At 35.5% G+C, this 72,089-nt stretch overlaps 1 protein-coding gene and 1 long non-coding RNA gene across 7 annotated transcripts; one reads left to right on the top strand and one right to left on the bottom strand.

The window, feature by feature from the left end:
* Window positions 1-24,944: 24,944 nt before the first annotated feature.
* Window positions 24,945-34,580, top strand: LOC131078864 (multicopper oxidase LPR1). 6 transcript variants are annotated; one of them, XM_059215925.1, is made up of 7 exons: window positions 24,945-25,083; window positions 30,641-30,807; window positions 31,006-31,058; window positions 31,949-32,183; window positions 32,283-32,852; window positions 33,237-34,121; window positions 34,224-34,580. In XM_059215925.1, exons 2-7 carry the CDS (start codon window positions 30,805-30,807, stop codon window positions 34,275-34,277), a joined length of 1,800 nt encoding a protein of 599 aa, XP_059071908.1. In that variant the 5' UTR covers window positions 24,945-25,083; window positions 30,641-30,804; the 3' UTR covers window positions 34,278-34,580. The 6 variants fall into 6 exon arrangements, with proteins under 6 accessions (XP_059071908.1, XP_057872672.2, XP_057872673.2 ...); XM_058016689.2 differs by lacking the exon at window positions 30,641-30,807 and having other exon boundaries at window positions 24,946-25,083; XM_058016686.2 differs by lacking the exons at window positions 24,945-25,083; window positions 30,641-30,807 and adding an exon at window positions 25,490-25,606.
* On the bottom strand, window positions 25,892-28,740 carry LOC131078865 (uncharacterized). The gene is made up of 2 exons (XR_009369468.1): window positions 27,650-28,740; window positions 25,892-27,486 (listed from the first exon to the last, which is right to left on the bottom strand). It is a non-coding gene; the product is annotated as an uncharacterized LOC131078865 (long non-coding RNA).
* Window positions 34,581-72,089: the final 37,509 nt, after the last annotated feature.

Below are 72,089 nucleotides of genomic sequence, written 5' to 3'. Positions count from 1 at the left end.
AAATACAAGCAACTTGACATAATGATCCAAGATGACCTGAGTATTTCTTACATGGATTTTGATATAACAAGTTAATACAAGAAACTTGATATAATGAATCAAGTTGACCTGAGTATTGCTTGCAGAATAGACAAGGACTATCCCCTTTCATGCATGACTCGGAATGTCCTCCTTGATCTTTTGCCAATCATATCCTTAGACAAGTACATACTTTAGTAAGAGATAAACCACAGACAGCAATCAAAGAAAATAATCATGCCTCGTCATAGCTTCACTAGTCATGGACATCCTTGAGTCACATAGAGTACATGATTAGCAATAAAATCAAGAAATAAACATTGAATATTGCATGTCATTCACATGTTATAATGGTCATTAACTGATATAATCATCTTGATGAATGATCTTTGATAATCCTTTATTACTTGCTATTTGATTCTTCATTTTATGAGTTTCACGATTCAGTTGTCATAAGATGCCTTGATCTTCACTGCTTTGTTGCTCGTTATCTGTTTCAAAACCCTAGGTGTTTTTGGTTTTTCTAAGTTTTTTGAATTTTTTATATTTTCAAAGATTCAAAAGATTACCTTAGCAAAAGGAATTAGGATTTCACCCCTAGTGGAAACAAAAATTTATTATGGATGTATGAATTGATCAAGATCCAAATCATGGCGGGATACAAATGCAAATTAATTGATTATGATAAAATCTAAGACAGTGTCTATGACAAATATGTCAAAGATTGATAATTGTTGGTAAGCTGCATATTTTCTGCTAATGGTTTAGAGCAATGGATGTGAAAGATGGAATGGATAAACTAGGAAGAGATAGATTGGATATGATGGAGTGGATAGTTGCGCAAAGCGATCTCATAGATGGAAGGACTCACTTTTTAGATACTGCATGTTTACTAGATTTTCACCATCTAAATTTATTGCATTTTTTTTTTTTTTCTGTTTTATGCTTTTTAGGGATTTTCTACTTTTATGATTTCTTCTGGACTTTATATGCTTTTTATTGATTTTTTCCAGGACTTTATATCTCAAGCATAGAACTTCTTGAGATGAATAGAGTTGATAGGTTCATCAAACCAATCACCTTCAGGGGTAGATAACTTGTATGCTCCTGAGCCATATGTTGCTACTATGACAAAAGGTCCTAGCCAATTTGGTTCAAATTTATCCTTCTTTTCTTGGTTTTGCTGATTTCTTGGATTCTCCCTTAAAACTATATCTCCAATCTGAAAAATGTGTGACTTGACTCTGTGATTAAATAACTTCTTGCCATTCTCTGTTGATATACTTTCAAATGATCTATTGCATTTTGGTGACGTTCCTGGATTAGTTCAAGTTCTTGGAGTCTAGAGACTAGTTGTTCTTCCTCTGGTATAAGACCTTTCAAGGAAACCCATAGAGAAGGTATCTCTACTTCTATGGGTAATATGGCTTCTGATCCATAGACTAAGCAATATAGAGTTGCCCCCGTTGGTGTGCGGATGGTGGTTTGATATGCCCAAAGAGCAAGATTTAGCTGAATGTGCTAGTCTTTTCCAGCTTCACTGATTGTTTTCTTCAAGATTTTCCAAGTAGTCTTGTTTGATGCCTCAACTTGACCATTTCCTTGTGGACAATATGGAGTAGAAAATCTATGTTGGATATAAAATTTCTCACATAGTTCCTTCACATCTTGATTCTTAAATGGTCGTCCATTGTCAGTAATAATGGTCATAGGAACTCCATAGCAACAGATTATATAATTCAAGATGAATAATGATATTTGTTTTCCTGTCACTTTTGTCAGAGGTACTGCTTCAATCCATTTAGTAAAATATTTAATAGCAATCAGAATGAACTTATATCCATTAGAAGATGAAGGAGTTATCTTTTCTACCAAATCAAGGCCTCATTAAGAAAATGTCCATGATCTGGCCATAGGATATAATTCTTGTGCTGGTGCCTAAATGAGATTCCCATGGATCTGACATTGTTTGCATTTCTTGGAATATGTGAAGGAATCTCTCTCCATAGTAGGCCAATAGTAACCCATACAAAAAAGATTCTTAGCCAGTGTTAATCCACTTGAGTGTGTACCACAAATACCTACGTGAACTTCGTTAAGAACTTTATCAAATTCTTCTTGTTCAAGACATCTCAATAAAGTACTATCTAGACCTCACCTATATAAGGTATCGACAATAATAGTATAGCGAGATGACTGATGGATAAAATTTCTTCTTTGATTGTGGGATAGGTCAGGAGCAAGGATATTCTCTTTTAAGTACTGATAGGTTTGGTCGTATAAGGATTGGCTGATTCTCGATATATGGCAAATCATGTAGGTATGTTGGGAGTGAATGGTAGGGGTTAAGATATCTTCCACGAAGAATTCGTAACGCTATTGATTCTCCTGATTCCGCAAGAGAGATGATATTGTAGCCATTACATTTATTGTTTTGCTCTCATTTCTTGGGATTTGAGTAAATGATACTTTTGCAAAGTGTTCTTTAAACTCTTCTACCAACTATTTGTAGGGCATGAGCTTGTCATCCTTAGTTTGATAATCATAATTTATTTGGTTGATGATAAGCTGTGAATCACCATAGACATGTAATTCCATGATATTCCATTCAATAGCCATTTTGAGCCCAATAGTCAATGCTTCATATTCTGCAGTATTGTTTGTGCATGGAAACTGCAGTCTATATGTTTTTGAAATTGTGTCCCTAAGGTGTGATAAATAGAATTCCTACGCTTGATCCATATTGTGTATAAGAACCATCAAAGTACAATTCCCAAAATTTTGTACTTACTGTCAGAATATCTGCATCAGGAAATTCAATGTGCAATGGTATGTCATTTTGTAAAGGTGCTTCAGCTAATTGATCTGCAATGACCTGTCCTTTGATAGTTTTTCGATCAACACTCTATATAAAATTCACTTAGTATCATAACCCATTTGGCTAGTCTGCCTATCAAAGTTGACTTGTTTAGCAAATACTTTAGTGGATCTATCTTTGCTATTAATTTCACAGAATGAGTCAGCATATAATGTCGCAGCTTTTGAGTTGCAAATACAATTGCTAGACATGTCTTCTCTATTGATGTATAATTCAGTTCATAGCTGACAAGTGTTCTACTAATGTAACACACTGCTCTTTCTTTTCCTTCTTCATCATGTTGAGCTAGGAGAGCGCCTAATGATACGTTTGTTGCCGAGATAAAGAGAAACAATGGTTTCCCTTTGATTGGTGATACCAGTACTGGAGGATTCATGAGGTATTCTTTGATTTGCATAAAAGCCTCTTCACATTTCTGATGCCATTTGAATGGATCATTCTTATGTAAAAGATGAGTGAATGGATGACATCTATCTACTAATTGAGAGACAAATCTTCTAATTAATTTCAATCTTCCTTGTAAAGATCGCAATTGACTTATGTTCCTAGGTGACTCCATCTCCATGATAGCTTTGACCTTTTTAGGATCTACTTCAATTTCATGGGTTGATATAATGTACCCAAGAAGTTTTCCAGAGGTTACTCCAAATGCACATTTCTTTGGATTTATTCTCAACTGATATCTTTCCAGCCTATCAAAGATCTTGCTTAAGATGTTCAAATGTTCTTGTATTTTATGAAATTTTGCAAGTATATCATCTACATAATCTTTCATAAATGTATGCATCATATCATGGAAAATTGTTGTCATATCCCTTTGATAAGTTGCTCATGCATTCTTAAGCCCAAATGGCATAATATTCCAGCAATAAGTACCCCATGCACAGGTGAATGTTGTCTTTTCTTGATCTTCAGGGGCGATTCTTATTTGATTGATCTTGAGAAGCCATCCATTAATGAAAACATCTCATGCCCTACTGATAAGTCCACAATTATATTAATGTTGGGTAGTGGGAAATCATCTTTGGGACATGCTTTGTTCAAATCTCTTAAATCGGTGCAAACTTTTATGCTTTTATCTAGCTTTGACATTGGTACAATGCTTGAAACCCATTCTGGATATGCAACAGGTCTTATGAAACCCACATCTAATAGTTTCTTTAGCTCAGATTTTACAAGAAGAGCAATGTGTGGATGCATCTTCCTTAGCTTTTGCTTAACTGGTTTTGATTTTAAATCCACATTGAGATGATGCATTATAACATCTGGATTAAGTCCTGGCATGTCTGCATAGGACCAAGAAAAATTTATTTGTCTTTGTCTGAAGAATTCTTTGTATTATTTCCTCTCTTTATCTGATAATGAGGTAGCAGAATGAAGTATCTTGGGATCCTTTGATGTGCCAATGTTTATTGCTTCTGTTGGTTCTGTTAGAATAGCAGATCTCTCCTAAAAATATGCAGGGAGGATGTCAAACTTCTTCTGGCACCTCCAAGAGGTTTTCACCGTCAGATACATCCTTTATTTTCCCTTTTGATTGATCTAGTGTTGCCATGAAATGGTTTTCAATAGTAGGTCTCTTTCCTTGTTTTATTTCAATTTTGCGACTAGAAAGTTTGGCATTCTCTTGACTATAAGAAATGTTACTTGATTCCGCAATGGAAGATATCTTAGATGTTATGGGTTCGACAGCATTAAGATATACAGCTAAGTCATGATCATTGGAAAAGACATCTAATTCAAGGTTTTATAGATTATCCCAATCAATTAGTTCAGGATGAAGAAGGGGTAAGTCATAATCATTGTCATTGCTAGGTGCTTCAAAGTTCATGACATAATGGTCATAATTTAGCGTAGAGTAGGTAATGTCATAGATAAAATGATCTTGAGGATAGTATCTCCCAAGTGTTCTCCAATTAGTTCTAACAAAATCAGTATTAGTATTTTGTAGTTCACACTCAAATGGTTCTTCGTCTGACATTTGTCCCTTAAATGAATGGATTATATCAACGCACACATCTTTAGTGCTGCAAGTTCCTTCTTGATTATTTTCAATAAATTCATTTGTATTTTGAATTTGACATACTTGTGCACATGATATAGAGGATTCTTTTGATAGCTTTTGTCTTATTTCAAACTCAGCTTCTTTTGAACTAACAGTCAATCTTACTTGACTATCTCTTAGTTCTTCTATGGTTCTGCCATACCTTGGTACATCTTGCTCTTTAATTGATAGAAATCTGATATTTCCATATGCTTGATCCATATTTGTTTGTACTTTTTGTGGTGTTACTTCTTTGTCTTTGTCATCCCCTTTCTTTTGTTGTCTTGTATATGCCTTTTCTCTCTGGATTTTGAGTTCTTCTTGTCTTCTTTCTAATTCCATCTTTTGTTTTGTAATAGACAAGTCTTCCTTTGTGATAGATGCTTGCTCTTCATTTTTTTCTTCACTTGATATACTAGATGAGACATCTGGACCCCATTCATATTCATTTGAATCTATCTCTGAACCATTGTCTAGGACTATACCACTATACCACACAGGAATGTTGTATGGTGCAAAAATTTCCTTGATTTCTGCCATCTTGATTTTCATTGCTTCTGGAATATCTTGTTCAGATTTTGCACTTTCTTGTATTCCTTGAACTCGTTGACAAGATTCTTCTTTTCTTTTGATTGAAATCTCCTCTTCTTATTTCTCATGTTCTTCTTGTTTTTGCTTATTGGCTACTATTTCTGCTGCTTGATGTAGCTTTTCTTGCCATTTTTCTTCTTTAGAGACTGATTTCTTTCTCAACTTTGGTTGTTGATGATTATGTTGCTTTTGATTTGATTTTAGATATCCAAGTCTTGATTTATCTTCTTTAGACTGCGAGTGAGGACAAATAAGTTCTGAAATACCTTGATGTCGCTTACCAATTGGTCCTTTTCCTTCATATTCCATTTTTTGCATGATTTTATAACCCTTGCGATATTGCTCTATGGGAATATTGACTTCTGCAGTTATTGCTATAGTTTCATTTTCATCTTTGTACAACCAACAAAGAATGTCCTTGTCTTTTGTTTCTTCTTCAAGTGTTCCAGCTCTAACAAATACTCTGTTAAACATGTTTTTTGATTTTTCTGAGGTCTTTGATTGGATATTTGTAGGCTTTCCATATGACTTAGGTGAAAGTGGAAAATTATGCAAAGAATATTTTCCCCTTCCTTCATCATTTAATTTGAGTTTTTTCTCAAAGGTTTCCCATAACTTTTCTTGAATCTCTTTGGTAGGATATACTGATTCTCTATTATGTGGAATGCTTGTATCTTGTGTTGGCTCTAAATTATTGCAATATTGGCTAGAGTCTACAATTATAGTGACCTCTTGTCCTTCATGAGGAAATTTTACACATTGATGATATGTAGAAGGAATTGCTTGCATGGTGTGAATCCACGGCCTTCCTAGAAGAATGTTGTAAGAGAGGTTCAAATCTAAAACCTGACATAATGTATTCTTTTCCATAGGTCCTATTTTGATTGATAACACCACAGTTCCTTTAGAAGAATGTTTTGCTTCATCATAAGCCTTAATAGATATTTTGTTCTTTGGATCTACTACATTTTCTGAATATCCCAAAGCTTTTATTAAACTTAATGCACAAATGTTTATGCCCGCTCCACCATCTATGAGTACGTGTTTGACATGAGTTTTATTAATGGTGATTTAAACATGTAAAGGAGCATTGTGAGGATGTTGCAAGGATGCGTCATCATTTTCAAAAAATGATAAGTGATGAGGGGCTATAAGGTGTCCCATCATGTTTTGGAATTGATCCACATCCAAGTCTTTTGAAACTGTTGTTTCCACTAAAGCTTTTTCCAAAATTTCCTTATGCATAGGTGAAACTTTGAGAAGTTCCAAAATTGATATTTGAGCGGGTATTCTTGTAATTGCTCTACTAAATTGTATTGTTGTGAAGTGGATGTTGAGTCTTTGTTATACCCGGAAAGGTGACCTTCACTTTGCTTCTCATAATGACATTGATTGGCTTTGAAGGTGTGTTATCTTTAACAATGATAACATTTACCACATCATCATATGTATAAGTGTAGTTCACTTTGGCTTTTCCTTTGTCATCTTTTAATTGGGATTGTTCACCTTTGTCATAATTCAGAAGTGGAGTTTTGAAAGATAGGTGTGATTTGTTTGTCTTATGGCTATCCACTGTGATAGTTCCATTATCGATTAGATCTTGGATAAGGTGTTTCAATCTCTGACAATCATTTGTTTGGTGTCCTTTATTCCGATGGTAATTACAAAAATGATTGTCATTCCACCAATTAGGCTTGACTTGTGGTTCATAACTTCTTGCTTCTGGTAAAACAATTAGTTTGCAAGAAGAGTTTTTAAAGTTGATTCCAATGGTTCTGCAATATTTGTGAATTTCCTGCTAGGATTGGAGAAGAAAGATTTGGTTTTATTGCTTTCTTGATTGTTATTGTTTGGGATTTGACTTGATAGATTAAAAATTGGTTGTTGTTTTGTAGCACTATTGTCGTCATTTCCTTCATTGATTATATTCCTATTCTTTGACCAGAACTTGGGTTTCTCATTGTTGCCATTGTTGTTGTAAGAATTATTGTAAAGTTTTAGCTCTCCTTTCTTTACCATTGCATTTTCTATTTTCAGACCATTCTCAATCATCTTGGAGAAGGAGGGAGGACATTGCATTTTTAGTCGATAACTCATTTCACTGATAAGATTATCAATGAATATGTCCATCTTTTCTTGATCAGGTACATCTCTTGGATACCTATTAAACATTTGTTCCATCGCTGCAAGAAGATCATAAAAGATTCACCATTCTTTTGTTTAACATTACATAAATCCAACATTGTTACTTCATTCCTTACATTGTAGGAGTATTGTGAAATAAATCTATTCACGAGTTCTTCAAAAGATTTGATTCTGGATAGTAATCTTGAAAACCATTCCATTGATTGTCCATTTAAACTCCTAGGGAAAAGATGCATCAGGTAAGTTTTGTCGTGTGCAAATTCCATACTCATAGTACAAAACTCCTTAATGTGATCTTGAGGATCATATTTTCCATCTTATTTGTCATATTTAGGGATCTCGCAATGCTATGGAAATGGTACCATATTCAATTTTTTATCGAAAGGATATGGGCAGATATCTTCCAATGAATACTTCTTGGAGCTTGTTTCATTTTGCATATCTTGTATCTGTTGTTGTAGAGTTTGCATTTGTTGAGTAAGGTTTAACAACAAATTATCCATATAGTTTCTCCTTATTTATTCATAAGTTCTTTTATCACTACGCTCTCTTCTTGTGTCATCGCATTCTTTTCTTGTCTCTTCATAACTTTCTTTGTTTACATCTTCATTAGTTAGATCATCTATGTTTTGGGTGTTACTTGCCTCCGCATCTTTTTTCAAGCTTTCTGTGTTAAAGTCTTGTGGCAATTTAGCTCCTAATTTTGCCAACATCAAAAGATATTTCTCTTTTTGTTTTGCCAATAATTTTTTCATTAGTCTATCAAATTTGAAATCTTGCTCAAGGTCTCCAATGGTGTTATTGACTGCTTCCTCATCAACAACGATATACCCAAAAGTTTGGAATATCGGATTATCTTCTTCCTCCATTTGTTTTTGTTGTTTTCTAAGTTGTTCATAGTGAGCTCTTTTCCAAACTGGCATGTGATTGTTTTAAATTTTTTGAAGCTTATAAAGGACAAGTCAATAGGTGATTATTGGTTTAGGAAGATATGCTTTATTGATTTTACCACTATTATTTGTTTGTTGTGATAAAACATCTCTTTGTTGAAAAGAACGTCCTTGCAAAATTTCTTCATCAAACTCTGTCCCGCAACCACGTAAATAGTGACGAAAACGATGTAGGAATGTCCTATGTTTTAATAAGATTTTGCGATTGAAATACAAGAATCTTATTCTTTTCTGAGTAGCTTTATAACTGAGTTTTCTTTTCTTAAGGTGATACTTAAAAGTCATATAAGCATCTGATAGTTTACAAGTTTGTTTGATTCCAAAGTTGGTGCAATTCTGATTTTGATATGACCTAGGTTCAAAATAGGAAAGATATATCCAAGTTAATGAACACAAGATGAATTTATCAAGCTTTGTGATAGAGGATTTGATATATCCTGATGAGAAACTTGACAATGATGTTGATTTTTGCACTTAAAATGTTTGAATCAATAGCTTGTTGAATGTTTGTGCTTATGGAAAACTTTTGGAAATAGCCTGTTGGATTAGTGACCCAGTTATTGAACTAGTTTGAAAATGTGTGATAGTTTAGAAAAAAATCTACTCAAGAAGTGTTTTGATACTGATGTTGAAATTTTGATTTGATATGCTTTTTAGATGCGAAAAAGTCTTTGTGCTAACTCTTGTGGCAAAGAGTGTTAACTTATGGGATAAAAGCACTATTTTGTTGCTTGAAAGTGCTATTCTGATTATGTTTCAAGGATTTTTCTCAAATCTTTCAACAAGTTGTTGGATTTTCGCTCATTTTTAGATGATGATTTTCTTCAATTTTTGACAATTTTGAACATGTCATAGGCATAGAAGACACAATGTTTTTGAAAAATAAAATGCATAAGCAAGTACAAAATCCTATGGCAGGGTGAGACAATAATTGTTGAATCTTACATGGGGTTTCTCCTAAGCCTACGCTATTCAAAGCGGATATTTAGATGCTTGACCCCACTGGCTCCACCCTCGACACTCACTTTTCCGGAGCAGCCAAGCACCAGTTTCCATGAAAACTCCCCATGGAAAACTTTATATCTCTACTGAGAACCATATGTGTGTGTGTTGGCATTTTGATGATTATGTTGTGATTGTCATTGATGGACACACACTTGCTATGAGATCACTTTGAGAATGTATGAATTGTGCTCAACTGGTAATTGTTCCAAACCGGTATCATGTTGTAGTCTTTAGACTACTATTGTTATGCAGAAAGTGTTTACCGATCTCAAGCGGTATAAAGACCCAAGCAGCATAGAGAGATCAAGCGGTTTAAGGATCTCAAGCGGAGTGGAACAAAAGAGCCAGAAGCGACAGTTATCTTTTTCCCAGTCTTCAATTTTTGTAAACCGGTAATTCGTTAAACCGGTATTACTCCGAGTTACCAACTGATAACCAGAAAGTTGGACAAACCAGTTATACTCTATGATGAGTTACCAACCGGTATATTTGTGTGATGAGTTACCATCCACCGACACTTTGACAGTGATTTTGTGCCGTGTTACCAAATGTGTCTAGATACAATGAACCTAGGAACTTGCAATGTAATCCTATTGGACCGACATGAAATCAGATTCCTTTTAAGGACATCATGTCTAGGGTTTTAGTATGTGTGTAGCTGATAGGGTTTGTGGTGGTTGATGAGCTCTTGAATGTGCGATCTTAACTGAGAAGATCAAGTCTGTGAGTTGTAACAGAGTAAGGAGCTACTGAAGACTGTAGTAATGTTGAAATGCATTAGCTATGATCTATAATGGATCTAATCAAGTAGACTGTGCCATTTGCTAGATCATTCACTTGTTGATTACTCACATCTTTGACAAGTTAGAAACCCTTAACCAGGTAGGCCCAGAAAAACCTTTGTAAATCCTCTAACAAGGTGGTTCACATCTATGGATCTGAAATCCTCTCACAAGGTAGTCTTTAATCAGACTTATCTCCTAACAAAGATTGAGATTCCTAACAGGATCTGTTCTGGTAAAGAGCATTGTACGACCTTAACCGGTCTGGTTACTATTCTGCAGATAGTTACTTGTGAGTTTCATCTCACTGTGGTTTTTCCCATTTGGGTTTCCACATCAAAATCTCATGTTATGGTGATTGTGCTTCTGTGGGTGAATGCATTATTTTCTATTTGGTTTGCATGTGTGTTAACCGGTTTGTTTGCTAAACTGTTTTACCAGTTTACTGCTAGACTATTAAAGTGTTTAAGTATAGTAATTTTTGGTATACTAATTCACACCCCCCCCCCCCCTCTTAGTATTCATCAATTAGTATCAGAGCCAACATTTCTATAAATCTAACCACTTGGAAAGAGATATGGGGGAATACACTGTGAGGGAACTTACTCATCGGCTCACTCAGTCTGAGCAAGCCTATGATGAACTTATGGTCAAATATAAGGTCTCTCAGGCAAAAAGAAGAGAGCATGCTAAAAAACTGATGGAGCTAACTGAAAATAGTTCTTCTGATGAAGCAGACATGGAAGCCCTAATTCAAGAAGTTGAAAACTGAATGAGTCCAATGCCAACCTAAGAAGGGAACTTGAAGGTCTAACTATCAGAATGTGTCAAGAGCTTAAGAACCGGAGGAAAGCTGAAGATCAAGTAAAAGACAAAGATCATGAGATCTCCAAGCTGAAGCAAGATATTAGTGTATTTACCGCTAGTCTTCATGGAAGCAAAATAGAAAAAGAAGAAGTGCAAGGTGAACTGAATATGACTATCTCTAAGAATGTAACCTTGAAGGAATCCAATGCTACCATTTCCAAAGAACTCACTGAGTCAAAAGAAATACTTGCCAAATTCAATAAGAGCTCTATCAAGCTAGAGCATACACTTGAATTAGCTAAACCAGTAAAGAATACCAATAGACTTGGTTTCTCTGAATATGAGGAAGGAGAGACCTGTGGAACAAAAAGTGGAGCATCAAAGAAACAATCGACATCAAAGGATAAAGGTAAGCAAAAGTTCAAACCTGTTTGCTTTAACTGTCTCAAGGAAGGACACACTGCTAATGTATGTAGAAGTAAGGCTTACAATAATTTTCCTTATTTTCTAAATGATAAGCCTAGATCCAATAGATTCAATGGTAATTGTTATGCATGCAACAAGTTTGGGCATAGAGCATTTGAATGCAAGTTTGTCATGCACAATACCGGAAGGTATCCTCAAAGGAATCAAGGAGTTTTTCCTGAACCCTCTGGGAACCGGAATCCAAACCAGTTTAATACCTATAGTCATCAGTCGGGTAGCGGTGGTTATCAAGTGGCAACCAGATGGAGAGCAATCTGTGTGATTTGTCATGGTCATGGTCACACTGTTGCAACATGCAGAAGGAAGAATGGAAACATGAATAATGGACCTTGGAGAGCACCTGGAATGGTTTGCTATCACTGCAACAAACCGGGTCATACAACAAGATTCTGCAGAGCAAGAAAGAGTATATCGGATGATATACCAGTCACTCTGGAAGGAAAAATTGATGTTGAAATTGTTCAAGTAGATATGAAGAAAACTTGGAAGAAAAAGCCAGAAGAAGTGATTCAAGAAGAACCAGTTTCTACACCCAGTGTGGAAGTCCCTGAACCGGCAAACTAAGCATCAAAAAAGCTTAGGGGGAGCAAACGGTGAAATATCTCGAACCCCTGGTTGACACCAGTAAAAGACCTTAACCGGTATGAGATACCTATCAGATTGGCAAAAGACCGGAAACGTTATAAGGCAAAATTAGGGTTTACGCCTAATAGTGGAGCATTTATTATGGTAGGTGGAGAATCTGTTTAAAAGGAATTTTCAATTCATTTCTCACTATCATTTTCTCTAGCAAATAAGTTTTCAAGTGCAGAGTGAAGAAAAGCGATTTACATTGCGATTCAAAGAATTTATCAAAAACCTGAAGAAAACATCTGTTGGAGAAGTGTAGAACGCAAAGCTGTAATTCAATAACCGAAGGAGTGTGGAGCGAAGTTCAAATTGTGAAGCCCTAAATTTTGATCTACGAAGGTATTTTTCAAAATTCCCTGTTTATCATGGCTTCAACATCACATGCTAGCTCTAGTGCACCCGTTGATTCTATAGACTTCATTCAACGGAAGGCAAAATACAATGCCCTATCTCAAATACCCACTGGTGTCATAGTGGAAGAAGGCATTTCAGATTTCATTGATTGCAAGATTGAAGACCTAGGATCTCTTATGATTCATTCCCAGTTGAGTCTGTTCTACAAAAAGGATAAGAAGATTAAACCGGAATTCAACATTCTGGAAAAGAAGAAACTTCACAACGCAACATATTTTCTTGAAGAATTTTCGGATAATCACATTCGAATTATTCTGAGCAGGGTACACAATGATAAAATGTACTTAGAGCAGACACGTGATATCACACCAGAAGTGATTCATGTTGTCATCGGTTTTTGCAATGTCGGTGAAGTGCCAGCCCTAAGAAAGATTAGCAAGACAAAAATGACTAAGCTCACTGATTCTATGAGCGATTCACGAGGAATGACTATCAATTCAATCAAGGATGATCTTGTCAAATATGCATGTATGGTGATAGGATACCGGACGTTCCATGCCAGCAGAATCAACTCTGTCTCTGGTGCAGCGGTAAATGTCGCCTACAAGATGATAAAGGAAGATGCATCGTTTGATCTATGCACCGGTATGCAAAGACAACTCTTGTTGAACCTCAAGTCAATCAAACAGGACAATGCCCTAAAATTTAAGTTTGGACAACTATTGGTTGGGTTGTTCTTCTACTTTCAAGGCTACTTTCCAGGAGTAGGTGATATTCAGTGGTCTGCTGACCAATCAGTGACAAAGCAAATCAAGAAAAGCCTACAAGCGGTTGGAACTGGCTATCCGAAAGTGCTGAACAAATATTTTGATGAGTTCAGATGCAAAATGAACCAAAGAGTAAGAATATCCGGTGATATAGTCAAAAAGTATGAGGAAGACATCTGCTTCACCATCAAAGTTGATGAGTGCATAATGGAGGCGATTGGGCCTAGACATGAAGAAGTGGAACCAATGGGATATGAGGTAATGAATGACATGTTAGATGGGTATGCCTCTACCCTAATCGCCTCGCCCCTTGATCCAAAGGAAAAGAGAACCAACACCTATTTGGAAAGGGTTACACCGGTTCAAGAACCCTCAGTAAAGAAGGGAAAGACAGTGCCTTCAGCATCGGCACCAGTTACCACAACAAGTCCCAAAGTGACCAAGCGATCATCAGCAAAGAAGAAACCGAAAGCGACACTCGCCAAAGTCTTTGAGAGGAAGCGGAAGACAAAAAACAATACACTAGACTTAGAGGACACTGTCTCTGAAGAACTGCCTAAGAAGACTAGGCAAGCGAGGAAAAGGACAAAGAGTGAATCGGCATCATCTGCACCGGTAAATATTGATATTTCCTCTTACAAACCTTTGACACATTGTCAAAGAACAATTAAGAATATTAGAAGAAAAGTACTTGGTGATTTAAAAGAGTGCTTTGATGATTTTAATGATGATGAAAAGAAAGAAGTTGAACATGATGTTATCAATTATTTATGCATTAATGACCGGTGGCCATCAGAAATTAAATCTAAGGCACCTGATTCTTTGTATAATTCTTTAGACAACAAGTGGTGCATTGCCATAGAAAAGGAACAAGAAATAAGAGAGGAAGTATTTGCACAATACTTTCCTGATGTACCTAAAACAAAACTGTATGAAGTGGTGGAGAAATATAAGGGCCTCTTCTTCATGAGAAGAAGAAGACTCTTGTTATTGGAAGGAAAAGTTCCAGAAGTGGTCAAAGATACCCACTCCCTTGCTCAATCAGCTTTAAGACTGCATGAAGTGGCTGAAGCCAACAGGAAAGCAGAGCAAGAACCAAAAATCAATCAAACGAATGAAGTATACAATAGTGAAGGAGAACCGGTCACCACTCAAATGGAACCGATTGATGTTGATGCCTTAAACGGTAACAATGTTACTCCGGATGCACCAGTAGAAACAGAAGGTCAGGAGAAATAGGAAGAAGATAAGAGAAAACAAGCAGAGGAAGAAAAGAAGAAACAAGAGGAAGACGAGAAAATAGACAGAGGAAAAAAAGGAGAAATAGAAGGAAGACAAGAGAAAACAGGTAGAGGAAGAGAAGAAGAAACATGAGATAGAAAAGACAAAACAAGCAGAATAGGAAAAGGAGAAAGAGGATGAGAAGAAAAAGAAAGAGAAAGAAAAGAGAAAAGAAGAGGAAAATAAGAAACAAGAGGATGAGAAGAAGAAAAAGGAAGAGGAGAAGAGACAGGAAGAGGAGAAGAAGAAGGAAGCGGAAAAGGAAGAGGAGAAGAGAAAGGAAGAGGAGAAGAAAAAGGAAGAAAAGAAGAGAAAGGAAGAGGAGAAGAAAAAGGATGAAGATGAAAAGAAGCGGAAAGAAGAGGAGAAAAAGAAGGCAGAAGAAGACAAGAAAAGAGCCAATGAGAAAGAAAAAGCAGCACAGAGCACTCAGATGGAGACTCCAAAGGCAACCAATAGTCAAGCCAAACCGGCTGACATTACCAGTTCAGTCAAGCCAAACCGGCTGACATTACCAGTTCTATTGACCTCCTTTCTGCAAACGAATCGGAGCTACTGCAGAGCATTAAGCTTGCTCAAGAGAGATTGGATGCTCTAAGGAGGAAAAAGGAGGAAGATGTTATCCAAACTATGGTGGAAACACTCACCAATTTGATACCCGATACAAACCTCCCCAGTACCGATTCCTCACTTGCCCAATTAAAGCTTCTATGTGCAGTTGTGGAAGACCAGGCCCAAAGCCTGGAAGAAGTTGCAGAAACAAATGCCAAAAAGGAGCATGAAAAGGCTCTGAACATTGCCTTGGTGAAGAAGTTGAATGAGCTTTGGTCAGAACTTCAGAAGGCACAAAAGGACATCAAAGATGCAATGGATGAGGACAATCTACTACTCAGCAAGATTTGTCAACCTCATTTATTCTGTGATGATGTGCTCACTCAGAAGGACAAACTGCAATTTGATATGCAGTCATTTATTAGCACCTTCAAGATGCCATATGATTCCTTCTCCACATATGGACAATCTGCTCACCGGTTTCAACTTCAGTCTGCAAGACTAGAGGCAGAGATAAGCAACCGGACATGTAATTTGCAGGAACTTCAACTGGTCCTACTGCCAAGACTACAAATTCTCCAGAAATGCTACCTCAATATAGATGCCCTAACGGTTACTCAAGAGATGAGTATCATGGATGCCATGGAGGAGCAGGTTTATCAGATGCAAACGGAGAATGAGGTTGCTACCTCATTGCTTGACTCATGGTCTTTATCCATGAAGACATTTATGCGGGATTTTAAATCAGTTTTTGACAAATTTCCTTCTTTATTGTCATAAACTTTTTAAATCAGTTTTTAATGCAAATGAAACAGGGGTTTTTCAACTATACTTTGTCATTGTTGGCAAAGGGGGAGTAGTATTCTGTATTTTAAATTTTGATGCATGCTTTGCATACTTTCATGTTTATCTCAAAGAGGAAGTAGTATACATTGTATTTTCTACAAAAGGGATAGTGTATATGCTTAGGGGGAGTAATTTTACTTATGGCATAATTTTGTTGTAAAACACTTAGATATCAAAAAATTTCCTAAGTGTTGCCATCAATGCCAAAGGGGGAGATTGTTGGCATTTTGATGATTATGTTGTGATTGTCATTGATGGACACACACTTGCTATGAGATCACTTTGAGAATGTATAAATTGTGCTCAATCAGTAATTGTTCCAAACCGGTATCATGTTGTAGTCTTTAGACTACTATTGTTATGCAGAAAGTGTTTACCGATCTCAAGCGACATAGAGAGATCAAGCAGTTTAAGGATCTCAAGCGGAGTAGAGCAAAAGAGCCAAAAGCGACAGTTATCTTTTTCCCAGTCTTCAATTTTTGTAAACTGGTAATTTGTTAAGTCGGTATTACTCTGAGTTACCAACCGGTAACCGAAAAGTTGGACAAACCGGTTATGCTCTGTGATGAGTTACCAACCGATATATTTGTGTGATGAGTTACCATCCACCGACACTTTGACAGTGATTTTGTGTCGTGATACCAAATGTGTCTAGATACAATGAACCTAGGAACTTGCAATGTAATCCTATTGGACCAACATGAAATCAGATTCCTTTTAAGGACATCATGTCCAGGGTTTTAGTATGTGTGTAGCTGATAGGGTTTGTGGTGGTTGATGAACTCTTGAATGTGCAATCTTAACTGAGAAGATCAAGTATGTGAGTTGTAACAGAGTAAGGAGTTACTGAAGATTGTAGTAATGTTGAAATGCATTAGCTATGAGCTACAATAGATCTAATCAAGCAGACTGTGCCATTTGCTAGATCATTCACTTGTTGATTACTCACATCTTTGACAAGTTAGAAACCCTTAACCAGGTAGGCCCAGAAAAGCCTTTGTAAATCCTCTAACAAGGTGGTTCACATCTGTGGATCTGAAATCCTCTCACAAGGTAGTCTTTAATCGGATTTATCTCCTACAAAGATTGAGATTCCTAACAAGATCTGTTTTGATAAAGAACATTGTATGACCTTAACCGGTCTGGTTACTATTCTGCAGATAGTTACTTATGAGTCTCATCTCACCGTGGTTTTTCCCATTTGGGTTTCCACGTCAAAATCTCTTGTGTTATGGTGATTGTGCTTCTGTGGGTGAATGCATTATTTGCTATTTGGTTTGCATGTGTGCTAACCGGTTTGTTTGCTAAACTGTTTAACCAGTTTACTACTAGACTATTAAAGTGTTTAAGTACAGTAATTTTTGGTATACTAATTCACCCCCCCCTCTTAGTATTCATCAGTGTGAGCCGCTTCAGAGGTCCAACCTCCTGCACCAACAATTAGAAGGATTTTGGCAACTAGTACAAGTAGTTTTTAGTGAAGGCTTCTGGTCATGTGGCCATACATGCGACACTTTCAGCTCTATAAATACAGAAGTTTCCTAACCTATAGAAGTTACACTCCATAGGGTTTATGGGCAAACATAGTGTCGGTATAAACTTATCAACACATGTTGCTTGTGACTTTCGTCACAAACATGATTTATTTAGAGTGGATTGGAAGGACTTGGTATTAGCATGTTTCCACTTTGGGTCATTCCCTTCTCACTGGCCCCCTCAAGGCAACTTAGGAAGGTAAGCCCTATAAAGGTTATACATAAAATAAAGTAGGTTTGGTTTTCAGATCACCGTATGATGGTGAGAGCATACTTACCTACTACTTCATCAAGCATGGAAAACACAAGTTCATTTTAGCCTTCTAAAATCTCTGTGTAACTATTTTAAAGAAGTCACTCAAAATGCAAGTTGCATGCTGTTAATTTACCCCCCTTAGTTAAGCTAAATGAGCATGACATGATGTGTTACTTTCCAAAATAGAACTCTTAATTAACTAGGTGAGGAAATGCATGAAATTTGCTTTAAAAACAATCCTGCACATACATGTCAGTAGTTTGAAAAATTTAAGTTCTTGGACATTCAGACCTCCAAGAAAATTTCGTTAGTTGCAAATAAAAGCGTTATCCTAACAAATGCGTTGTCTTTCACCTCCAAAGCATTAACCTGAAGGACAAAAGCGCTAACCTGAAACACAAAAACGCTGCTCTGCAGACTAAGAAGCGAGAATTCTCTGACAAAAGCGTTAACCAAACTGACAAATGCGCTAACTTGAAGGACAAAAACATTGTTTTGAAGATTAAATGCGTTGATTTACAAACAAAAGCACTAACCTAAATGACAAATGCACTAACCTGCAAGACAAAAGCGCTAACCTATCAAATAAAGGCGCTATCAGAACTCACACGGGCGTGAATCTGTATTACAAATGCGTTAAATTTTCTTTTTGCGAAAATTAGACAAGATATTAGAAAGAATATGTGAGGCTCTGAGCCCCACGGTGGGCGCCAAAATGTGTTGACTTGAATTTCATCATTAGAATACTACCTGCAACATGTTAGCTTCACAAAATAAAAAGGAAATGCTACAGGAAATCCAAACTCAACCAATGAAACTACATGAAATTGATATAAAATAAAAACACTATTATTACCTTCATGATTTATGTCTCATTGTGTTCTAACTCCACTGTTCCTGGTTGCAGATGGTGTGCTCTAAAAAAAGCACCGATAGCTTCCAAGATGACATATGAAGAATGGACTGATAACTGATAGTTAACTAATACTATGATATGCAATGCAAATGATTTAAAGCTAAATGATTATGCTATTTGAAAAATGCTAATGAATATGCTAAATGAGAAATGTTAATTTGCTTCAAGATTAAAACTCACGGATGTATAAGTTTTCACATTTGGTTAGCTTGAAAACTCACTTGAAGACTAACTCTTTCTCAACTCAAACTCCTGATTTTATAGACTTTGAGAGGATAAGATGATGTGGCCTAGATCAACGATCATGATCAAATCTGCAGATTTGGATGGTTGTGAGCAAAAGTGAATGTTGAGAGAAATGAGGAAGGAGAAGACAAGTGTCACTCATCTCACCTTGACTGAGTTGCTGACTTAGGGAATCTAGGGATGGTTGGAGAAGATTTAGGCATGAGAAGACAAGTGGACTCAAGTCCTTCCTAAGATGTAGGGATGTTGGAGGTAATATAGAAGAAGGTTATGAAATATGTGTGTACACAATATTTCATTAAATTTGGAGGTTGAAGATAAATGATGAATTAATATTTAAGAAATATTAATATCTTTAGCCACATGATTGATGTGTTGGCAAAGGGAAGATAAAAGGTGAGTTGGAAAAAGGGATTTAAATAATTTAGAAATTATTTAATATTTGAGACTATAGGATAGAAGAATAATCATTAAATATTAGATATTCAAATGATTGGAGGAATAATTAAATATTAGATATTTAATTAACTGATTAGAAGAATAATTAAATATTTAATATTTAATTAATTTAGAGAAATAGGATAGATGAATTAATTAATAAAATATTTCAATTAAATTAATTAATAAAAAAACACTAAATGAATTAAATAAATTAATTTTTTCAAATTAACTATTCCATAGAAGAATAAACATTAAATAAATATAAAATATTTATTTAATTGCTCATAGCCATTTTTATGTGTATACAGAGCATCCATAAGAAATGATAAAAAAAATTTGAGTACCAATGGAAGATGAAAATGAAAACATAGTTGTCAATTCAATCCTTGCACCAAACGCTATAACAGGAAGAGTAGAGGCAAAGAAAATATAGGTGGTTGGAGCCAAAATTCTATAGGAAGAAGAACAAATTATAGATTCATTTATAATTATCATTATCAACATTGTCAACATGGTTTTCTGTGGTTGAAATCAGATCTCGAGGAGGCTGCAATGGCACCAAAGATACCTCCAAATAGGTGAATAAACCATCCAATCAGCTAATTATATGACAACGCTTTGGACACAAAAAAACCACTTTATTAGGTCTAAAACACACTCAAAAATCCTCTAGATACAACTGTTGTAGCTGCAATTTATACAACAATCTCTACACCCACTTCCATGACCACTTTATCTAACACACTAAATCTCACACCTCTATATGGTGCTCTTACTTCTCAAGTTTTAGGTATCTGATGATCTTATACCACTCCTATTGTTATCTTATTGACAAGTCTGAAATGCCACTCCTATTGTTATCTTATTGACAAGTCTGAAAAATAAATATCAAAAACATGAAATAAGAGTCATGCATTGTATTGTATCTAAGAAATTGTTTTTCTACACAAAATTGACCAAAAGGGTATCCTTGTCTGACCATTTTCTTAGGTTGAAAGACCTAAGTGATCAATCACCTATCAACCATAAACCAAAAAGTAAAAGATGACACTAGTTGTTAGTTCTCTGATTCAATAGAATTGAATCATTTCACTTCTCACAAGAGCTAGTATCTAAATTTAACCACAGATAAGTTAGATAACACAAATTCAATATATACAAAAGATGTCACTAGCCAAACATAGTAATTGCATTTGAAGTTACAACTACAAAGACCGTGATTTCATCACACTTGTTGGGAAAATAGAAAACATAGTTTGTAGGCAAAGGCATCTTTGCACTTGTGGATTGAGTGTTGATGGGATTTTGTCAACAAAAAAAATGCCTTCTTCAAACGAATACTAAAGTATCTTCTTGTAAAGATGTAGAAATAAACAAAAAAATAGTCCGCAAGGTTTCGTAGTGGCATTCTCCATGCATAAACTAGAAATAAATGAATGTAGAATAAAAATGTTCGAAGTAGTAGCAGCTTGACCAATTTGATAAAGCACAACACTTTCTCAAATGGAGAGAGTTCTCTTTGACCAAAGTTTGCACCGAAATGGGATTTTTCTTCACTCCACATCTCGTCAAACCGGGAAGTAAAAGGTTTAGTGCATGACTATGCACATCCACAAGCAATTTATGGATGGGGGAGGAGATTCTTAGCGTTGATACTATGTGACAATTTAGTGATGTCGTTTTAGAATCAATATCAATGGACAAGAAAGAAAAGACGTACAAGTGTTCAAAGGTTACTAGGTGTTTAAATCAATATGCTTGATACTAATAATAATAACAATGATATCTGATGTGATCATAAACTTAGAACTGCTCGGATTTACAGAACCAATGGGAATCCTAATTGGTTAAGAAGGTCGGCACTAATGCTGTCTTGCTGTCAACAAGTCAAGATTATTGTACTTATGCCCCCCGTAAAAGCTAAGATTGACTTGGGGATACAAAGAAAACATACCTCATTATTTGATCACAACCATAAAACTGATATTCCAAATACACATACCTCATAAATTAAACAAGGGCTGCAGGGCAGCTTAGTTCCTGCCCAATCCTGTGGAGGTGGGTTTGGATTGGTTTATTGCACAAGAAAAACGGTAAAATCTGCCCAATACTCTTCATTATTGGCCCAAATATTTACCTAACTAAAGTTAATTTGTATCAATTTATGCTTAATGATAGTATCTATTAAATTTACTTACTTTTACTTCCCCTTAAACTAATATTAGATATGAAGTTATAACTACCAGTGCTATTGGTATTCAAAGAAATCTCAAATGTATGACTTTTATCATTCCTAAAATTTAGCTCCAACAGAATCATGCAATTCAAGGAACCATGGAATAGGACAAAATGAAACCTTCGTGCATAACCACTCAAAACAGGCGGCCAAGGAATCATGGAATTGGACAAAATGAAACCTCCATCTGCATAAACACTCAAAATAGGCGGCCAAGGAATCCTGATTTGGGCTTATCTGTCAACACTTATTTGGATTCTACTCCTTATAAATTGGATGTCCCCTCTCTGCTTTCTATCATATTTTCTTCACAGGATTAACAAAATAGCAAAGGCAGCTCTTTTCATAGTGATGATATTAATACTGGGAGTGGGCATTTCAGGCAATGGGTGCACTGATAATGTGGAGTGATTCTAATGATTGTCCAGGTGAATTTGATTGCTGCGGAAGCGAAAGTGATACTTGCGGTCAGGGACTTGGATTTTGCACCGACGTTGTGCAATGCACTTAATCTGGCATCAATAGATCAGAGATACCCTTCATTCATTCCCTTGATGTTTTCTATTTCCATGAATAATTGATAATAATATCAATGCTTCTATTTGACGTGAAAAGACTTATTAATTTGTTTCTTTTTCTTCCAAGTTATTTTCAATTTCATTGTTATCTCTTTAATGCTCGTGATTACTTTATATAAAAATACTGGGAGTGGGCATTTCAGGCAATGTGTGCACTGATAATACATGCACCGATTATAATGATTGTTCGCCTCCATCTGTTTGCTGCAAAAGCAAATTTGATTTTTGCGGCCAGGGACTGGGATAGTGCATTTCCAATCCGCACCGCTTCTAGCAAAGAATTATCCTTAATTCTCTATATTGTTTTTTGAATCGGTGAATGATTGAAATGAACTACCATAAACCCTAATACAACTACAACAATGAGATGCAGGGGAAATAATTAAACTTACAAATCTAGATGCCCATCAAGTTACAAAGAGAAAAATAATCTATACACACATTTTGCTCAACAGGTTCTGCAAATACTAGAACAGAGAAGATTTCGCTGATGAATTGTTGAAGGTAAAAAGGCGATGTCAAGCTCCAGGATAGCTGAACGCTAAAAATGTTGCATCATACATTTAACAATATTCTTTCTCTATCATCTTCCACCTGCGTAGCAACGTGTTCTTTGGCCTGAATGCAAACAGAAACCCTAAGAGTCATTTGTCTACAGCCCTTGTTCTCTTCCATTGGGCTCTGCACCGGAGACTCTCTGTGTCCGCAGCCCTCGAAGCCCGGACACAGCCCTCGAAGCCCGACTCGTTCCATGTGAAGGCAAGTATATCGCTCCAAAACTTAAATCCAATGAGGAACCGTAGAATTCATTCATTTATGCATTTCGGTTAAAAATTGTTTAAATCAAACAACTTAAACATTGCAAAATAAGAAACTGCAGTTATATCTGCAATGTGATTGGTGGAGATAATAGAAACTATCTGCAATGTGATTGGTGGAGATAATAGAAACTATTGGAAAGATAATGAATTCCCTCGACAATAGTTCCCTGAAAGGCAGGAACTAATAATGAGGTATGCTTTATTTGCATACTTTTGAACATTATAATACACATAAATTTGTAAAATAATCTTTAAAAAAATGCATATAACTGATTTGATAAAAGTTGTAAGTAAATTTTCAAAAAACAAGTTCACTGCACATAATAGAGTCATATGATTATAAATCACAAATCAATATTATTATTTTTACAAGCTTCATTTGTGAAGCTCATTTACCATGCTAAGTAACCTCTGAAATTAGAAATATCTAACGTTGATACTTAGCTCACTTACCATGCTAAGTAACCTCTTAAATAAGAGGGAGGAATTCATTGTGAGTCATGGAGATTGATACCATCAAACCATGCAGGGACTAAGCACGCCATTTTTCATCACAACAGGTCTGCCCTATTTCACCGAAATTCTTCTTTGCTTTGCATGAGAACAAAGCCATTTCTGTATTCATAGTAAAGGGTTCGGTTTCTGTTTTTTTTTTTTTGGAACAAAATCATGGTTAAATGAAAACTTCAAGACGGTACCTTGCATGAATATTGTACGTTATTTGTGTTTCTTTCAATACCAAGGAGAAGAATCCTCAATGAGAGTAATGGAAATTCATTCACTACAAGGTCCTAGTGAAATTTTTCCATGATAACAATAACAGTCCTAAAAGGTATGCATAATTTTGAAAGAAGATTGTAAAAGCAGAGGATTGGGTTAACCACAGTGGCAAAAAAATCATGAAGCTAATCACAATAGAGAGATTACAATCAGCCAAGACACTTCATCAGGTCTATCATCAAGAGAGGCAAAAAGGACTGCTATGTGAATAATGATACAAAGTTTTCTAACTATCATGCCAATCCCAAACAACATTTAGGACAGTCAAGCTAAGAGCCATTTTTTAATGAATATAAGTAACAAAATTTTATTACTGTATGTGAGTTTTTCCATCTATAGGAAATATTACATGATCAAATGAATTTGTTGTATATGTAAATAAAAATCTGTTTTCAATTATTTTATATTAAAATTATATTTGACAAACATGTTCAAGAATACATTAATTTAGAGCTCATTCTAGAGTGTGTTGGTTAAGAGGTGGTATTGTCGTTGTAACCTATTTATTTTATGAATGAAATAGTATCATTGTTTTTCTTTTATGACTGAACATCTAGATTATCAATCATAAAATAATGTTATACATATTGAAAAAAATAGATAAAAAAATCACACCCCTAAAATCCATACCTAATTAAAATCTGAAACTTAAAGATTGTAGATAAAAAACACATCCTAATCACACCCCTAATATCCATACGGAATTAACACCTGAAACTTAAAGATTGTGGATGAAAAACACAACCTTCTCAGCAGCAGACAAAGCTTAGGGAACATAAATAGACTGTCCATTGGTGAGTTGATTGTCCATCCAGCATTGCACAAAAATTCCAAAAGTATTGTTGTATTTGCAGAATGCAAGCCTTACATTGTAGGAATCATTGCATTGTATGAGGTGGAAAATAGAAGGCCCTTAGTTTTGTGTTTACCATTTCCAATGTCACTAAATTTTATCAAAACTCAGTTGTTTTTCATCTTTTTATAATGAAAATGTCTTGCAAACAGGAACAGAACTAGGTGGTTAAATGTTATACACCAAAGCTTTCCAATAGAGTAGCTTTTCAATCTTGGCCTGTAGAATTTGTTGGGACTATTTAGCTAAGAAATAGGCCAGGCAGAGGAAATAGGCCAGGCAGAGGTATGGTCCTTTCTGAAACTTCTCATGTTTTTAACTGTTTCATCCTAAAGGATCCATTAGTGGAAGATTTATTTGAATGATAGACTTGTGCATGGCCATAAAGCGGAGTGGAAAGTGAATAACCATCTAACTAGGGTTTCTGTAACTATTCATAACAAATAGTTTGAATAAGATCTCCATTGAATATAGTTGATATCTTGATATGTCATACCATGTTATACACAGTTGGGTACTTAGTATTAGTGTGATTTTTTAATTTGGCAGGGAATATATTAGATTGATTAGATTTCCACAATTCATGTTATTGATTATGATTGATTTTTGGATTCAATTATATAAGCACTTTTACATCAATGTTTTGAAAATATATTTTAAACTGACGTGACATACTCATTGTAGAGTAAAGTAGGATTTGGATAACATGGATGATATCCTTTACAATGTTGATGACCTGCTGCACATTAGTGACGAGGAACTCATAGATGTCATTGAGGAAAACAATGCTGGTGACATGTTTATTCCTGTGAGTGTGTTTCTAATGAGATTCTGTTACTTTATCAATGAAAAGGGTTAATATTTTTGTCAAAGAAGAAATTTTTACAAATACTAAGTAATTAAAGATATTAGATTTTCACAGTTTATTATAATTAGTGTTTGATATTTTTAGATTCATTTGTTTTAGTTTTTTTGCATCAACGTTTGGGATGGCACTTCGTGATACATCATTTTCTCATTCAACTCTCTATCATCCTGATAATAGATTACAGAATGTGATCCAAATCCTTGATGCAAAACAAAACTAATTCAGTCGAATCCAAAAACATCAAGAACTATTATATGAATAATCTTTGACATGGGTTTTCTCTTTATTTATGTAACAATTAGAACTGGTATCTCTTTTCCCTATAGACTGTTTCTATGGCATTGATTGGATGAAAGAATTCTCAGGAGGAGAACCAAAATAGATAACTTCTGCTGATTTCAAGCATAAAATGAAAGAAGAACGAGGCCCGGAAAATGCTTCTGAAAATGCCAAAAATTATACTTCTGAAAATGCCAAAAGTTCTGATCTCAGTTCAGAATCAGATAACAGGTCCTGCACTGGGAAGAGATCTATTCTTTGTTCAAGAATTAGAATTCTAGGCAAGCCAAGAAGCAAAAGATCAAGACTTCCACTTTATAAGTGGGCTTCTAAACCCATTTCTCCAATTGCTTCTTCTGTTGGCGAGTCTTCTACACCCATTTCTGCTAATGGTGCAACCTGGAGCTAATCAGATTACTTTGCTCATGAGCAAGTAGAATGCTAGTCCTCATTGAAATCAACTACAGAAAGTCTATCTTTTCCACATGCATTTTGCAAATCATTCAAGTTGGAATTCATTACAACACCAACAAGACATCAATTTCAAGAATTCTTCAACGTGATCTGTCAATGCATCCAAACTTTTTGACCTACATCTAAATTTTTTGGTTTGCAGATTCAAAGTTTGGCCTTCTTGAAGTTTGGTTGATGTGATTTAAGGTCAAGTATGATTTCAGTCCTTTAGTAGAACACTTCAAAAAGAACACCCACGACAATCCCTCCAATGAATTTCTTGTAATAATAAATACAATAAAATGAATCTTGATAACTAAGTGAATAAAATAATTGAGTATGACCTCCAAGAAATCATGAACCTAGCTGTAGAACCTTCATCCTAGGGCAAGAAGCATGTAATTCAGAAAAAAAGACTCTGCATTGCCATAAAGAAGAGGACGCACCAAAATTATTACATATAAACGCTATGGATTCTGAAAAAAAGATCTTTAATTTCAAGTCACCAAAAGAAAGAAGAACAAAAGGGAACTAGTGATAAAGTGTGAGACATCGAGCTGAAAAAATAGAAAAATTATTTTATTAGTATTCTCATCCGGAATCAGTTGAAAAGATGAAATGAGTTTGGCTTCCAGTTCCAGCCAGGTTCAGCAGTAAAATATTGGTTACAACTTTCACCATCAGTGCTAGTTGAGATTGATAGAATTATTGCTGGTTGTACTATTGATTGAGATAGATGATTGATCTCACATAGATCTTATTAGTTGCTCCTTGCTTGTGGGACACATTAATCTTTGTTTTTTAACTTTTCAAATCTGGTTACTCAACATGCTTGCATCAATATAAGCCCTTTCGAACCTGGTCTGTGATGGACAATGAGAGGCAATGCACGGAATGTAGTGATAGTGGATATGAGTTCTAGCAAATCCATAGGAGGGAACAATTACCAGCATGGGCAATCTCTCTAGCTGGTAGTATACCATATTAATGCCTATGGATGGATCAACACTGATCTAATTATACATCTCAAAAGTACCTTTCCATCAATATTTGGGCCTTTATTGAAAGATGCGAAAGACATAAAACAGCTGCCAACAAACATTTCATTCCTTATGATCAGACATAAGAATAGGTATTGCTTCCGTGACAGATCGATAGTCGTAGAACTACAAAAAACTAGCTAACTGAGACTTAAAAAGAAGCATATTACCTTATGCAAACTTGTTAAAGAAATCATCAAAGGAAAACTACCTCAAAAAGACGCAGTCTCATGGAATTCAATGATTGCGGGATATGTACAGAATGGGAGCCTTAATGAGGCTCTGCAATTTTCTCATGCAACTCCCCAACGAGATGTGGCCTCGTGGAACACCATGATTTCAGCTTATGCCAAGCATTGGTTTTTTGAGGCGGCCTTGAAAGTGTATTATAAAATGCACAGTAAGGGAGTAGGCTGTCAATCCAACACTTTTGCTTTTGCAAGCGTTCCTCCTGCATGTGCCGAATTGGTGAGCCTGGAACAGGGTATGGATATCCATGAACTTTTAATATTCAATATTTGCTAGAGAATAGAAATTTGAAGTATTGATTCCTAGAATTTGGAAAGATACAGTTTGATGGTTTCATGTGTAAAGAAAAGCAATAATTTCAAAATAACTTGCTGGAGAAATATTTGTACCACAAACAGTTGTGAATGCCAAATTAATCGATGCGAATGGTCATTCGGAATTTTGCACTCTGTAACTCCTCCAGGCAGATTATTAAATGGTATCTCTTCAACATGTGAAAAAATTCTAAGCAAAACCCAAACCAATCAGTTATGTGAATGAACAGAAGGGCAAATTTCATGATCAATAGGGTTAATAGGGTTAAGTGTTGACACGTAACTAAATGTCACCGGGTCGGCTGAATAGGGTTAATTTCTTGAATGAAACCGGAATGAGAAGACATGTGAAAAGCATTGCAATATACCAATGTATAGATACTCACATCCAACAGGCTCCCTGGGACTAGGGGCATCTGGGTCTGTCATGATCTGCGCACAGAGCGATAGACATTAAAGAGCGATAGACATTAAACGAATCAGTGACATTTCCAAAAACACTTGATTTAATAGAAAAGCTGCAGAAAATTCGAAATCGTTCTATCCAAGTTGAAGTAAGTGCGCAGATTGCCATCAACAACATCAACTTGATCAAGGGTGTCGTCCTCTGGAAAATCTGATCTACACAAATTGTGTCCTGTCAGTGAAACTAATGGAAAAATATGGGTAGAAGAGTTTGCAGGTAAAGTTATGCCCTCAATCCTTTCGGCCTTCATAAGTGCATGCCGGCAATGTGACTAGAAACGGAAGCTTAAAAGGTTGCGTATTTTATATATATATATATATATATATAAAATAAAATTAATTTTAAACATATGTCTCTATAAAAATTTTAAACATTATTTGATTTCATTCTTTCATTTTAAAATAATTTGTACATAATACATTTCACACAATAAGTATAATAAAATCAGGGGGACAAAAATAAATTTGTGTGATACTTAACTCAGCTTACAAAAATTGCAAATTAATGTAAACTCCAGCATGAGCTTTATTGGCATTTATAAACTAATGTAAACTCCACCTAGAAGTTAGGGAAAAGATAAAAATGTCTAAGTTTTTATTTAAATTTTAACCGCAACTGGTAGAAAAATGAAAATCACGGGTGAAACGGTCGTCTGCAACGGGAAACCCGTTTCTGCCATCGAAACGCAAAATGGAAGTCTCCCGTCGCATTTCTGGTAACTAGAATGCCGAATATGATGCCACTGCGGGGGCAGAGAATTAACTTCTCAACAATTTCTTCATTGAAAAGATTGTCCCAAGAGTTAGCTATCAAGAATATAGCTGCCCCTACTGTCCTTGAAAGCATCACATTCTAAAATGAAGTGTTTTTACATTTCCACTTTACCCGTTGAGCCGAAAATGCATACTCTCTCCTCCCAACCTTCTTTAGGTCTTTTCTAATGATCGTTTTCACTACGGAGCTAGTGAGAATTAGTTCTTAATTGAGCAATAAGGATTTTGGCTCTCCAAGGAATATTGGCCCCTATGTATGTCTTTTGCTGATAATTACAAGTGGGGTTAAACTCTTTAAAATAGTATTTTTCTTTCTCCCAAGGTTTATATCCCAAGTGCATTTGTGAAACTTGTCTATAACAAATGTTTTTATCTCCTTGCTATTGGTGGGGCACGCGTTCAAGTAGATATTCCATTTACTTAACCATTTGTTATTTTGTTGCATCCAAGTCTCCTTTCTTTTGCATAGAGTATCATTAAAGACAATCCTAGGCCACCGGTCCTCATCCATTCTTTCGATTCTTTTTAAGTAACTTTTGTGTCTCGTCATAGCAATAGCCTCAATGGGTGTTGCCCCCACTTCACTCAACATAATGTCATAAAATACTAAATTTTTAAGATTGAACTTGTTTGTAATCAAACGTTTTTGAATTTTCTCAATTTGTTTCCATTGCAAGACAGAAGTACTGTTGCCCCACACTTCACAACCATAAAGGACAACTGGAAGCACTAAAAGACCAAAAAGAGTTTGAAAGGTCTTCCAGTCCCCTAACTCAGTCTCTCTACATCTATTCTGAAAGGCATAAAACGCTTTCCAGCCTCCCAAAACTCTCTTGTTTCTGCACCCTTCCCAACTTAAGTTTTTGTTGAAGTCAATACCAAGGTACTTGTAATCCGTTACTTCTTCAAGAGTATTACCTTTAAAATGGAACACATACTGGTCATATTTTCTTTTGGTAGAGAAAATCATCACTTTTGTTTTGATGTTGTTAACTTGCATCCCCACAGTTCTACAAAATTGCTCAAGAGAGAGTAGGTGTTCCTATAAACCATTAACAGACTTAGCAATAATGATAAGGTCATCTGCATATAAAAGGAGAAAGGAGTCTTATGAACCAATCTTCTAGTTTGTCAATGTATAAACCAAAAAGTGTAGATGAATTGAATGAGAAGAAAACTAAATAGGGAAAGTGTTTTTTTCTATTGTCTTATTTGAGACAATTAAATCAATTAAAAATAGTATTTAAACATAAAACGCGTGTTTATTTTGTCTTAAATTAATGTCTTAAACACCTCTATTGTGTAGTAGTGGGATAAATGGCTTGCCACTTGTCATTTTTGTATGATTAAGCTTTTCTGAGTTAATGTCTGATTTTGCTTTTACCCTATGTACTCGCTAGGGCTGTTCAAGGGACCCTCCGCTTGACCTCAAAGTCCTTGCTGTGTGGATAAATTAGCTCTATTATTTATAAATTTGTGAAGCATTGGAGATGCTCACACAGAACAATGTCTTCTGAGATGTGTTTGTTCAGGGCCTGAAAATTGCAGATTTTTGGGTGAGATTATGGTATTTGAGGTTTTATTTGCAGGTGTTATGGTGTTTATGTTAGCAGTGAAGGATTTAGGACTGTAGTCATGATCTTTTCACAGTTCAGAGCGTGTTTTTGGATTGAATTATGTAATTTTATTTTGTATTTTATGTTTTGGATCTTATTTTGATAAAATATAGGTTTTAAAAGGGTTCAAAATTCTTTTATAAAAACAGGGACGAGCTGGGAACACAGTAAAAATTCAAAAGCCAAAAGATCTCACTGAAAGGTAAAACATTAATCAGGAAGAAACTATTAATTATTATTATTAGTTCTTTGCTCTTTACATCATCTTTATGAAAATTTAAGAAATCTATTTTATGTGATGTGATTTGAGCTTTTAGATTTGACTGTATATATCTTTTTCTATCATCATATCCTATAATTTAAATGTTTCCTGAAGAATTTGTAAGGAAGATTGTTTTTCTAAATATGTTCAGGCACAGCAGTCCTCTAAAGTTTGTAAGGAAGATTGTTCCGTAGTCACATAAATCTTGAACTGAAGTTTGGAAGGATTGCTTTTCTAAACTTTGAGATTCAGACATTTTTCCTTGAATATGCTTTAGAAAGATCAGTTAATTCAGCCCTGAAGTGGAAATGTCTAATCCTTTGAAGAGCCCTAAGTAGCAATTAGTTTTCCCGAGTGCCAGTTCTTCCAACATGCACTCGTAATCCTGACAGGGCCTTATGCTATCTTTATCTTACATATGTTTAGAGATATATAAATAAGTCAATATAAATATATCTCTTTCTATATATGTGTGTAATGCTGAAGTTTATAGAGATTAAAAACAAATATAAACCTGGAATGTATTAAGATCTCAACAACGAACATGCGCTGTCAATTAGCTGTTTAAAGACCGTCTACACAAACTTGACCAAGAAAAGGTTAACTTGCAGGCTTTAGGGAATTAATATAGTTAAATTTCTTAGAGCAGCCATTGGAGGAAGACGGACCTTACAATCATTTTCTCCGCTATTTCCGCCATTGAAAATATCAACTAATGCTGTATTCGTCAATAGGTTAAAACCATCAAATTTTCTGTTCATTGAGGAACCGAACACGATTCTTTAAATGGAACTGTGCAGAGCTTGAGGGTAAATGTGTTGTGGTTGCAGGGCCATGGCGATGAAGATGAAGGTGGCGCAACTGCATATTGTGCTATTATTGTGTGCCTTTTTGGGAGGCAGCAGGGCGAGAAATGAGACTGAGGACGAACTACTGCAGGTAGCGTCGTCTCTCAAGATGTTTGTGGACGAGCTTCCGGACATGCCCAGGCTTCAAGGATTCGTTCCCCAGGGCCAAGATTTCAAGCCTGCGGAGCTTCGCATTGGCATGTTCGAGAAAAAATGGGTAAATAAACATACCTCAAAACTCTATTCCTCATTAAAGCTAATTGTATATGGTTTTACAGATCTTCTGAAAGATCTTTGCTTCCTTTTCTATTGATAGAAATTTCACAGAGACCTTCCGACCACGACCGTGTTCGCATATGGAACATCGAAAGCTGGTGCCACGGTGCCCGGTCCCACGATCGAAACCCTGCAAGGCGTAGAGACGCTTGTAACATGGGAGAATCACCTGCCTTCTCGGCATATTTTGCCCTGGGACTCTTCCATTATGAGCGCCATTTCTAAAAATGGCGGAATTCCGACAGTTGTGCATCTTCACGGCGGAATTCACGAGCCCGAGAGCGACGGAAACTCGCTCGGCTGGTTTACAGCAGGATTTAACCAGACTGGCCCGGCCTGGAAGAAGCCTGCATACCATTACAGTAATGTTCAGCATCCAGGTAACCTGTGGTACCATGACCATGCCTTGGGGCTTACCAGAGTTAATATCTTGTCCGGACTTCTTGGCGCTTACGTTGTTTCCAACCCCGATGTGGAAAAGCATCTGAACCTGCCCACTGGTCGTCGATATGATCGTCATCTTGTCGTCTTTGACCGGAGCTTCGCCCGAGATGGATCTCTTTACATGAACAACACCGGCAACAACCCGTCGATTCATCCCCAGTGGCAGGTAACTTTCGGCTCCATGATCTTTTCCTTCGCCTGTAAGTAGTACACAGTAATCAGTGCTCTGTATTAATATTTTATATTGTAAGTACAGCATGTATTTTATGACACTGCAAGAATACGAATAATCCTTTAATGGAAGAGACATCCGATGCTTTAATGGAAGAGATATCAGATGCTAAACAGCAGAAAGGTTCTTTGCATGTGAAATCTGGCGACACATTTTACAATGCAACGGCCGGTTTTCATTTTCTTCTCAGATTTGCCGCCAGTGTGGAAAATATTAATATTAAATTCAATAAATAATGGTTTTTGATTTCTTGAATGTCTGTGAAGATTGTTTCGATGAACGGAAAGATGTCTTGTCTTACGTTTTGTTTGCTTGCAGCCAGAGTACTTCGGAGATGCCATAATAGTGAACGGCAAGGTTTGGCCTTTCTTGAAGGTCAAAAGACGAAAATACCGCTTCAGAATCATAAATGCAAGCAATGCCCGGTTCTACAATTTTGCGTTAAATAATGGACTTTCTATCATCCAAATAGGCTCAGACTCTGCATACTTGCATAGACCTGTGATCGTGGATTTTTTGCTGCTTGCGCCCTCAGAAATTGCAGACATTATCATCGATTTCAGCAATTCAACCACAAATGAAGCAATTCTCACAAACAGTGCAGTGTATCCTTATCCTTCCGGGGATCCAGTTGATGATCTCAACAGCAAAATAATGAAATTCATCATTGAAAATGCAGTGACGAAGGATCCAAGCCATATACCGAAAAGGCTGATTCGGTACAGTAAGCCTGCGGAGGAGAAAATAGCGCATACACGCTATATTTCCATGTACGAGTATGAAAGCGCTACAGGCGAGCCGACTCATTTGTTCATGAATGGTATGCCGTACAGTGCTCCGGCTACAGAGACTCCAAAACAGGGCACCAGCGAAATATGGCATGTAATTAATCTCACAGAGGATAATCATCCTCTTCATATTCATTTAGGTTTGTTCATCGTTATCAAGCAGACAAAGCTTCTGAATCTGGACGAGTTCAGTGATTGCATGACCCAGAAAAATGATGCAGTCAAGTGCGATATACAGAAGTATGCCAAAGGCAGGAGCTTTGCTGCTCCTCCTAATGAAAGAACCTGGAAGAATGTGTTCAAGATGCGCCCTGGATTCATGACTACAATTCTTGTCAAATTTTCTTTCATCCATTCTAACGAATCTTATCCCTTTAATGCCACTGCTGAACCAGGCTATGTCTATCATTGTCATGTAAGTTATCAAATTCAAATTTCCATCACTTTCTGTATAACCTAAATACTGAAAATATTGTTGATCTATTTTTAATAATTGGCTTCTGTTTCGGAATTGCAGATTTTGGATCACGAAGACAACGAGATGATGCGGCCAATAAAGATGATTTCCTGAACAGACAGAAAGTAGATCACTGGATTATATGTTTGTCTACTCTAAAGTAAATAATTGATTACTGTTGCTCAAGGAGTTGTATATCAGAGTCCTCTGTGCTTATATATTTGTTCCTTCTACTTGAAAATTTATATTACTGTATTATTCATATTTAGTGTGAAGTTTTTTTCCCTTCCATTTAAAGTTCAAAAACAGCGAGAAATATTAAAAATTCTTTCCTGGTATGTTTGGATCCAAGTTTACCAGTGAAAGCCTTTGGTTCACTGTTTCAGAAAGTTTAATGGAGGCGGCGAAATTTAATCACCATTTAAGCATATGAATATGAATCTTGTTTCACACGCTTCGTACTCCTCCCAACTTTTCCATCTATGGATCAATCTTTCCACCGACCTAGAAATTTATACTGAAATTTTGAACGGCCTATATTATTCATGGATTAGAGTTAAAACTGAAGTCTTTACCAAATTGCCACGTGATTAATTTTTTTTGTCTCACATTAATGTGACCTTTGAGCACCTAACTTCTGGAGACTTCCGTTATTTACATAGCTGAAATAGTTCCAATAACCGTCACCTTAATACTATGTTGACCTTCTACAAACATAAAAAAAAAATTGTCAATACATAAATAAAAAAATACCAGTAAATATTTATTTTAACACCACTACATGTTCACAAATGAATTAGTAGTTGAAAACAAAAAAGTGAAAAGAAAAAACAACTACTGGTACATTTCTTATTTTAATACAAAACATCTTGCACAAATAATAAACATTTTTATTTTTTTTTAAACTTGATGTTTATATTTGCCACTTTATGCAAGTGGCTTAAAAGTACAAATGTACTCCAATTACAATTACATATGCATAGCTATTGGTGCATTACATGACATAAAAACAATCAATTTTAGACTTAATAGACATTCAAGTGTACATTCTTCCAAATATCACTTCACAGCTTCATGCATTAAATGGATCTGCATTTGGTATCTGCATTTGCAACAACTGGTGTGAGGCTCTCCAATATCCAAGAACTTGCATAAAATCAAATTGAAAAAACCAAGTTTCATTCAAAGCATGGAAAAAAATTGAACAATTTGAAGCAATGGAGGACTGCATATTTAATATGACATGACCGACTGTTTCCCACAAAAAATCAAATTTGAAAATAGCTAGCTACCACAATCGAATGCATTGCACATTCGAATTATATTATAAGACATAATTTTTCGTATCACTTTCACTACAATCCAATTCATTGCATATTCCTGAGCTCTGCAAATACCCTCTGCACATTCCTTACTCAAGGGTGCACATTCAGGTTGGTACACATAAAATAACTAAATTCCCTTTGCAATCAACGTTAAATGCTATAATTCTTTCAATTGAAATTATACTGTTTTCAATAAACCAGCATTTATTTCAATATAGTCACTGTAAATAATATTAACAAACATATTGGATGTTCAATGATGGTTTACCTCCTTCGTAGTTGCATTATGTTTTGTCTATTGATGATTTCTTTGTATGCGGTTTATAGTTTCATTTCAATGCTCTCTTACAGTTTAATAATGCCGAAATCCTCACAGAGAATGGCAAAACAATTGAATATCTCTTCGTTTTCTTAGAAACCCCTTCATTATTTATCATTTCATTTTATGGGTGCGTTGTTAAATGATGTATCTCTGTTTATAATGTCGAAATCATTATAGTGAATGCGAAAAAATTGATTATTGTTCATAACTGTTCGAAACCCTTTCATTATTTATCATTCCAATAATGTGTATGCCTGATACTATTACTTATAGTGACTATATATATATATATGCACATATATATGCACCAGGCCAGGCAACTTTTATTATGAAGTTTAAAATAGGTGGTCAAAATATATGTTGAACACCCATAACAACCTTCCCGTGGACACATTATGGGCCCACGATGCACAAACTCCCACTATCTTTTTTGCCCTAAAAACTTAGGGAAATGAAGATTTTTTGTGACATTTTCATTGTTTTCTTTGCCTTCAATTTGTTAATATACTCACTGTAAATAATATTATCAAGTATACCATATATTACTTCCAATAAATTTCATATGAGAAATACAACAACATCATTAACCATTTACTCATTTGAGAAATGAATCTGCATCTTAATACTATATCAACAATATCCACTTTTTAATCATATCACAGTTACATCTTCCACTCATGCATCTTGTGCTTCTAATTTCTCTCCTTGTTATATAATGTTTCAAGTTTTGTACCTATGTGTGTGTGTGTGTATATATATACACAACACCATTTTTTTTGTTGAAACATGTTCAATGATGTAATTGTTTACTATCTAATAGAATACCAACAATATCCAATTTTCAATCATATCACAGTTATATACTAAACTTCTGCATGGTTTTTTCAAGTTCTATGTATATATGGTTATTGTCTATATTATCATTCATGCATAAATAGAGACACAATACCATTTTATTTTGTTCAAAGATGTTCAATGATGAGTTATAGAAATGGATTTGTTTTTCATCATTTATCTCAATGGCATTGAGGGTTTCATTTCAATGATTTGTCTCTGTATATATATTTATATAGGCACACACAGATGAATTTTATCGTTGGTACCTTATTGTTGCAGGTTCACTGAACATAATGGCACGGGGTAGAAAGGGAAACAGGTGTGTTAGATGTCGAACAGTTAGAGTCACTCGTGGGGTGCACTTCTCTGATGAAGATAGTTTTGTCCAAAATGAAGACCCAGTGACTCCTGTTGTAGATGACCATTCACCTAACAATGCAACCGATCTGGAAACTACTGTTGTACATGACCATCCTACAACAAATTGTAATCATATTCCAGAAACACCACAAGTACAGGTGGCCTCAAAGGTTCCCAAACCAAAATGGAGCATATCTGACATAAAAGAAGCAATATCATGCATAGAAGACAAGCACATGTCTCTTAGAGGCACATCAACCAAGTATGTTATCCCCATTGCCTCTTTAAGGGCATGGCTGATGGGAACCACAACCACAACTGTGAGGGGTCCACACACCATTTTATCAGCAGAGGAGGAGGATGAAGTTGTCCAATGGTGCAAAGACATGGTTGAAATTGGAAGGGAAGAGTTGGCAACTCTTGCGAGCAAGGCCTTTGCACAAGCATTGACACCGGATAATATAATCAGTGGCTTCCGTAGGACAGGGATTTGACCACTTAACCAATACGCATTACAGAATTATATGAGACCAAGTGAGGCATTTGAGGTTGCAATTGATATACAACCAGTTGTTGGAACAGAACATGATGCCACTTTCAGGGATGAAGAACTAGAGTATATGGCAGCGAAAGCTTGCTTGCAGTTGGCTGGTTATAATGAGGAAGACATTTAAGATTTTGTAGAGCGTCATAGCGGAACACAAACAACGGTTGAGGGTACAAGTTTGACACCACAAACTACCGAAGGAGGTCTGCCCCCACAAACCAACCAACCAAATGAGGGTTTCGAAAGTACATTAGCAGGCATGTCTTTGCCAACACAAGATGACATACCAAAGTGGACCCAAGAAGAAGCCAACTGTGATGATGTAACCCTTTCCATGCCAAGTCTACCAAAAATTGATCCAACAGATGTGATACATTACTTCACCAATGCAGTCAACTGGGAGCAGCAAGATGGTGTTGATTATGAAGACGAAGTTCACATAAGTGAAGACGAACCTGAGTTTGTGCCATGCACACAAGAGGATGGGCAACAAGTGTCAAGGCAAATCAACAGATTCTTAAGACTTCCAGTGCAGAGAATGAATCAATCTTCACATGGAGATAGGAAAGAGGTGCTACGTCTTAGTAGCCAGTCACAGATCTTGACATCTGATGAGTACATTCAAAGGGAAAAAGATAAAGAGGTTGAAAGGAAAAGAGATGAAGAATTAGCAGAATGAAAGAAAGAGCAGATGAGACAGAGGAAGGCACAACGTGAAGCAGAAGCAATAGAAAAGGAGGCTATGAGGCTGGAAAAATAGGCCAAAAAATTGTAGGATTCCCAAGACAAGTTCATTCGAAGACAAGACAAGGCAAAGAAAGATGCAGAAGAAAAGCTTGAGAAGTTGAGGATGCAAGCTGAAAAGGCAACCAAGTGTGCAAAGAGGACGAAAGATGTGGTCACAGTCGCAGAACCTCTACCCATCCGAAACCCAATTCTCATGGAAATGATGAACCTCTTGTCCCCAGCCTTTGCAGCTATTAATACTATGCAAGTTGGGACTACACCTAGATCCTCATACACCATGCAACTTACTTCAGGTGTAAATCAGGCATTCCTTGCTCAAATAGCAAGTTGCTTACAAACCTCTCCCAACCAAGAAAACAATGTTGTTGGGCCAGACCCTAGTAGGCCATAGTCTATTGGGGTTGGATTTGTGACACCTCCTCCATTTAATACCCATATGAAGAATTGATCGAGTCTATGATGGATTATATTTTGTGAGCCCTCCGAAGAGTAAATTTTGAGTTTCGATATAACTGTGATGTGATTATAGAATGACATACTGCCATATTTTGTAATGTTTTCAGAACTTCATTGTTTTCAAATATCTCAGATGGATATTCCAATGAATTGATGGTGTTGTTGTAAATCTCATATGTTTGTTTTTTGTGATGTGATATTTCTCATATATCAGTTGAACTGATCTCATATATTTCTCACTATCAAAAAAGGCCACATAAGTGTTCAAATTGCTCACTATCAAAAAGGCCCTATCAATGGCATCTAATTATTCAGATGCCACTGATATGTCCTCTTTTGATAGTGAGAAATTTGAACACTTATAAGTATTGAAATTGCAGTCATCATATAAATTGCAATGTCTAATATGTCTACTAGGTCATTGCATTGAAATGATAAAAGTAAGTGTCCTATTTGTAAAAAGACATCTTACAAAGAACTATTTTCTACTACCTTACAAGATATCTTGTTAGCTGCCAAGTTTTCCTTGTTGGCAGTATGTAACAAATATCTTTTAAGGCACTATAAAACAATTCTTTGGGCACTATAAAACAATTCTTTGTCTGATTTTTTTTTCAAATAGGGAATTTACTTTTGATCAATATGAACTAAGTGTGTTTTTTGCATTAATATGAACTAAGTGTGTTTTTTGCATTAATATGAACTAAGTGAGAAATTTAAACAAATTGAAACACAAACAATTCCAAAATTGAAACATAAACAATTTACAAATTGAAACATAAACAAATCAGAAATTGCATTGTCTACTAGATCATTGCGAAAATACAGATCCAACTAAGAGAAGATTGAAACATATGAACTAAGTGACGAATTTAAACAAATTTAAACACAAACAATTTAGAAATTGAAACATAAACAATTCACAAATTGAAACATAAACAAATCAGAAATTGCATTGTCTACTAGATCATTGCGAAAGTACAGGTCCAACAAAGAGAAGATTGAAACATATATGAACTAAGTGACGAATTTAAACAAATTGAAACACAAACAATTTAGAAATTGAAACATAAACAATTCACAAATTGAAACGCAAACAAATCAGAAATTGCATTGTCTACTAGATCATTGCCAAAGTAAAGTCATATCGACTTTACCTGAGAGGAATGCTTGTTGTCTTCGACATAGTCACTCCTAGATCATTGTCTGCCATAAAAATCACAACAAATTGCAAAACAAACTAAAGTGTTTTAAGAAACACATTTAATAAGAAATGCATAACTACCTAAGATGTCCACAAATTAATATAAAATGTAAGCATTAAAGGCATAATCTCCAAATAATTGAATTGTGTTAATAAACACATTTACATTGATATGATGATCTTCCACAAGTATGGTTCTTCCCTCGACGCTCTAGCACGCCTACAAAAATAAGTAATAATCGAGGGTAGTGTAACATTGTAACAACAAATCATCCATACATTATTGAATTCAGAACAACTTTTTGACTGTCTTTAACATTTGACAACATGCATACAATCCTTACACATTCATACATACATATTCAAATGCATAAGTACATACATATACATATCCACCTACATACATATGCACATGTACATAGAATTGCACATATGCACATATACATACATATGCATATGCATATGTATAACATACATACATATTGCAAACAAATAGTTACCTAAGGAATGTGCAAAGGGAATTTGCAGAACTCGGAAATATGCAATGAATTGGATTGTAATGAAAGTAACATGGAAAATTTTGTCTTATAATATAATTCGAATGTGAAATGCTTTCAATTGTGGAAGGTAGCAATTTTCAAATTTGAATTTTTGTGGGAAAGAGTCATTCATGTCATATTGAATATGCAGTCCTCCATTGCTTCGAATTGTTCAGTTTTCTTCTACACACACACACATGTATGTGTGTGTGTGTGTGGACAATAACCATATATGTACGTGTGTGTGTGTGGACAATAAACATATACACACATTAAACTATAAGAGATCACTGAAAATGAAACTGTAAACCGCATACAAAGAAATCGTCAATATACAAAGCATAATGCAGCTACGAAGGAGCATAAACCATCATTGGACATCCAATATGGTTGTTAATATTATTTACAGTGACTATATTGAAATAAATGTTGGTTTATTGAAAACAATATAATTTTAGTTAAAAGAATTATAGCATTTAACGTTGATTGCAGAGGGAATTTAGTTATTCTGTGTGTACCAACCTAAATGTGCGCCCTTGAATAAGGAAAGTGTTGTTGATTACAACAAGTTCTATGGCTATATGGTTATTGTCCATATACATATATAAAAATATATATAGACAATAACCATATAGCGAGAGAATTTGAAACAACCATCGTTATAGAACATATTATGCTATTGTGTGTGTTTCTTCATGTATACATATACATGTATATGTGCATACATGTACACATGTATATATATACATATACATATATATGTATATGTGTGTATATATATGTATGTGTATACATATATATGGACAATAACCATATAGGCACAAAATTTGAAACTGTATATAACAAGGAGACAAACTAAAAGCATGAGATGCAGGAGTAAAATATGTAACTGTAATGTGATTGAAAACTGGATATTGTTGATATTCTATTAGCTAGTGAACAATTTTATCATTAAACGTCTTTCAACAAAATAAAAATGCTACCGTGTGTGCTTGTATAAATATATATACAGAGTCATGTCATTGAAATGAAACCCTCAATGCCATTGAGATAAATGATGAAAAACAAATATATTTCTGTAACTCATCATTGAACATCTTTGAACAAAATAAAATGGTATTAAGATGCAGATATTGTAATAAGATGCATATTCATATGTCAAATGACTAATGATTGAATGATGTTGTATTTATCATATGAAATTTATTGGAAGTAATATAGTGTATGCCTGATAATATTATTTACAGTGAGTATATTAACAAATTGAAGGCAGAGAAAACAATGAAAATGCCATAAAAATATTCCATTTCCCTAAGTTTTTAGGGCAAAAAGGATAGCAGGAGTTCGTGTCATGTGTATGTGAGAAGGTTGTTATATGTCAACAATAACACACACACACACACACACACATACATATATATGTGTATATATGTATATATGTAATGATAAATAATGAAGGGGTTTCGAATAATTATGAACAATAATCATTTTTTTTTGCATTCACTATAACAATTTCGGCATTATAAATAGAGAGACACCATTTAACAGCGCACCCATTAACCGCATGTTGTTATATGTTGACAATCACACACACACACACACACACACACACACACACACATTTGTGTATATATGTATATATGTAATGATAAATAATGAAGGGGTTTCGAACAATTATCAACAATAATCATTTTTTTTCGCTTTCACTGTAATGATTTCAACATTATAAACAGAGAGACACCATTTAACATCGCAACCATAACAAAAAATGATAAATAATGAAGGGGTTTTGAACAATTATGAACAATAATCAATTATTTTTGCATTCACTATAATGATTTCAGCATTATAAACAAAGAGACTCTATTTAACAGCGCACCCATAAAATGAAATGATAAATAATGAAGGGGTTTGGAACAATTATGAATAATAATCAATTTTTTTCACATTCACTGTAATGATTTCGACATTATAAACAGAAAGACGTCGTTTAATAGTGCACCCATAAAAATAAATGATAAATAATGAAAGGGTTTTGAACAAATATGAACAATAATTAATTATTTTCGCATTCACTATAATGATTTTGGCATTATAAACAGAGAGACTCTATTTAACAGCGCACCCATAAAATGAAATGATAAATAATGAAGGGGTTTCGAACAATTCTGAACAATAATCAATTTTTTCGCATTCACTATGATGATTTCGACATTATAAATAGAGAGACACCATTTAATAGCGCACCCATAAAAAGAAATGATAAATAATGAAGGGGTTTCGAACAATTATTAACAATAATCAATTATTTTTGCATTCACTATAATAATTTCAGCATTATAAACAGAGAGACTCTATTTAACAACGCACCCATAAAATGAAATGATAAATAATGAAGGGGTTTCGAACAATTATGAACAATAATCATTTTCTTTTGCATTCATATTAATGATTTCGGCATTATAAACAGAGAGACACCATTTAACAACACACCCATAAAAAGAAATGATAAATAATGAAGGGGTTTCGAACAATTATGAACAATAATCAATTTTTTTCGCATTCACTGTAATGATTTCGGCATTATAAATAGAGAGACGCCATTTAACAACACACCCATAAAAGGAAATGATAAATAATGAAGGGGTTTTGAACAATTGTGAACAATAATCAAATTTTTTCGCATTCACTGTAATGATTTTGACATTATAAATAGAGAGACACCATTTACCAGCGCACCCATAAAAAGAAATGATAAATAATGAAGGGGTCTCGAATAATTATGAACAATAATCAATTGTTTTGCCAATCTTTGTGAGGATTTCGACATTATAAACAGAGAAACACCATTTAACAATGCAACCAAAAAATGAAATGAAAAATAATGAAGGGGTTTCAAAGTAAACAAAGAGATATTCAATTGTTTTGCCAATTTCGGTATTATTAAACTGTAATAGAGCATTGAAATGAAACCCTAAACCGCATACGAAGAAATCATCAATAGACAAAGCATAATGCAGCTGCGGAGGAACAAAACCATCATTGAACATCCAATATGCAAGGAGGAAGAGTGTGATCGTTACCTGGGAGCAAGCCGACAAGGAGGTTGCAGAGGAGGCCGTTGACGGAGAAATGACTTCATTTCCCTAAGTTTTTCAGGCAAAAAAGATAGCGAGTGAAGAAAATACGATGAAAAATCTTCATTTCCCTAAGTTTTTTAGGAAAAAAAGATAGCGGGAGTTCATGCCACGTGGGGCCTCCATACCTACGCGAGAAGGGGGTTATGGGTGGTCAACATGTTTTTTGACCATCCATAGTAAACATTTTTATATTCATCATATTTTTAATTATATGCATGTGATAAAATTTTTAGGTTAATTATTTTTTATAAAAAGGTGAAAAACATATTACTTTTTAGGTATTTTATAAATGGTATTGGTGCAAAAGAGGTCAAGTATCAGATGACACTTTGAAATGACCACTTTTTGACCTTTCGACGCATAACGACCCATAGAGATCGGATCGTTACTACCCATAAGCTAGATCAATAGGTTAAAGAAGTTAAGTCGCATACAAAGACAACCAAAAAAAATTCAAAACTCGATGTACTGTTTAGGACCTGTGGGTGCACGAAGTTAGATATGACGGCTATTGGTGCTCTTCGCCTAGTGCTTGCACCTGGATGAGGTCCAATGGATAAGCCGATAGTAATTTAGATAATTATAATTGTGGTAGGATGTTCATAATTGAATATATGTATATCTTCTCTGGTATTCAGAAGTTGGAGCAGAAGCTCATTTTTGGGGGAAATTAATTTGTGTGAAATATAGATCTTCAACACATGTCAAAATTTGTTTCCCCAATTTTTACAAAATCATTTTTTTCTTAGGACCTTTCAAATTTGTTACACACTATATGTTTTGCTTCATCAGGTTTAGATTTCTCTGTATTTATGAAACAAGCAAAAAATAAGGCCTTTGAGTTTAATGCAGGAAGTAGATTACCAGAAACATAAATCTTTTCAATTGGCTTATTGATCAAAGAAATAGTTTTTTTTTTAAAATATTATACTTTTTTCAAAAGTCTCTACCAAATCAGGTTGAACTTCTACAAATAAAGTTGTAGGGAATTTCATTGCAAATGCTTGCAATATCGAGAATTTCTTGAGAACAAATTTGAACGAAATACAAAATTCTACTATCACTCTTTCCTTATCACATTAACTTTCTAAAGTCTTAACTAATAAAAAGATTAAAAAATGTTTTTAGAACTTGTATTTAGAAGGATCACTCTAAATAATTTTAGTATCATATAAAAAATTGGATCAGAGTAGAACACATTTACACATTTGTCTTGTCAACACTATAGATATGGCTCAATGATCTTTATCGAAATCACACTTCAACTATAATGTCACTCTTTACTTATCACTATGGACTAGATTTATAAAAACTTTGACTAAAGTATAAAGCCATCACTGTTTTATTTCAGATATCATCAACCCAACAAATTCAACAAGTATTCAATATCAAACACTATGTAAAATAGTCACTAAAAACAAAACAAAATTGTGTACTAATGCAAGTACAGATCATTACCATAAATATGTTTCATTTTTATATTCAAATTTAATTGTTTCAATTTTTACTGAATGATTCAATTAAAATTTCAATTTAGAAATGTTTGCACGATGATACTAAAATTGAAAAAATGAAAAATATTTTTGATTAAGGTAAAAACAGGTTTTGAAGGGGCCTCGAAACCCTTTACAAAAGATCCTTAAGAGATAATAGCATTAAGAAACCAAAAGGAACACACATAAGAAAAACTAGCATAGCAACTAGAAAAAATTAGCGAAAAAGCCCCAAAAAACTAGCGACCACCAGACAAAGCATAGAAAAGGAACTATTTTATGTTTTTCAGGGCATTAGCCAAGTTACTGCTAATCCCATATAGTTCTTTAATATTATCCCTAAGATTAGGGATTTCCTTAGAAGACGCCACAACAGCTTTCTTCAAGCTTGCCCTAGTTCTCTTTGTCGCTCCACCAAGAGGTGATTCCCCGATCTCAGTCTCGATAGCATCTTCATCAATGTCAAGGTCCACCACCAGTTTGGGAGAGCTAGAGCTTTCAAGGACCTTAGAGATTTCCTCTAGGTTCTTAGTGACAACAGTCAAGATATTCAGAATCATTCCCAGTAGGATTTTCATTGCCGCTTTACCTGCTTTACCTTCTTCCAGATAGTCAATCTGAGCTTCCATCTTCTATGAAAAATGTTAATAGATAATTTAGTTTTAATTTTTGTCACGTAATTTGATCTGCTATGGATGACAAAATCTGGGTCTTGAAGTCTATTAAGGCCATTGTAGCTAAAATATTTTACAAATTTTCTTTCCTTTATCCTATAGTGGATTTCCATACACCGTTCCATAGCTCCCATTTTGTTATATGTAGGAAGAATGCTGACAAAGATTTTAAAGTCTGGCGTTATACCAGCTGATTATATTTGACTGAATGTTTGAAAATCCTTTTCAATAGACTCATGTTGTGCATATCTTGTAAACACAATATTTAATGAGATCACATTTCTTTGAGGCATCTTGTCAAACAGTTCAGGTTCATTGTGTATGCTTCCAAATTTTGCATAAGGTATTAGACTAAAGTACATTTATATATGATGTATATTTATTTTATTATTTCGGGCTGCTTTTAAATCTCTTATATTAGGAAATTCACCTTGCATACTCTCATGCAAGTAATTCCTTGTATGATATCTGAATGTTCAATAATAGATGTAAATGTTACATAGCTAAACCCGCACTAAAAGATTTTAAACTCAAACACTAAATTCACAAATAGAAAGAAGATGATTTTAAACTCAAACAAGACATACACAAAGAGGAATCAAACTCTTAACTCGATCTCGAAAGTAAAGAAAAGATATGCAATTAGAAGACAGGGCACTTCCTGTTGATGGAGCTCATGTAAAGCTATGTTTGCATTCAAAACTATCATGCAAGGCGACAAGTGAAAGTGTTGGCGATGCAAATGAACTGCTATGCACAACTTACAATGTGTAAATACAAAATCCATTCTTATGTGACAAAATATAATGTAGTACCCCTGCCCTAATCAATTTCTAATCTCGGTTTGACCTTGGTTAGTTTATCATAATATAACGTAATAGTCAGATGTTTTGATTTTAGTGCATATCTGTTAATGTGGTTTGTACACCAGTTTGTATGCAAGTTATTAATTCTCCTATTTCGTGTTATTATTTTGGGCTAATGCTTTCATTAAGTTTATTTATGTATTCATGTATGACTCTTGGTTGCAGGAGATTTCAGATTCAGTACCGCATGGGTGCGAGGTTCGTCTTCGCCTGGATTCGCAGGTGTGAATGTACCTCTTTGGTCCTTAGAATTTGGATTAGGTGGTCGTAAGACCCTTGTTTGACCATAATCATGCTCAAGTGAGCATCGTCAGTCATCGTCGGTATTCCCTTTGGTTGGGTTTGCGGGTCGTCTGTCCGTTTGACTTCTTGGGTTGCGTGTTTGGTGTGTATGGTTAAACTGAGTAATTAGTCCTTAGTATTTAATTTGATTAAATATGTGTTTGTGCATTAAAGATTAATGGACTAAATTAATCAGGATTTCTTTATGTGATTAATCGTTAATTGAATTGCCCAATTCAGGTTGGTAGCAAGTTCAATTAATTGGTTAAATTTAAATATTAAATGTATTATGTTTATGCCTATGAAAAGAAAGATTTTAATTTAATTGAAATAGAATTAATTTTTATCTTTTGGCATTTTTGAAATAGAAAGGTTAATTTCCGTTAATTGAGAAAATCAATTTTTAAATTGAAGAGCAAATTTAAATTATTGATATAGTTTAAAAGAATGATTTTAAATAAAAATTTTAATTCCAAAAATAAATTTTGGTCAATCTTTCCCATTTAACCTAGACTTTTGGAAAATATTGGGGATTGAATTTTTTTGGGGAAAAATATTTTTGGAAAATATTTTGGATGGAAAATTTGGAGATTTTGGAAGGAGAAAGATTTCTTGAGCTGTAGGTTGGGGCTCTTCATCAGATCTTTTCCAGGAATGCTATATGAGGTAAGATTCTGGTTTATATTTTTTTGGTTTATTTTTTTATCAGAAATTATTTTGGATTTTGAAGAAATCTGTTTGTGAAAATTGGAATAATCTTAGCTATTTGGGGAAAATGAAACAGTTGTAAATTTTAATTCCAATTCAATTCCCTCTTGTTCTATTTCCATTCCAATTTTAGCTTTTGGTTGCTCTGATTGTTTTAAAATAAAAAATAAACTTGAGATTGGTTGTTCACAATGGAAATTTGTTAAAATTCCAAATAAATGCTTTCAAATTCAAGCTTTTATCAAAGAAATCCGCCTGTGTTTGGATATATGGTTGTTAATCGATCTTATTTTGCCAATAGAGATTTCGTTTTAGAGAAATCCTCCCATTTCTAGATCTGGGTATTTGAAATTTGCCTATATTAGAAAGATATGAGTTTTCTGAATGAAAAAAATAACAATAAATTATTTTTTTTAAGTCTCTGCTAAGACTGTATTTTTGCTGTGTTATGTAAATTTTGTAATAGCAAATTTTATTTTTAAAAAAGGAAAAAAAATAAAAATAATAATATATAATAAAATCCCAAGTGGGTGGGCACAAACCCCCACCACGCGGGAGGCAGCTGCTACCATGGTAGCAGACTGCTCCCAAATGGTAGCAGCACTGCCAATGGCAGCTGCCTGCTACCTTTTGGTAGCAGTGCTACCATGGGTAGTGTGAGCTCCCATGGGCAGCGAGAGCTCCCAAAGGGGGCCCCATGTGGGGTTCCACGTGGGTACCCTCCCCTTTTTACATGGTTTTTTTTTTATTAAAGAAATAAAAACATATTTTTAATATTTTTTTTTATTATAAAAAAAAAAATATAATATTTTAATATTATTTAATGTTAATTTTTAATTAAGTTTTTAATGATGATTAATATTTTAATTAAGTTTTTAATTAGGACTAAATGTTCATTAAGTAATAAATTATCATTAATTTGTTATTAATCATTTGTATGATGGAAAATATACATTTATTAATACTCAAATTCTATTTTTTTATTATTAATGAGTATTTTTCTAAATTAAATACTTGATTTGTTAATATTGGGTTTTAATTATTAATTTGTTATATTTAAATTAATCTTGGATTAATAAATATATACATTAATTAATAGTTAATTTGGGCATTTGTCTTATTGAGGAAGAATAATATTTTAATTGGAAAATTGTTGAAATAAAATATATTTATTAATTGACTATTTTTAAATAATATTTTATTGAAGAACATATCATTTGAGTAATTGAGAAGTAAATGAAATATTTTAGCATTGGAAATTTGGATCATTTAAACGATGTACTATTGAAAATTTTAATAATGTATCGTTTGGAATGTTGGCGAGTTAATGGTATTCTCAATTTGTAAAATTAATGGTATAGTTATAATCTTCCTCTGTTTTAAGACATAGGCGAATGGACTATGGAAATTATGGTAGTGTACTCACCTGGTAACAGTGATTTTTCTGTCAATGCAATTCGAAAACTTAGATCATTTAGAAAACTTGATTGACTATTAATGTTTAAATCAATAGGGAAAAATATTGTCTTTCCCGATTATTGCCTATGCGAGTTTAATTTCTATATTCGCTTTTGCTTAAGTAATGACAAGCCTTGCTTTGTTTGATTGGACCCAGTCGTATGGTTGATTTGGGTACCTGTTTCAGTCCTTGGTTCTTAGTTGACTATTGTTTGTGGTAGTGTCGTAATTGGTCATATCCTTTATGCGGGTGTTGAATGATGATTCGTGGTTGGCCATAGTTGGTCAAGTCTCTAGTTAGAGTACCATCTGTCAATGCACCTCTTATGAAGTCATGTTTGACCAAATGGTGGATTTCTCCATTTTGAACTCCGTTCGTCTGACCATGTGTATTTCTTGGTTTTTGAGTTCGTTTGAGTATAGTCTAGTGTCATATGGGAAAGTGGCTTTCGATTGGTGGCTGCGCCCAAAGTGGCTGCTAGGTAACCCATCGAAAGTGAGTCTAATAAGTGATAACCTAACAGTAGATTAGAATGTTAATCTCTAAGTAAGATAATTGTGCTTCACACATGAGACGAGTGCTAACACATACTCGACATGCTGTGAGAAGGCCTGAAATGGCAAACCATCATCCCTGTCTTCACAAAAGGATGTGTGGGTCCACATGAGGCTTGGATGGACCGGAGGTACGGATTAGGTTGCCAGGATAACCCAGTGTATGGGGCCAGAACCTATAAAGACCTGCCTTGGTAACCATACCAGGTTGTGTGATGACACTTGTCCCTATGTTCGCTAGTGGGTTGTCGTATTGTCTTGATAGGAGTACGTTTGTGGGTCGTCCTATTGTTTATGCCCTTGTGAGTATCGGGTTTCATGTTAGACCTTGGGTGGTGATGACTCGGTTTTGTGGATGCTCTAATGGACCTTTGTATTAGCTTCGATTATGTTCAGCTGGATCCTTTCCTTTTCAGGGATCGTTTATGTATTTATTGACCGATGTGGTCGTTTGTATATTGATTATGTTTCGCCTTGATGGCAGGATTGTAAATCATGAGAACCTCATGTATTCTTAACTTTATTAATTAACAGATTGGTCTTGCAGTTGAGCAGACCCGGAGATATAGCCCTTTAGGGGTGAACTCCAAGATCATGTTGGTGTTATGTGATGTTTTTATTCTTATGTTTCATGTTTAGTGTTAGCATGTATGAATGGCATTTTGATAGAATGTTTAAGTGGATAAGATGGAATTACTTGTAAATGCATGTATGCAATCATCTTTCTTGAATGCAGTAAATTGGATTATGAAAGAATGTAGCTTGTGATTATGGATTATATTCAGTCATTGTTAAGGAAATTAAGTGTGCGTGGAAGATCTCATATGTTTATGATGAAATTCTAGTGTGTTAGAATATTAGATGCATGGCTTATATTTTAATGAAAAGTATGAATGAAGGATATAGATAAATCTTAATGGATGAACCTTATCTTGTAAATTATATTTCCATCTTTTGAAAGAAATTATCCTTGTTTAAGAATTATCTCGTTATAAGATAATCAACTTATTGGATTAATTGTGTGAGTTAAGTTAAATGTGTAATTAAGTAATCACGTTGGGAAACTCTTTAGGTGTTAGTTGATGTCTTCCGCTATGTAATATGAATTTTGATATCTCGTTGTATCTTAATGTTGTGTTTAACTTTAAAAAAAAAATTATTGCACTCTATTCTTGTGTTATGGCTTAATCCCTTCAGGGTTTCCTGGCAGGGCATTACATTTGGTATCAGAGCCCATGTTGCAAACACTGGGATCTCTGGTTTCGTTGTGCCCTTAGTTGTTGTGAGGTGTATCAACCTTACGTGCATGCTTGTCCTCCCTTGTGTATGTGAGTGATTGAGCAGACCTTAACTTGTGTGTAATGTGTGTGTTCACACCTTGTTCTCACCTTCTTGATGTTGGTGTTTTGAGTGTTTATATATGCTTTATGTGCTTATTGATGTCTTGGTCTACGATTACTCATATTCTGAAAGAGAGTCGTATGTACCTTCCTCATTGATTGTTTTACTCTTTGGACTAATCCATTTGTGTTGGTCAGTGCTTGTCTGGAATCTGGAAGTGCAAAATGTGCTTGTTTAAGATTAGGATCTAGCTTAGTGTTGTCCACTTGAAGGACTAGTATGGCAAATATTGAATGCTTATTTTGTAGCAAATTGAATGATTATGACCATTCCTCTCTCTCTCTAGAAATTAAAAATGTTTGGGATATGTGTAATTATCTCTGATTTGAGTTTTCTCTTTGCGAGAGAAAAGGGTGTGACTTCTTGAACCCTTGTGTGAACCCTATGACTCTTATGTGTTTTTAGATAATATAAGGGGCTATGGGTTTAAAAGTTCATTTTGGTTATTGGGAGAAAATTGTATGTTTACATTAAAGAATTCTCCATGTGTAATGTAGGAGTAACATAATTAAATTCTATCTTAAGTGATGTGCATTATATGTGAATAGTTGAATTATGTGAAATTGCTTGGTTTGTAGAAGAAGTATTAAAGGGAGCATGTTATTGTAGCTTCGAGAGTGTATTAATGTGTTCCCCAAAAGATTGTTTTATGTGTTGCATTAAATCAGTTTGACTGAGGATCTATTTTAGCAAATGCTCCATTGAACTTGTTTTTGGGTATATGTAATTACCCTAATGTGTTTAGGAAGCATGAATGAAAAGCTTGTTTGATGTGCATGCATTAATATGTATTATTTTGTTGATAGCTCCTCACTTACTTTCTTATCATATTTGATTTTCAATGATAGATTGCAAATTATGATATGTGTTTGTATTGTATTAAAGGAGTGAGTGTTCGCAAGAGGTTTGGTATTATCAAAAAGATTGCCTATTTTGATCTCTTTCGTTTGGAAAACTAGAACATTCTGTTGCAACCATAATCCTGGGAAACATCATGTCAGACTATTTTAGCATCCTTCTTAACGGTAGCGAAATGAAAACCGTACAGTTAAAATGATAGGCTTATAGTGAGAAGTTTTATATTGTAGTGTGACCTTGTTGATCTTGTGTCTTTGTAGGAAATAGTTTACTTACCAAACTCTCTTTCCCTTCTCTTTGCCTAATCATAAGATTTTTAGAAATGCTATGAAGAATGCATTGATTTAAATAGAATGTTTATAAAACATGTGAAATTGTACTATTGCATTTTGGCTTCATATTGAAAGATGAAAGTCCTCTTTGGGAAAAGAATTTGCATAGTTAGTAATTTAGTTACGAATGCTTAATGTAATTTGAGAAAGATATAGGAATGATGTTATTTCCTTATGTAATTGTGAATTGTTAATAATTTCAGTACCTATTTCTAGAATAAGCTTTATTCAATTATTCATGTGGGAAGCATAATTAAAATCTTCCTTGAGTAGATGATAGCATACTGAAAAGTACTCCTCATAAATGTGACTAAACCAGTACTGGTGTATTTGTGTGTATTGTAAGAAACTGGTACTTATTATATGTGCCCATGGATTGGTGAAGTAATCAACCATGGAGGATATGTTGCTTATGAGTATGGGAAACCATACTGTTTATGCAATGTTGCTTATTTGTTTCCCTACTGAGTACCAAACCTCGAGTCATGGGTAATTCAGTATGTTAGGGGTAGTATTAGAAGTCACCATCCCTTGAATAGTATGGATAGGCGTACGAGTAATGTTGGCGCGAAGTGACTTTAGCTTCTCTGTTTTGAGGAATGATATAGTTATACTATAAAACTATATCAAAGGTGTACTCAATACTTTCCCTTTTGATGAATCTATTTATAGGTTTAAGTGTGGCAGCCTATTCCTTCCTTTATTTGAGCATTTTGATGGCATTTCTTGTGCATAGTGATGGTGTATTTTGGAAGATCCTTTGCCTTGTCTTCATGAAAGGTAGGTTTATCCACATGAGCTTCCAGTTAGTGTGTGTTGGTGGGCATGTGGGTGGACCTTAGTCAGGTATACCTCTGACTTACGATGAGTATCCTTCTAGATACGTCGCTATGTGGGATGTGACCTGCGCGTGCTTTTTTTCCGCGAGGTACACTACCATGCGGGATACGTCCATTGCTTGTCTTCTCCACTTGGGGTATTGCCATGCCATGTGACGATGTGATGCGGGGTGATGTCAAGGTGCACACCGCCATGCCATGTGGGTAGTGTGACTATGTCACACCACATGATGAGCTACTGCGATGGCTAGACAATTGTTCCTTCCTTCCTCGTTGGTGGCTAGATGCTAGTCACACAGTGATGTTATGTGTAGTTGTGATATTCTTATTATTTCTTTGGGGACTAGCAATTTATTTTACTTTGACTTTGAAGGTTAGCCACGATCTTGTGATCTTTTGCATTCTTGATTTGGTGTTGCAAATTCCAGATTATTTTCTTGCCTTACTGTTGAAATTGATGATTTATTACCTTTATTCATCTGTACTTTGGTGGCTAAATTGGTTTATCCTTATTGTTTCCGGATGCTGGTCTTGTGTTGAAATGTGAAATTCCTCTCCAAGGACGTATGAGATGGTCTTGGTAGATTGTGTACGAGGAAGTAGAAGTAGGGAACCTTGAGGATGGGGGTATGTGAGGCTGTGATGCAGCTAGGATCCACTACCTACCTATGTGTGGTGACTACCTCTTGGAGGCTAACCACCTTACTCAACAAGGGATGTTCACGAAGGTCTTCTATGGAAGGTAGCACCGCTATGGTGTGTCTAACACCATCGAGCCTTTGAGTGAGATATTGGATATTTATGATCATATTGTTGTTCTAAGATCAGGCATAGAGATGATGATCATGCCTGTTATCTTTGACCGATCATTAGACATGCTCACATGTGGCCTTTTGAGTTGTGCATTCTAGTTATGTGGATGGTTATTATGTGTATCATGGAGTAAATTGTGTTAACTTGTCACTATGTTAGGGGACATAGTCATTGGAAAGGTTTTCTTATGCCTGGCAAGTGTAAACAATTGAGTTATCTGTGTTGGTCTTATTTCATGGAAGTTAACTTGATTGTAGAATTTGAATTTTGAAGCTGGTTCTATGTGGTAAAATTTTATGATAAAGATGGATTGGTAAAAGGTAATTGATCATGATGGCATGTTTTCTTGTCATGTTTGGTAGATGAGTATGGTAATATTTGCTTACCTCTTTTAATGCTTTAACTTGGTGTAATGAAAGGGAGAAGATTCTTGTATCTCTACTATGATTATTGATGATTCCTAGAATATTTTAAAAAGTGTATAGTTTTAGATGTATCTTGCCAATGGGTAATGGCATTCGTAAAGGATTTTGCAATAATGTTTCATTTATTTATGGAAAGATTCCTATGTGCAATTTGATATTTGTTGAATGAGTTTCAAGGCTAATGCATGCGACATGTTCTCCATCTAGCCTTACGACTTCCAGGAGTAAGTCGGAACCTGGGGGGAAGAATATAGTACCCCTGCCCTAATCAATTTCTAATCTCGGTTTGACCTTGGTTAGTTTATCATAATATAATGTAATAGTCAGATGTTTTGATTTTAGTGCATATCTGTTAATGTGGTTTGTACACAAGTTTGTATGCAAGTTATTAATTCTCCTATTTCGTGTTATTATCTCGGGCTAACGCTTTCATTAAGTTTATATATGTATGCATGTATGACTCTTGGTTGCAGGAGATTTTAGGTATAGTACCGCATGGGTGTGAGGTTCGTCTTTGCTTGGATTCGTATGTGTGAATGTACCTCTTTGGTCCTTAGAATTTGGATTAGGTTGTCGTAAGACCCTCGTTTGACCATAGTCGTGCTCAAGTGAGCATCGTCAGTCATCGTCGGTATTCCCTTTGGTTGGGTTTGCGAATCATCTGTCCGTTTGACTTCTTGGGTTGTGTGTTTGGTGTGTATGGTTAAATTGAGTAATTAGTCTTTAGTATTTAATTTGATTAAATATGTGTTTGTGCATTAAAGATTAATTGACTAAATTAATCAGGATTTCTTTATGTGATTAATCGTTAATTGAATTGCCCAATTCAGGTTGGTAGCAAGTTCAATTAAATGGTTAAATTTAAATATTAAATGTATTATGTTTATGCCTATGAAAAGAAATATTTTAATTTAATTGAAATAGAATTAATTTTTATCTTTTGGCATTTTTGAAATAGAAAGGTTAATTTCCGTTAATTGAGAAAATCAATTTTTAAATTGAAGAGCAAATTTAAATTATTGATATAGTTTAAAAGAATGATTTTTGTGAATTATTTTAAATAAAAATTTTAATTCCAAAAATAAATTTTGGTCAATCTTTCCCATTTAACCTAGACTTTTGGAAAATATTGGGGATTGAATTTTTTTGGGGAAAAATATTTTTGGAAAATATTTTGGATGGAAAATTTGGGGATTTTGGAAGGAGAAGGATTTCTTGAGCTGCAGGTTGGGGCTCTTCATCAGATCCTTTCCAGGAATGCTATATGAGGTAAGATTCTGGTTTATATTTTTTTTGGTTTCTTTATTTATCAGAAATTGTTTTGGATTTTGAAGAAATCTGATTGTTAAAACTGGAATAATCTCAGCTATTTGGGGAAAATGAAACAGTTGTAAATTTTAATTCCAATTCAATTCACTCTTGTTCTGTTTCCATTCCAAGTTTAGCTTTTGGTTGCTCTGATTGTTTTAAAATAAAAAATAAACTTGAGATTGGCTGTTCACAATGGAAATTTGTTAAAATTCCAAATAAATGCTTTCAAATTCAAGCTTTTATCAAAGAAATCCGCCTGTGTTTGGATATATGGTTGTTAATCGATCTTATTTTGCCAATAGAGATTTCGTTTTAGAGAAATCCTCCCATTTCTAGATCTGGGTATTTGAAATTTGCCTATATTAGAAAGATATGAGTTTTCTGAATGAAAAAAAAATAACAATAAATTATTTTTTTTAAGTCTCTGTTGAGACTGTATTTTTGTTGTGTTATGTAAATTTTGTAACAACAATTTTTTTTTTTAAAAAAGGAAAAAAGAAAAAAATAAATAAAATATATATATATATATATACATACATATATATATATATATGTATATATGTATATATATATATATATAATAAAATCCTACGTGGGTGGGCACAAACCCCCACCATGCGGGAGGCAGTTGCTACCATGGTAGCGGACTGCTACCAAATGGTAGCAGCGCTGCCAATGGTAGCTGCCTGCTACCTTTTGGTAGTAGCGCTACCATGGGTAGCGTGAGCTCCCATGGGCAGCAAGAGCTCCCAAGGGGGGGCCCACGTGGGGTTCCACGTGGGTACCCTCCCCTTTTTACATGGTTTTTTTTAACTAAAAGAAATAAAAATGTTTTTTTTAATTTTTTTTTTATTATAAAAAAAATATATATAATATTTTAATATTATTTAATGTTAATTTTTAATTAAGTTTTTAATGATGATTAATATTTTAATTAAGTTTTTAATTAGGACTAAATGTTCATTAAGTAATAAATTATCATTAATTTGTTATTAATCATTTGTATGATGGAAAATAAACATTTATTAATACTCAAATTCTATTTTTTTAATTATTAATGAGTATTTTTCTAAATTAAATACTTGATTTGTTAATATTGGGTTTTAATTATTAATTTGTTATATTTTATTAATCTTGGATTAATAAATATATACATTAATTAATAGTTAACTTGGGTATTTGTCTTATTGAGGAAGAATAATATTTTAATTGGAAAATTGTTGAAATAAAATATATTTATTAATTGACTATTTTTAAATAATATTTTATTGAAGAACATATCATTTGAGTAATTGAGAAGTAAATGAAATATTTTAGCATTGGAAATTTGGATCATTTAAACGATGTACTATTGGAAATTTTAATAATGTATCGTTTGGAATGTTGGCGAGTTAATGGTATTCTCAATTTGTAAAATTAATGGTATAGTTATAATCTTCCTCTGTTTTAAGACATAGGCGAATGGACTATGGAAATTGTGGTATTGTACTCACCTGGTAACGGTGATTTTTCTGTCAATGCAATTTGAAAACTTAGATCATTTAGAAAACTTGATTGACTATTAATGTTTAAATCAATAGGGAAAAATATTGTCTTTCCTGGTTATTGCCTATGCGAGTTTAATTTCTATATTCGCTTTTGCTTAAGTAATGACAAGCCTTGCTTTGTTTGATTAGACCCAGTCGTATGGTTGATTTGGGTACCTGTTTCAGTCCTCGGTTCCTAGTTGACTATTGTTTGTGGTAGTGTCGTAATTGGTAATATCCTTTATGCGAGTGTTGAATGATGATTCATGGTTGACCATAGTTGGTCAAGTCTCTAGTTAGAGTACCGTCTGTCAGTGCACCTCTTATGAAGCCATGTTTGACCAAATGGTGGATTTCTCCATTTTGAACTCTGTTCGTCTGACCATGTGTATTTCTTGGTTTTTGAGTTCGTTTGAGTATATTCTAGTGTCGTATGGGAAAGTTGCTTTCGATTGGGGGCTGCGCCCAAAGTGGCTGCTGGGTAACCCATCGAAAGTGAGTCTAATAAGTGATAACCTAATAGTAGATTAGAATGTTAATCTCTAAGTAAGATAATTGTGCTTCACACATGAGACGAGGGCTAACACAGACTCGACATACTTTGAGAAGGCCTGAAATGGCAAACCATCATCCTTGTCTTCACGAAAGGATGTGTGGTTCCACATGAGGCTTGGATGGACTAGAGGTATGGATTAGGTTGCCAGGGTAACCCAGTGTATGGGGCCAGAACCTATGAAGACCTGCCTTGGTAACCATACTAGGTTGTGTGATGACACTTGTCCTTACGTTTGCTAGTGGGTTGTCATATTGTCTTGATAGGAGTACGTTTGTGGGTTGTCCTATTGTCTATGCCCTTGTGAGTATCGGGTTTCATGTTAGACCTTGGGTGGTGATGACTCAGTTTTGTGGATGCTCTAATGGACCTTTGTATTAGCTTCGATTATGTTCAGCTGGATCCTTTCCTTTTCAGGGATCGTTTATGTATTTATTGACCGATGTGGTCATTTGTATATTGATTATGTTTTGCCTTGATGGAAGGATTGTAAATTATGAGAACCTCATGTATTCTTAACTTTATTAATTAACAGAGGGGTCTTGTAGTTGAGTAGACCCGGAGATGTAGCCCTTTAGGGGTTAACTCCGAGATCATGTTGGTGTTATGTGATGTTTTTATTCTTATGTTTCATGTTTAGTGTCAGCATGTATGAATGGCATTTTGATAGAATGTATAAGTGGATAAGATGGAATTACTTGTAAATGCATGTATGCAATCATCTTTCTTGAATGCAGTAAATTGGATTATGAGAGAATGTAGCTTGTGATTATGGATTTTATTCAGTCATTGTTAAGGAAATTAAGTGTGCATGGAAGATCTCATATGTTTATGATGAAATTCTAGTGTGTTAGAATATTAGATGCATGGCTTATATTTTAATGAAAAGTATGAATGAAGGATATATATAAATCTTAATGGATGAACCTTATCTTGTGAATTATATTTCCATCTTTTGAAAGAAATTATCCTTGTTTAAGAATTATCTCGTTATAAGATAATCAACTTATTGGATTAATTGTGCGAGTTAAGTGAAATGTGTAATTAAGTAATCACGTTGGGAAACTCTTTAGGTGTTAGTTGATGTCTTCCACTATGTAATCTGAATTTTGATATCTCGTTGTATCTTAATGTTGTGTTTAACTTTTTAAAAAAAATTATTGCACTCTATTCTTGTGTTATGGCTTAATCCCTTCAAGCTTTCCTGGCGAGGCATTACATGTCATCCCAGAACAATAAAGATACATATACTACTAACATGATTAACAATAAAATACGCTAATTGTGTAAAATTTTGTAGCTATGGTTGCATAGCACACGATAGATCTAGTTAGGAAAATAAAAATAAAACTTGTAGATCTAATGCACATAAGAAAAAGAAAGAGCAGCTAAGAAAATAAAATTGTATTAATTCATTGATATCTTTACAACTGCAAAATATGCAGATTTATACAAAGATAACCACCATAGACCACTACAAGTAATTTCTTGGAAATTACGAAGGAAACAAGGGTAGAGAAACCACATTAACAAAATTGACGGTGAAAGAGGCAGAGCATGCACCATCTGTTGTCCATAAATCACGATAGGAATATAATGAGAACTATTTGAAAGTTGGGCTAGCACAACTACTAACACAACCTTAGGTGGAGTTAACATTATTCCAACACCCCCCGTTAATTCCAACTAAGGAGAAATAAACCTAATGAAATGAAAGAGGAAGGAGGGAAAAACCAGTGGGAACAAACCCCCCCCTCAAAATAAACACTAACTTTGCATGATACCTAATATACTACAATGTCTTGCAACCAAAGATCTCGTAGAAAGTGTCTATTTGTGCCTCCACAAAGAAGAGAAAGAATGTCAATACAAGATTATAGGAGTTGAGAAATACAACCCCACAGTAGCCTGAAGATCTTCTGCAAGCCGAATAACCTGTTACAAGGAGAAGCAATGAAGCAAAATCTGAAGAACAAACAAAACACAGGAAAAATATTCTCCAAAAAAAGAGCTCCAATTCACCAGAAATGTATTGTGAAAAGATAATACAATGAAAAGAAAAAGTAACCTCGAATAGGTCAAGAAAAACTAAAAAGGGAAAACCCTAGGCTTGCACATAATAATTAATTAAAATAATTAATTATATGCACCTAATGTTAGCTTAAGTGTAAAAAGATAATTGGAAACTTAAAGAATTAAACAAATAATGTTTAATTAATCAAGTAAAGACCCAATTACTCTAACACCCCCCCTTAATATAGACTTAGGGAGAAGCTAAAACCTAGAACAACTACTGAAAGCATGAAAGATGGGTCCCGACAACAAGGCCTGATCAGGTACCCAAATACAATGAAATCTCTATGAAACGGAGACAAAGGAGAAAACCCACTGGGAAAAAACTCCTCTCCAAAAAGAGATAAAAGAACATGCTGAAAGAAGAAGAAGGAAGGAAGGCCTCATAAAGACCCCCCAAGGACAACTTCCTTCACCCCAAGCATAGAGCGCAACTGAAGATAGCACGGCGATGCAAAAGGTTTTGTGAAGATGTCTGCAACCTGCTCAAAAGTGGGAATGTACTCCAGAATGAGAACACCATCTTGAATCAACTGACAGATGAAATGCATGTGAAGCTCAATGTGCTTCATCCGCTGATGCTCTACTGGGTTGCGGGAAATATGAATAGCACTCTGATTGTCACACCAAAGAACAGTGGGACTATTAGGAGGAAAACCAAACTTAGTCATCAACTGTCGAAGCCATAAGATCTCCTAACTAGAGAGCATAGCAGATCGGTACTCAGCCTCTATAGATGATAATGCATGAGCAGTCTACTTCTTGCAAGACCATGTGATAGGACCAGAGCCAAGATAGAAAACAAAGCTGGAAGTAGACTTCTGATCAGTGACATCACCAACCTAATCCGAGTCAGTGTAGCCAACAATGTGAGGTTCCCCTGATGTATAATGAATGCCATGAGAACTAGTGCCGTGAATGTACCTCAAAATACGTTTGGCAGCTTGCCAATGAATCTCATGAGGATCATGGGAGAATCGAGAGACAAGACCAACCGCAAAGGAAATATCAGGACGGGTGTGAGTCAGGTACAACAAACTGCCAACCAACTACCTGTAGAGTGTAGAATCGACTGAAGGAGTGGGACAAGTTGTGGTCAAAACAACCCCTGACTGAAATGGAGTGGGAGTAGGCTTGCAATAAAGCATGCCGAAGCGCTGAAGCATGTCAAGAGCATACTTCTGCTAGTAGAGAGAGATCCCATCAGAACACTGAATCACCTGAAGACCAAGGAAATAGTGCAACAGACCAAGATCTGTCATCTCAAACTAATCCATCAAGGCATGCTAAATATGCTGAATCATAGATGATGAGCTACCCGTGATGAGAAGATCATCAACATATAGCATAGGAATCAATATGTCACCCTCAAGAAGCTGAATGTAAACGGTGTGATCAGAATGACTGTGGGAGAATCCAATGGAGAGCAAGAAAGAGTCCATCTTCTCATACCAAGCCCGAGGGGCCTGTTTGAGACCATACAATGAATGCCAAATTTTGCAAACCAAAGAACTATCCTGCACAAATCCCTGAGGCTATTCCATGTAGATTTCCTCCTGTAGATTCCCGTGCAAGATGGCACTCTTCACATCCATCTGAAAAACAGGCCAACGCCGAGAAGCTGCAAGAGATAGTACAAAGTGAATGGAATTCATCTTGGCAACAGGGGCAAATGTCTCGGAGTAATCAATACCCTCAATCTGTAAAAAACCCTTTGCAACAAGATGTGCTTTGTACTTATCAATGGAACCATCAGCAACATATTTAGTGTGATACAACCAGCAACACCTAACCATCTTTCTACCCTTAGGAAGAGGACAAAGATTCCATGTATGATTCCTCATCAAAGAAGAATACTCCTCCTCCATAGCACAATCCCACTCAAGGTGACTTGTTGCCTCTGAAAACTTTTGAGGATCATCTGAAATAGCATGACTCAAAAGACTAGAACCCACAGTATGAGAATGAGTGCGACGAGTAGCTGAAGGATCACTAGCCAGAGGACTTGTTGCTGCAACAGTAAGGCGAGCCCACTTGGGCATTTGAGGTGGAGCAGGTGGAGGTGGGGATGGTGGGGGTGGGGATGGTGGATCATCAGCACCATCATCAAAATCATCCTCAAAAATATCTTGAAGTGGTGCAATGGTCGGAGTAGGCAGAGGAGCAGAGACTGGAGTCAGGGTATCCACTGTGGGAAGACACTCATCAAACTGAATATCCCGTCGAAATAGGACCTCTTGGGAATCAGGATCAAATAACCTATATGCCTTAACATCCTCACAGTAGCCAACAAAAATGAGTGGTCGGCTCTTCCGCTCCATGGATTTCCTCTGAGCATCAGGAATAAAGGCCCATGCCTCACTGCCAAATACTCGAAAAAAGGAAACATCAGGCTTGTCATGAGACCAAGCCTCCTCAGAAGTCATATGTCGAATAGCCTTGTGAGGCATCTGATTCTAAAAATAGTTGGCACAATTGATTGCCTCAGCCCAAAAAGACGAATCCATGGACTTGGACTGAATCATACAATTCGCCATCTCCTGTAAAGTTCTGTTCTTGCGTTCAATGACACCATTCTACTGAGGGGTGTAGGGAATAATAAACTGATGCTGCAAACCATGCTCAGTGCAAAAATCTCTGAAAGCCTAATTCACATACTCCCCCCCATTATCTGTACGTATCCGTCGAATAGAACAGCCAGACTGCTTCTCAACATATGTCTTGAAGATTCAAAATGAATCAAAGACATCAGACTTGTACTTAAGAAAGTACACCCATGTGCGTCTGGAGAAGTCATCAATAAACGTGAGTACATACTTGGCCCCTGAAAAAGAAGGAGTGGGAAATGACATGAGGTCACTGTGAATCAACTCCAAGGGTGCCAAAGCACGAGAGGCTCTCCCCTTTGGAAAGGGATCTCTATGATGCTTGCCAAGAACACAACCATGACAAACACCATCAGTGCAGGAAATCTGTGGGAGCCCAAGAACAAGTGCCTGTGTACTCATCTATTGAAGATATCTGTAATTGACATGGCCCAATCACTCATGCCAAAGCTTACTTACTGAATCTACATGTGCTATGAGAGATGAACCTGTACCCGAAGAGGGCTCAAATTCATCAAATCTATAGAGACGAGATGCAGAATCCACACTACCAGAAGCCACAACCAAATCAGGGTCATGGAGGTCTCGAATAACCACATCATGTGGTGAGAACTCAACTGTCTTACCAGAGCCAGAGTGGCAAATCTGATAAATGGATAGGAGGTTCGTCGAGATGTCAGGGACAACCAGAACATCCTATAGAGTACCCCCATCCAAAGAGACAGAACCTGAACCTAAGATGGAAAGCTGAACTGAGTCACTCACTGCAATCTGTGAAATACCACAAGAGGCAAGAGAAGTAACCAACTGCTGAGTGTGTGTCATATGGTGAGAAGCACCAGAATCTAGAATCCATGTGGACCCAGAGGTCGAAGCTCTAGCAGTGAGAGCATGACCTTTCCTTGTGGAAGGAGAAGACGCCTGAGGTGAGGAAATGTGATGCTGCTGCATGGCTTCCTCTAAAGCCTCTAATCGTTTCCAACACCTGGAAACTGGATGTCCGTCCTTTCCACAAAAACTACAAGTGTCTGATGATTTCTTCTTAGTCTTGGAGGAAGACTCACCGGACTGTGAAGATTTCCCTTGTTTGGGAGGAACTGGTTTCGAATCAGACTTAGAAGCAGGCTTGGAGGAATTCTCAATACCTGCAGAAGGCTTTTTCAGCTTCAGTTTCTGCTTCTATTTGTCCTTCTCCTTAGAGGACTGAGCAACCAATGCTTTGCTCTTGGAGCCTGAGAGCGTATCTAGTTGAGAAAGATGAGACTGCTCACAAGACAAGCGCTCACAAAAGACATCAAAGCTAGGCATGGTGAAATTAGTACCCAAACCATCCATGGTGGAGTAGAAAGCAGAAGCAAAAAACTAAAAGGGACCTCGAAGCTTCAAAAGAATAAAATGAATGAACTGTGTATCAGTCTTGTTCTTTCCACATCCCTGAAGAACAGATCTAGTAGTCTTGAATTTGTTCAAAAAATCCTCAATAGTGGGAAAGGAATCAGGTAACAAAGAAGTCAACTCTGCCTCAATCTGTAATGCCCAAATCTCATTGACCTTCCCGAAGAGAGAATCAAACTTCAACCACATATTCTGAGGAGTAAGCAACTCATCAAGGTGAAATAGAAGACTGTCAGAGACATGCAAAGCGATCAAACCCATGGCCTCATCCAGCTTGTTCCGGTACATAAGAACCTCATAAGGATGTTGTAGGTCTGGCTGAACCTCATCCAAAGTAGCCCACAACCCTCATGACCTGAGAAGCCTCATGATGCGGGGCTTCCAGGTGTGATAGTTGTGTGAAGTCAACAACTCAACTGAAGGATCTGCCATGAGAACAAAGAAAAAACTCTGCACCTACACCTACTTGTTGGTTGTTTTTATTATGTGATCTTTCAGAATAGACAGAAGATGCAGAAGGGTTTGTTTGTTTTTGAGAGTTTAGGTGTTCTTGATTTCTGATATAAATGACAAAAAGCAAGAAAAAAACACCCCCCCACAATGGAGAAACCCAAACCCTAGTACATAGTAATGAGACAGAAGTAGTGCATAAGCAAAAAAACTTCAAACTGATATCTCATGTACCTGGTGAAAATTCTGAGAAAAAATATCACAAATCTGAATAGAGCATGCTGAGATCTTTCCAATGCCTATTCGTTTTCAAAAAATGGAGTCCGTTTGCCCATTCTATGGCCTCGGAAGTGCAAAAAAGAAGCCCAACTTTAACTGGTAAAAAACATAGTCAATCAATAGATTCAGGAAAAAAATCCACCACCACGAGGTCTAGCTTGGAATCACCTTTCCAATGCCTATTCTTTGGCCAAAATCCGACTCCGGATGCACAATCTGGGCCCAAAAAACCAACCCTCTCAAAAAGACTAGAGAGGAGGAGTTGGTGGTGCTCCGGGCGGAGGTGGCGCTTGGGCCAGGTGGAGGTGGTGTAGGGGCGGAGCGGCATAGTGGCCGGGCAGAGGTGGCTTAGCCCGGCAGAGGTGGCATAGCCCGGCAGAGGAGGCAGTGGTCGGCAACGGGGTCTTTGCCGAAGCGTCGCCGGAGCGGGAGTGGAAACTGTGTTGGCGGCGGGGTCTTTGTCGGAGTGTTGCCGGAGCCGGAGCGGAAACTGTGCCGGCGGTGGGGTCTTTGCCGGAGCGTCGCTGAAGCTGGAGCACCTGCAGCCTGTGGCACCGGGTGGGGCCGGCCTGACAGGTCCGTACGGCGCCGGATTGTCAGGTTCGGTGCCCAAGCAGAATTTTTTTGTTGAAAAAAAAACTTTGTATTTGCCTTCCAATTTTTTTGATTTTTTTTTTTGTAAATTTTTTTTAAAAATAAAAAACAATTCAGCCTGCATGCCGTAAAAAGGCAATTTTTTTTCTCAATTTGCGTGCTAGGGTCGTACAGCCTGGCTTGGAGAAAAAAAATCACCCAGATGCTCAGGGGTCAAAAATGGACAAATTTTATATGACTGTAGGGGTTTTTGGGTCTTCTAAACACGATGGTGAGGTCCGTTTAGGCCCAAAGTGCTCAGAAAAAAACCTAAACCCTAAGTACACAAAAAATGCCTGAAACCCCAGATCTGCTTCAAATGCAAAATTCTCAAAAAACAGGAATAGGTAGCTGCAGATCTGAGCTCTGATACCATATAGGAGTTGAGAAATACAACCCCATAGTAGCTTGAAGATCTTCTACAAGCCGAATAACCTATTACAAGGAGAAGCAACGAAGCAAAATCTGAAGAACAAACAAAACACAGGAAAAATATTCTCCAAAAAAGAGAGCTCCAATTCACCAGAAATGTATTGTGAAAAGATAATACAATGAAAATAAAAAGTAACCTCTAATAGGTCAAGAAAACCTAAAAAGGGAAAACCCTAGGCTTGCGCATAATAATTAATTAAAATAATTAATTATATGCACCTAATGTTAGCTTAAGTGTAAAAAGATAATTGGAAACTTAAAGAATTAAACAAATAATGTTTAATTAATCAAGTAAAGACCCAATTACTCTAACAAGATGTAGCATAGTGAATGTTGTAGTAGGTTCCCCTATAACAAATGATGCCTCTTTCTTTTGGAAGATAGAATCCTCGAGTTGTCAAACTACTGAATTCCCACTCAAGTGAAATGTATGAAGGAATCAAGATGAATGGTTTTGAAAAATACTCATGTTTATCCAATCCGATGCTGAACTGCAACTCTTCCATACAAGATTTCAAAACAGTGACCAGAGAAGTGTGAGATTTGTTTGGATATGAATCAAGATGGGTCAAGAGAGTAGCATGGAGTGGTTGAGAGAAAACAAGAGAATCCAAACCAAAAGAAGATGCAACTTGATGTGAGCCGACATCAGAGAGAAGACATGTGTCCTCAAAATTGTCATCATGGTCAGAGAGAGATTCAACAAACAAATGATAAATGTCTTATAGGATAATATCTCGCTCATCAAGAGGACAAGAATGAACCTGCTGAAAAGAATTTGAAGTAGCATTCGAAGAAGCCAAGATCTCTATCAAACTTGCAGGTGAAGGTGAAGGTACATCAACTATTTTTGAAAGTGGAAAAGGAGCATCTTGAGATTCTGAGGCATTCCCAAAAAAGAGTTGAAAGGCATTATGTGAGAAATAAGGACACCATTCATGCCCATGTTGATTGCTCCCACAATATCTACATTTGTAACCCTTATACATATACATGATTCACTCTTTAAATTATCTCCAAAAAAGTACAAAAAATAGAACCTTCAATACAATGAATATTTCACTCTAAAACAACTCAATCTTCAGTGCCTGCAAATAAAAGTGTTTTGATTGTTCTTCCTAGCAACCTGCTCTGATACCATGTGATAGTTCTGATACTTAATGTTAAGTACAGATGTCAAGCTAATAAGATGAGAGGGGGGGGGCGGGGGGTGAATCATACAAACTTAATCTTCCATAAAAACAATAGATTCAACCTCGATAACATATACTTAAGCAATATAACCAAAACTGCTAAACATTCAAACTCAAAAGCATCATAACACTCATAACACCAGATTTAACGTGGAAACCCAAATAGGGAAAAACCAATATGGGATTTCAGACCCACTAAGAAATATACTCTTCTAGAGTATGCTCAGTTAAAAGCAAATCCTGTTAAAGATTACAAACACATTGCTAGATGTGACCCGGTTAAGGGATTTCCCTTAGATCTGTTAGGATCTTCACCTTGTTAGAAGTGACCTTGTTAAAGGATTTCAAACACTCAATCAGAATGTCACCTTGCTAGAGGGTTTTACAAATAAGATTGTTAAGTCCACTTGGTTAAGAGATTTTCTGTCACTTTACAAAATAACAGTAATAAAAATTTATCTGCAACTTCACATCTAAAAATGCTAAAGCTGATTCTTATTTGCTCAATACAATAGGACTAATCTTGTCCATCTGTTGGGCTCTATACTCTGTTATTCAAACAGGTCTTCAAGCTTTTGTGCTCGGTAATCACTATATAGCATCCCTATGCATACACTTGCCCGCATACATTGTTTATCAATAGTTCCTTATTTATAAACAATTCGCCAACTGCTTAATCTCCTTGATCACATTTCCCATGATCAATCATAGCCATCAGATCTTTAAACTTGACCAGGTTCAATGTATCCTTTGATCTGAAAACATTTTACCCCGCCTTGGAACTTGCATACATTTCTTGGAAATTGTGTTAGGGTATTGCGGTTCAATCTGAGCTGTAGATCTTCCTATCGATTTTCCTTTGCCATAGATTCTTTAACAAACTTCATTCACGACATACCAATCATTTAATCATAGCTAGCTCATCAGCTTCCTTCATTAAATAATGCTTTTATTCATTCAATGCATTCTGTTACTACTTGGTTGCAACTCGGTAAATACTAAACTTCACTCAGTAGACATACCGCCTTCATTAACCGATAGCGATAACCTTAGGGTTTACCGACTAGGTTCTTTGCTGAGTAATATAGTATAGTATTAACCTTATAATCAATAACATATGTATGATATCAAAACAATCTAAACATCATGATCTCATCATTGTCTAACTCGGTAATAGTTGCCCAATGAATAACTTATTTCTCCCCTTATTCATCACATTCTTTCTGTGCCTTTTACCAACATCTTTATACTCATCAAATCATACTTCTCAGGATATGGCAACATCATATTGAATTAGAAAATCAATTTCTTGACATCAATGACAAAATAATAATATTAAGACAGTAAACATCCTTAATCACTTTTATCCATAATCATCAACAACCTTCTCAATATCCTTATTGAAATGCCAACAATCTCTCCTTGTCTGTTATAATGCCAAAAATCTCCCCCTTTGGCATTGATGGCAAAACCAATTGATTTGATCTAATTGATTCGGATTGCTGTGAGACTCTGAAATGCTGAAATGCTCTCCCCCTATCATCAGTCTTCTCCCCCATACATTAGTATTCACTCCTTTTCTTTAGTCTTCACCCCCTTTGACAACAATGCCAAAAAGTAAAGAACTGAAACATAATTTCTTCCTATGTGAAGTGATTTTCTGCTATTGTGTGTCAACTTAGTCTCGGTCAGAGCATTTTGTCTTCAATTTCTATTCCCTGTATTTGTTTCCTGCACACCTTTAGAAAACATCCTTAAGTGTGTAAATCAACATCAACTCCTAAAAGATATTCTGTAGAATCATCGAATTGATGGTTTCACCGAACTCGGTCAGTGAGTAGAAGATAGGGGTAGGACCCCTAACTTACTTCTGAGATATTCAAAAGTGTCCCTTGGCAGTGGCTTGGTGAAAATATCTGCTATTTGTTCCTTTGTGCTAACATACTCCAACACCACCTTCTTCTCTTGAGCTTCTTCTCTAAGATAATGATATTTGATAGAGGTGTACTTTATCTTAGAGTGCATAACAAGATTCTCTGAAATGTTAATGGCACTAGTATTGTCACAGAATATAGTTACTGGCTCGGTAACTTTCTCATATATACCTTCCAACAGTTGTTTGATCCATGCTATGTTGGTACAATTTAATGCTGCATCAATGTATTTAGCTTCTGTTGTTGACTATGAAACACATCCTTGTTTCTTGCTAAGCCAACTCACTAGTCTTTCTCCTAAAAAAGAAAGCTCCTCCACTTGTGCTTTTCCTCTCATCAATGTTGCTTGCCCAATCAACATCAGTATAAACTTTTAAATCAAAGTCATTTCCTTTCTGATATACTAAGCCATAATCCTCAGTGCCTTTCAAGTATCTAAAAATTCTCTTGATTGTTGTCATGTGTGTTTCCTTAGGATCTGCAGAGAAGCTTGCAACTATACCTACTGCATGTGCTATGTCTGGCCTACTGTGAACAACATATTACAACTTTCTAATTATGGATTGGTAAAGTGTCTCATCAACAGATGCAGATTCATCATTCTTTGATAGTTTACAGTTGGTAGTCATAGGAGTACTTACTGGTTTTGAATCCTCCATTCTAAATTTCTTCAAGATTTCCTTTATGTACTTGGATTGAGTAATGAAAATCTCATCTTTCATTTGCAGTATCTGTGAACCTAAAAAATACTTTATCTCACTGATTAATGACATCTCAAATTCTTTGCTCATTTCATTTCCAAAGTTCTTACATAGAGAGTCATTTCCACAAAAGATAATATCATCAACAAATATGGCTGAGATCAATATTCTATTTTCATCATTCTTCATGTACATGTTACTGTTTTCACTTGTTCTTATAAAACCAATCTTGATTAGATAAGAGTGCAATCTTTCATACCATGCTCTAGGTGCTTATTTCAAACCATATAAAACTTTGTTCAATTTACATACTTGATCTTTATTCTTGTCTTCAACAAATCCTTCAGGTTGTTCAATAAAAACTTCTTCTTCTAATATACCATTCAGAAATGCAGATTTGACATCCATTTGATATACCTTGAAATTCTTGTAAGCAGCATATGCCAACAATGTTTTTACTCCTTCAAGTCTTGCCACAGGTGCAAAAGTCTCACCATAATCAATTCCTTCTTCTTGGGCATAACCTTTGCAAACTAGTCTTGCTTTATTTCGAATGACCTCACCTTTTTCATTCAGCTTGTTTTTGAAAATCCACTTTGTACCGATTACATTTTTGTCCTTCGGTCTTGGGACTAGTGTCCATGTGCCATTCTTCTTGATTTGATCAATCTCTTCTGTCATAGCATTTATCCAATCTTCATTGTTAAATGCCTCTTTCACTATTCTCAGTTCAAATTCAGATATCAGACATGTGTTCTGTCTCAGTTTGTTCCTTGTCATCACTGGATCATCCTTATCTCCTATAATTTGACTTGATGCATGATGTCTTCTGACATACTTGGCTAATACAAGCTCGATAGGCTCTGTATGATCTTCTTCATCATTCAGTAACTGGACATTCTCTTCATTTCCTTCTACAGTTTTCTCGGTAGGGCTTGTCAGTTGAACATAGACAAATTCATCTTAATCTTCTAGTTCTTTGGAGTTTCCTTCATCATTTCTTTCTGCAAATTCATCAATTTTCACATTTGCACTTTCGACTATTTTGTTAGATGATTTGATCAGACATTTAAATGCTTTACTTCCAGAAGAATAACCAAGAAATGTTCCTTCTTCACTTTTCTGATCAAACTTGCCATTGCTATCATCTTTGTGTACATAGCATCTACTTCCAAAGATTTTAAAATAACTTACATTAGGTTTTTTGTCATACCAGATTTCATATGGTGTCTTCAAAGTTCCTTTCTTCAGTTGTACTTGGTTCAGGGTGTAAGTTGTTGTGCTTATTGCTTCTCTCCAAAATGTTTGTGGCACTTTCTTTTCAATCATCAGGGTTCTGGCACAATCCACAATAGATTTGTTTCTTCTTTCAGCAATTCCATTTTGTTGTGGAGTTCTCGGTGCGGGGACTTGTTTTTTATACCATGATCATTGCAGAATAACTTGAGCTCATCAGATGTGAACTCTCCTCCTCTATTTGACCTAAGACATTTTAGTTGTCTTTCTGTTTCATTTTCAACTCTTGCCTTGTACCATTTAAACATTTGAAGAGCTTCTGATTTTTCTTTTAAAAACATTACAGACATCATCCTTGAATAATCATCCACAAATAATATGAAATATCTATTACCATAATAACTTTGAACTTTCATAGGACCACAAAGATCAGTGTGCACAAGATCTAAAATTCCCTTAGAAGTGTAGGACTTACTTGTAAAGCTTGATCTTGTCATTTTACCCATCTAGCATCCTCGGCACATAGCATTCTCAGGTTTTTCAAGACTCGGTAGACCTCTTACTCGGTACTTCTTGCTTATTTTGATCAGATTAGTAAAATCTACATGACAAAACCTTTTATGCCAAAACCAGGTATCATCTATCTTTGCATACAGACATTTATTCAGAGTTGAGTCAAGGTGAAATGTGTTACCTTTTGTTTGTGTCTCAGTAGCAGCTAACTTTCCATTCTTGTCATGAACTTTGACAATTCCTTTCTGAAATTCTATTTGGTATCCTATATTGTTTAGCTGTGCTACACTCAACAAATTGTATTTCAAACCTTTAGCCGAATAAACATCATTGCATCTTGCATTATCAAGAAGTGTTATGGATCCTTTACCTTTTACCGGACATGGTGCATCATTACCAAATCTTACATAGCCTCCATCATAGTCTTCTAACATAACAAACTTGTGTTTATCACCTATCATGTGATGTGAGAATCCACTATCTATGATCCAAGAATCATTAGTATTTATGTGAGATATTAGGGCTTTTTCTTCATACCTTTCTTCATCCGATCCATCTTTGATAGCCACATAAACTACTTCCTCTATATCAGTTTCATTTGATTTATCATTATTTGATTCCTCATCGGCTATTAAGCATGACTTTCTATCTCTTCTTTTGAAGTCTCGATGTCCTATGTAATGATTATCTTTCTGTCTATCATCTCGGTAATCTCTCTTCTTAGTAGATTCTTTGTCAGGACAGTTAGAAGCCATATGTCCTATCTTATCACAATTGAAACATTTCAAAGGTAGTTTTCCTTTATACTTACCTTTGCCTCTCGGTAACCTTCTGGCTAAAAGTGCTTCAAACTCTTTTTGCTTTTTGATTTCCTCATACAGTTTGTGTACTTCCTCCATGTTCTTGAGAA

Source organism: Cryptomeria japonica, chromosome 2 (assembly GCF_030272615.1).
Source record: "Cryptomeria japonica chromosome 2, Sugi_1.0, whole genome shotgun sequence".
Classification (NCBI taxonomy): Eukaryota; Viridiplantae; Streptophyta; class Pinopsida; order Cupressales; family Cupressaceae; genus Cryptomeria; species Cryptomeria japonica.
The sequence above is the reverse complement of the archived record's forward strand: the minus strand, read 5'-3'. Positions and strand labels throughout refer to the sequence as shown.

Bases quoted from the DNA above. Each gene is read 5' to 3' on its own strand.
- LOC131078864 (XM_058016686.2), top strand. From the start codon at position 25,505: ATGGATGATATCCTTTACAATGTTGATGACCTGCTGCACATTAGTGAC. The intron at 32,184-32,282 runs GTAAATAAACAT...TTCTATTGATAG, and splicing joins GCATGTTCGAGAAAAAATGG to AAATTTCACAGAGACCTTCC. The intron at 34,122-34,223 runs GTAAGTTATCAA...TCGGAATTGCAG, and splicing joins GCTATGTCTATCATTGTCAT to ATTTTGGATCACGAAGACAA.